General features: G+C 43.8%; 2 long non-coding RNA genes across 14 annotated transcripts; both read right to left on the bottom strand.

Moving 5' to 3' along the window:
• Window positions 1-20,213: 20,213 nt before the first annotated feature.
• On the bottom strand, window positions 20,214-55,018 carry LOC131402373 (uncharacterized). 13 transcript variants are annotated; one of them, XR_009218595.1, is made up of 5 exons: window positions 54,535-55,018; window positions 48,184-48,246; window positions 40,209-40,320; window positions 38,644-38,796; window positions 34,821-34,895 (listed from the first exon to the last, which is right to left on the bottom strand). It is a non-coding gene; the product is annotated as an uncharacterized LOC131402373 (long non-coding RNA). The 13 variants fall into 13 exon arrangements; XR_009218596.1 differs by lacking the exon at window positions 34,821-34,895 and adding an exon at window positions 38,299-38,324; XR_009218592.1 differs by lacking the exons at window positions 34,821-34,895; window positions 38,644-38,796; window positions 40,209-40,320 and adding exons at window positions 28,288-28,395; window positions 28,555-28,673 and having other exon boundaries at window positions 54,535-55,012.
• LOC131402378 (uncharacterized) lies at window positions 48,253-51,492 on the bottom strand. Its single transcript, XR_009218608.1, has 3 exons — window positions 51,210-51,492; window positions 50,479-50,639; window positions 48,253-48,433 (listed from the first exon to the last, which is right to left on the bottom strand). It is a non-coding gene; the product is annotated as an uncharacterized LOC131402378 (long non-coding RNA).
• Window positions 55,019-72,089: the final 17,071 nt, after the last annotated feature.

Here is a 72,089-nt window from a genome sequence, read left to right as displayed (position 1 = left end):
CCGATGCAGATGCTGGTGCCCCTCTCACGGCCGACGGCTCTGGTCGTTTACCCGGAGGGATGGAAAGGTAACACCAGGAGGCCCAGGGAAGGCCATTCCAAACCAGGCTACCACTGTGGTCCCATCTGGGCAGCCCTACATCCCCTCCCCATGTGTGCCTGGAAGGGCGGGTTCATGTGGGTAGACCACCGTGAGCAGGAGCAGTTGGTGAGGTGTTAGAAGCCTTGGGGGGTCGGTCAGGTTCAAAGCCCAGGTCAAGGCCGGCTGGGTGGGATGTGGAGTGCGGGGTGGTGCCCTTCTGCCTGAGGTTTATCCCAAGCCCCTGAGGTGTAGGTCTTTCCTCAGGGGTGGAATAATGTGCAGACACAGGTGTGTGCCTGATCTGGGAGAATTAGGTCCAGAGGGCAGAAGCAGCAGCAAGGACAGCTGGGCAGGGCTCTGATGCCTCTGGGACGGAGCCAGTCACTGTCTTTGCAGAGCTCCACGAAGAAGATCAGCGTGGAGCTGGCGGAAGGGGATATTCCATCCATCTCCCCGATGGAGGCGCCGGTGTCCCACAGGCCTGGACCAGCAGCTACCGGGAGACGGTCTGCAGTGACAGTGATAAAACCCTCAGAGCCACCAGAAGACCCAGCTTCAATCCCGGGAGAACCATCATACCCACCATGTCCTGCAGCAGCGCAGGAGGCAGCTGAGGCCCCAGCATCCGTGCAGGGAGCGCCATCCCCTGCACAGTCTCCTGTAGCAGACCAGGAGGCAGAAGAGGCCCAAACATCTGTGCAGGGAGGGCCATCCCCTGCACAGCCTCCTGCAGGAGACGAGGAGGCAGCTGAGATCCCTGCCTCCGTGCTGGGACAGACATCTCCTGCACAGACTCCTGCAGGACTCCAAGAGGCAGCTGAGGCCTCAGCCTCCGTGCAGGGAGAGCCATCCACTGCACAGGCTCCTGCAAGAGAACAGGAGGCAGCTGAGGGCCCAGCCTCTGTGCAGGGAGAGCCATGCCCTGCACAGTCTCCTGCAGGAGACCAGGAGGCAGCTGAGGCCCCAGCCTCCGTGCAGGGAGAGCCATCCCCTGCACAGCCTCCAGCAGGAGAACAGGAGGCAGCTGAGGGCCCAGCCTCCGTGCAGGGAGAGCCATCCCCTGCACAGCCTCCTGCAGGAGAACAGGAGGCAGCTGAGGGCCCAGCCTCCGTGCAGGGAGAGCCATCCCCTGCACAGGCTCCTGCAGGAGAACAGGAGGCAGCTGAGGGCCCAGCCTCCGTGCAGGGAGAGCCATCCCCTGCACAGTCTCCTGCAGGAGAACAGGAGGCAGCTGAGGGCCCAGCCTCCGTGCAGGGAGAGCCATCCCCTGCACAGTCTCCTGCAGGAGAACAGGAGGCAGCTGAGGGCCCAGCCTCTGTGCAGGGAGAGCCATCCCCTGCACAGTCTCCTGCAGGAGAACAGGAGGCAGCTGAGGGCCCAGCCTCTGTGCAGGGAGAGCCATCCCCTGCACAATCTCCTGCAGGAGAACAGGAGGCAGCTGAGGGCCCAGCCTCCGTGCAGGGAGAGCCATCCCCTGCACTGTCTCCGGCAGGAGACCAGGAGGCAGCTGAGGCCCCAGCCTCTGTGCAGGGAGAGCCATCCCCTGCACAGGCTCCTGCAGGAGAACAGGAGGCAGCTGAGGGCCCAGCCTCTGTGCAGGGAGAGCCATCCCCTGCACTGTCTCCGGCAGGAGACCAGGAGGCAGCTGAGGCCCCAGCCTCTGTGCAGGGAGAGCCATCCCCTGCACAGGCTCCTGCAGGAGAACAGGAGGCAGCTGAGGGCCCAGCCTCTGTGCAGGGAGAGCCATCCCCTGCACAGTCTCCTGCAGGAGACAGGGAGGCAGCTGAGGGCCCAGCCTCTGTGCAGGGAGAGCCATCCCCTGCACAGCCTCCAGCAGGAGAACAGGAGGCAGCTGAGGGCCCAGCCTCTGTGCAGGGAGAGCCATCCCTTGCACAGGCGCCTGCAGGAGACAGGGAGGCAGCTGAGGCTAATCTCTGCGGCCTGGGAGAGCTGGCTCAGGACCCTCCCTCATTAGCACCTCCAGTCCCACCTGTTCCACCTACTCCCTTACCACAAATTTCCTTCCCCATCCTCCTAATTGTGTTTCTCTATTTCTTGGTTTCTTTCATTGATTTTTTTTATTGTTTATATCTTGATTATTTAAAATAAATTTCACTTTCATCTTTTAACAGTTTACTGTTTTTCATTTTAAATTGTACACTTCATGAGCATTAAGTACATTCACAATGCTGTGCGGCCATCACCACTGTATGGGTTTAGAATATTTCATTCTCCAAAAGAACACCGTGTTCTAAAAGCACTCACTCCCACTTTCTCCCTCAGGCCCTGGCAACCCCTAATCTGTTTTCTGTCACTGTTTCCTTTTTTTTTTTAAATCTGTTCAGGATGTTTCCTATAAGTGAAATCATGCCATAGGTGGCCATGTGTTTTCTGCCCATTTCTTTTCGCACGGCCTGATAGGTTTTCCTTTTCTGTTTTTATTTGAAATAGAATTTCTCTAATTTGATAGGAAAATCCCAGATGGAGTCTAGATTTGATGTATCAGAGAAAGCCCTTTTGGTAAATATGTGCATAATCTTGGGGTACAGACTGCTGTTCTACGTGGGACACCAGAGCCAGAAGCCACACACGAAACGCGTTGCTCTTCCTGCGGCCAAAACAAAAACAAGAAAGGGTAGAAACCTGGAAAGACAAACCACAAACCGGAATGTATTCCTCATGACACAAGGCCAGGGAAAGGTTACGCATCCTTGTGGTCCAAAAAAACGCTCGAAAGTCAGAATTTTAAAAAGAGATAAAGAGCAAACACATTCAACGCCAACGAGAGGTGATACACAGGGGCAGCCTGTGTCAGAGATGCGCGAGCTCCCCGAGGAGGAGACGCGCAGATGGAGACACTGTGGAGAGGGCACTGGGCCCCATCAGACGGGCTGGGTTCCAGTGTGGTGACGACCAGACCTGGTGACAATGTGAGGAAGCAGAGGCCCCAGTAGACCCCTAGAGACAAGTGTGAAAGGACACTCCTCTCTGGAGACCAACCTGCAGGACCCATCGCTGTCCCCAGGGGCACGCCTGTGCTGGCGGTACTGATCCCAGGACTTCATCCCACAGAAATTCCTGCCCAACTTTTCAAAGATGTATTTTCCAGACTATTCATCACAGCACTGGTTGCAATAGCAAGCAATTGGAAGGAACGCTACTGTCCATGGCGAGGCGATGGGATCCATCCGTCCCATCTGTAAGACCACTAATATGTGATATCAGCCGGGAGACATGCATCTAGGAACATGAATCTGTGTGTGAGAGAGAGACAGAGACAGACAGAGAAAGAGAGAGACAGAGCCAGAGAGATACGCACCAAATCATCCATGGGGCTCACCTCTGGGGATGGGAATTGCCACTCGCTTCTCTTCTCCTTTAGAGGCTTGCGTGATGTTTCAACTTGATAGAATGTGCCTCTATTCCTCTTATAATTCTAACAAGATTAAAATCACATGTTAATGTTATCCATTTATCACTCATCTTTGGACTGAAGTACATTATTTAGTTTTTCTTTGTAGAGGTTTTTATTACAAAGACAATGTACGTTAATTACAGTAAAAGAATGAATTCTAAGGGAATTAAGAATTAAGTGGAAACTGAGGAGTGCCCTTAACAGGCAGTGTTCACCGTTTCAGTCCTTTGCCTTTGTATGCACGTGTGTGTGCACGTGTGTGCATGTGCCCATTCAGCTGTGTGCATCTGTATGCACATGGGTATGTCTATGTGCAAGTGTGTGTGGGTGTGCACTTGCGGCTATCGTGTGGGAAGTACTGCAGGGAGTGTGCTCTTCTGGAACCTGATTTCCCCAGGGCTGGACCCTGGCCAGTCAATCCTCTTCCTCCTCTGCGTCGGCCTCAGAATTGCCTAAGAGCCTCTGCTGGGCAACACGGATCATTTCTGATTTTTCACTCCCGTCATCGTGCTGAAAGGAACACCTGCATCCATAAATCTCTACTTCTTTAGGACCGATCCCTAGAGGCGGAGATTCTGGCTCATAATGTAAACGTGATGTTAAGGTGTTGGTCACAGTCTCTGACCCCCAAGGTCTCCTTCTACCCTGTGATCTTGTTTGGGAACAGGGAGTCCAGAGACCCTGAAGCAGAGACCTGAGGGAGGGAGGGAGAAGGAGGAGCAGCTAGGATGCAGGGGATGAAGGTACCTGGGGTGACCTGCCCAGCTGGAAGGCCTCGCTCCTGTTGCTTCTGTCCCTACCACTCCCCTCACCCCTGGCCCCGCCCCTAACACACCTGACCCCGCTTTGGCCTTGCCCATGCCCCTCCTGCTCCCTAACTCACCTGAGCTGAGCAGCCTGGCCTGCCATCCAGGACAGATGATGATGAGGGTCTGGACACTCCTGCCTGCTCCCTCTCCCTCCAAGCTGAGAGCCCCATCCTCAGTCAGGAAAGTACATCTAGGTCAGTGCAGTGAGTCACAGGGACCTCCTTGAACATGCTCCCTCCAGGGGGAGTTCTCAGTTGCAACAGCAGGACCCACTTGAGCTTGTGTGAGCAGAAGTGACTCTTACAAGACAGAGTGGAGGTGTCATAGAAGGTGCCAGAAGGTCAGAGCATGGGGCTAGAGGCTTTGGAGAAGGTCATCGTGCCCAAAGCACACCTCAGGGTTTTCCAGGAGTGATGGCTGCCTCAGGCACTGTGCCAGCCCCAGCCCACATATCCAGCACATTCAGCCTCTGCGATGGAGGGGCCCTGCTCAGTGGGGATGAGGGAGAGAGCCCTGGTGACCTCGGAGAGCCACTGCCATTGGAGCCTCGGTTTCCTCACCTGTGAAGTGGGGTGACAGCCGACCTTTCATGGTGGTGTCAGACAAGTTCGCTGAGGCTGCACCTGGAGTGCCCTACACCTTCTCAGATCTCAACAGCTGCTAGCTCTAATGAAGAGAAATCAAGAGAGGAGAGATGGGGCTGGGTCCTGGATCCCCACCTGGCTGGCTGACTGCCGTGGGATGAGATGGGGTGGAGAAAGGCATTCCAGAGGAACAGCGGAGTCAGAGCGAGTAGGGCATGCCTGGTAGGAGATCAGAGTGGGCAGAGACGAAGGACCTCAGGGGGCTCTGAGTGGGGTGACATCAGCAGGAACAGCTCACGGTGATGAGCATTTACCGGGGCCTCTGTTCTCCTCTTGAGCTATCTCCTTGAATCCTCCCCACAACTCCTTGGGGGAGGAGCAATTATTGTCTTCATTTCACTGATGAGGAAACTGAGGCTCAAAGAGACTTGCCCCCTCTGTGCCCTGCAGAGTGGCAGAGCCGGGATTTGAACCCAGTGCCTCTTAGACCCCTTGGGCCTGCCTGAGAAGGGCTCCCCCATGCTGAGAGAGGGATCTCTTTTCCCTAAAGTTCTGAGAACTTTTGGTCCTGATGCCCAGAGAGACCTCACTCTGCGGGGGGGATAGGCTGGTCCTTGGTACTGGGAGAGCCCACAGCGCCCACAGCTGGCCATTCCCCGGCCACCATACCCAGCCCCAGGCAGACGGAGTGGCCCTGTCCCTTTAGTTCAGTGATGGCTGGAGGCCAGAAGGGTGCAGGCCCCAGGGAGGCCAGGACCCCGAGCCCGAGGAGGCCACAGTGCAGGACAGTGGTTTGGAATGATCCAAAGTCAGAGAAACAGGGGTCCTAGTCCCTGCTCAGCCTCTTTCTAGCTGGTGATGCAGGTGAGGCTCTCAGCCTCAGTTTCCCCATCTGTACAATGAGGAAATAACTTGGCCTCCTGATGGGCTGTTGGGAGACTTCCCTGAGGAATTGTTTGAGCATCTCTAGCCTGGTGCCCGGAGCATGTTAAGAGCCCCCTGCCAGGCTGTCACAGTGGTCCTCCAGGGCGCAGGGTCTGGGAAGTCCCTCCTCAGGTTCCCTTCCTGCTGCCCTGCTCCCGGGAACATTCAGCATTGTTTGAGGAGGAGCTGAAGAAGATCCAGGACCACACTGTGTTGCAGGTGACGGAGGCTCAGCGCTGGGAGGACAGCTGGACATGCTCCATGCCACCGTCCAGGGCTTGTGCTGTGACCCCCTGTGAGCCCGCCACAGATAAAGGCTCCTCCTGTGTGGATCCAGCTTCTGTGCTGCTTCATTCACCCAGTCATTCCTTCACTCATTCCTTCACTCACTCACTCCCGCACTCATGTACTCATTCATGCATTCGTTCATTGTTTCACTCACTCATTCAGCCAATACGTTCTGGTCCCTGCCATGGGCCGAGCACTGTAACTTCACCAGTGAGTATGACCCCACGTGGTCCCTGCCCACCTGGAGCTCACATCCACTGTGTGACCTGAAAGAGGGCTGTCCCTCGGGTTAGCAGGGGTGATGAGCACCAGGAATCCGCTTCTGAAAGTAGAGGCCACCCATGCAAAGAAAAGAACGGAGAAAACCCATGCTTGGCACTTCATCGACAAAAAAAAATAATTAAAAGTTAAGAAAAATAAAGATATCCTACATTTAACAAAATGTGGGTTCTAATCACAAGTGTGCACTCATTCCTACAACCAATGAGAAGTAATCCAGAGTGGACTGCGTATTGTAACACATTCTTCCGGCCAATAACAGCATTTCAGTAAACATGTTCCAGGGCCTCAGGATTTTCCTAAGGCCTCTGTGATCCTCCAACACTTAAATCTTTCTCCTTGGAAGCGTCTGTCCTGTTACCCTCCTTGTCGAATGGCTCTTCCACTGTCCGGGGGCCTACCCTGCACGGCCACACGCGTCAGTGACTCTCCACGTTGTGTGGACAGGCTGCCCGCGTTCCTCCCGCAGCCTCGCGAGCTCCTGTTTCTTTGGCAAGGTTGGGGTTTTCCCTGGGTGGTCAGCGGGCATCCTTCTTTGCAGCGGTGTGCGTCTCCCCACGCTGCGTCTCCTCTGACGACTCCGGGAGGCAGGCCTGTTGCCCCATCTCACAGGTGAGGAAGCTCAAGTCCAGAAAGCTGGACAACCTGCTCCACGTCACAGCCAGCGTGCAGCCTCCGCAGAGTCTGGCCCAGAGCAGACAAGGACGTAGGGCAGTGGTTTGTCTGCAGGTGAGGGAGGAGGACCCGGGGGAGGCCAGGGGGAAGGGAGCCTGGAGGAGGAGCGCCAGTGCGGGGCCTGACGCGGGAGCACTGAGGTGAGCATCCAGCCTAGTCCTGCTGGGAGACGAGATCCCACCCGGACTGGCTCTGTCCCCGTGGGTGGAGGGTTTACCCCGGGTCGTGAAGGCTTCTGTGCTACAGGCTGGCACAGGCTTGCAGCAGAGGAAGCTCCCGCTGCAGGAGAGAGCCCTCAGGCAGAGAGTGGATGCAGGTGCTCCAGGGGGACACTGTGGGCCTGCCGGGGACTGGCTCCCGGGGACTGCAGGGACTCAAGTGGGCTGAGGGAACTGAAGGGCAGCAGCAGCAATCTCTGCAGCGGGGGTCTGCACACATGTCCCACATGTATGCCCCCAGAAAGGCTGCTCTGCATGGCATTTCTCCCCCCAGACGCGTAGTTGCCCCAAACCGCCCCTCCACTCCACACTCCCAACTCCTTTCCACTCGTCTCAGGTTACTAGAAATTCAGAATATTTTAGTTGGTGTTGGAGCCCAGAGACTTTTGTTTGTCCTGCCCATGTTCTAACATTGCTGGCTTTTTAAAGATCTCAGGGCTTTGACTCCAAAACAGCAAGATGATGAGGATCCCAGAGAGCTTTCTGGAAGCAAGGCTTTATGCTTTGCAATACTGCCATCCCACCAGCTCTTCTCAAAATCCCTCCAGGACACAGACTCACAATCTGGGGTCCTCAGATTGCTCAAAGGATGCGCCTTCAGAAAGTGATCGGCGTGGGTCGGCAGGACGCACCGAATGGTTGAGTGAGGAATTCAGCCAATCCTCTTCCCGGAAAGCCATGATCACACCGGACGTGCTGTCAGAAAACAACCTCTGGGAAGAGACCGAAGACATACAACCAACTGAGGAGCATTTGAAGCTGAGGGAAGAACAGTGAGAGTCGTGGTGTTTTTGCCCAGGGCAGGTCCCGTCCCCACCCCCTCAGTGTGACGGCCCTGTGAGCGGCGCAAGCCTGAATGGGGGTGGCTTCACTGTCAGAGGTTGCCCACTTGATGTCGCCATGCGTGGGCAAAGCCCGGCCCCTAAGCATTCCTGGAAACAGTAGCCATCTCAGTGGCAAGCTGACGTGGAAGGTCAACTTTGCAGCCGCCTGAGGTTGGATCTAGAACAGAGCAGCGAATCAGCCAGGAAGGTGAGACGGACAACCACACAATGAGACAGACACAGCGGCCTTGATGGGCTGCACGTAACCCCAGGGGGTCTGGAAGGTGGTGTGCTTGTGCAGGCCTATGCTCAATCAGGTGAGACCAGGAAGATGGGCATTGTGGGGATGCTTAGAGACCTGCCACCAGCCTAGGCCCTGCCCCCAGGGGTTGCTGCCTCCCAGGAAGTCCAAGTTGACTGAGGGGACAATGCCCAGCCCTGTCGAAGGTCCCTGTCCACTCTGGGGCTCCCATGGAGAGAGGCCTTCCCACCTGGAAACTTCTCCCCAGGTCTTCTTCAGAGGCTGAAACGAGGTGCTCTCAGAGCAGAGAAGATGGTGAGCAGTGAGGAGAGGCTCCTGAGGAGTCGGCCCTCCTGGGGAAGGAAGCAAATGAGCTGGGAGGGTGGAGTGGTCCCTGCTTGCTCTGGCCTCAGCCCCCTCAGTGTACATCTCCCTCCTGGAGGCGACAGGAGCCCAGGGAACCCGGGAGAGCACACCCGGGCCGCGATGAGCAACACTCCCAAGGAGGAGGATCTGAGCTCAACGCAGGATCAGCCCAGGTAGGAAGGGAGCCTTTCGCCACCAGGACACTCTAGTCAAGGTCAGCGTGCCCCTGCAGGGACGATCTCCCTGCCTGTTCTATACGTCCCTGTGGACCACTGACTGCTTAGGGACTGGCTTCTGACCAGCAGACCCAGCACAAGTGACAGGACGACCCTTCCCAGATTCCATCACCGAGGCTGTCATTCTCTCTCACTCGCTCTCTTGTGTTCCCTCTTCCCTCTCCCCTTGTTCCCCTCTCTCAGTCTGTCTAACCCCTGGACCTGGGGACATACATGGACGTCCTGAGCTCCCCTATGCAGAGGCCCACGCAGAAGAAAACCAAGGGAGTGCCCTGGCCAACAGACAGAAAGGAGCCAGGCTCTCAGTGAAGCTGATCCTGACTGAGCCCACAGGAGTAAGCTTGACAGCACATCTCACCCTGGTCCAGCCTCGGTGGAGGCCACAGCCCCAACCTGGAAGTCGTCATGAGCAGAGGCTCCAGCTCAGTTGTGCAGGATTCCTGGTCCACAGAGATGGAGAGAGAGTGAATATTTGCAGTTTACAGATGCAGGGTGGGGAGCAGTGTTGTCAGAGAGGAGGAGACACCTCACACCATCTCCCAGTTCCCAGGTCTGGCCTGCCCTTCTCCCTGCTCTCCCCTCCAGGTTCTCTGCAGCCACAGTGCCCACCTCTCTAACCTCCTCTGGCCAAACTCACTTCTGCCTGGGTGTCTCCACACTAGCAGTGCCTTCTCCCTGGCACGCTGATCACAGGTGAGTGCAGCGCTGGGTCCTCATGTCATTCTGGTCACAGCAAATGTCACCTCAGTCAGGCCTTTCAGACCCTCCTACCCAGTGAGACCCCAGCCCTCCCTGCAGGACACTCTTTATTTTCATTCCAGTTCATGCTCTTCTCTTTCACGTGTCTCTGATTTTGTGCTTTTGTCCATCTGCCTCCAGACTGAGCTCCTGGTGGGCAGGGACCACTGAGTAGATTTCAGCACCACCCTTGGGCCCACCAGGGCTCCCGGCCCAGGGTGAAGGCTTGGCACATAGCTGCCGAATGAACAAATAGGGGCATCTTGGATCCCTCCTTCCTGCTTTTGCTCCACTCAGTCGGTGAAGAGGAACACTAGTAATAGGAAGTGCAAGTGGGTGCTGAGGCAGGCAGAGGGTCAGCATGACTTCTGCATGAATCCTCCTTTCTCCAAATTGCTCCAGCAAAGCTCAGTGGGCACCACTGACACAGGAGGCTGCCACCTGATGGCCAGCATAGGAACTGCAGCCTCACGCAGGGACAGCACAGCACCGGGCAGGCATGTATTTCTTGTGGAGAAATGCCTATCCAAACGCATTGCCCATTTTTCATTGTGCTATTTGTATTTTATTGTTGAGAGGGGAGAATGTATTATATATTCTCAATAGTAGACCTTTATCAGATATATAAAGATCTGTAAACATATTCTCCCCTTCTGTGAGTCGTCTTTTCGCTTTCTTGATCGTGTCTTTCAACGCATTCAAGTTTTACTTTTCATGAAGTTTAATTGATCTGTTTTCCCTTTGGTTGCTTATGTGTTGGGTGCCACAATTACAAAAACATTGCCTAATCCAGGGCCATGTTTTCTTCCAAGAGTTTTATAGTTTTAGGTCTTACATTTACATCTTTGATGGTAAGAAGATGTAACATTTTTGTATATGGTGTGAGGTAGGGGTTCACCTTTATTCTTTCACATGTGGATATCCACCTGTCCCAGCACCACTTGTTGAAAAGATTATTCCCTCCTCATTGTCTTGGCATCTCAAATAATTCTAGAATCTGTGGTTGTTGCAGGTGGTGTGACTTACAGTTCCTTAGAATTTTTCTTTACATGAAGGTTGCTTTTCTCTGGCCTTGTGGACTTTCACCCACTGCATATGTAGACTGATCATTAGCGAAATAATCATATCAGGTATTTGGACTAGTTTTTTCTTTGCTTGCGGTGGGTATGTAAGTCCACACCCTGTTACTCCCTGATGGCTGGGTGGACCACATTGCACCATTGTTCTGGCCTGGATTATCGCTGTATCCTTCTAACTGGTTTCTCTGCCTCTATATTTGACCCGCCATCTATCCTCAATGCACCAATTGGAGTGACCCTTTAAAACCAGATGTCACACCCTGACATTGTGAAATCTCTCAAGGGGCTCTCCATTTCTCTCAGGGGGAAAGTTCAAGTCCTTATGATGGACCTCAAGCCCAATCCAGTTGGTCCCACACTCTCTCTGACATCATCTTTGGCCAGTCATCCCCTGTACCATTTGCTCCAGTCCCTCTGCCCTCCATTATGCTCCTGGTACATGCCAGGCACTCTCCCACCTGTAGACTTGCACTCTATGTTCCTTCCACTTGGAATCCTCTTCCATATGATGATTTCATGCCTCATCTTCTTCACTATCTTTAATTCTGTGTTCAAATGTCATCTTGGTGAGGCTGTATTGACCATGTCATTTAAAATATAAACTATCCTCTTGTCCTGACACTCCCTATACAACTTGTTCCCCTTTCATTTTTCCCCTTAGCACTAACACCCTAAAATAATATATAATGATAAGAATCAGTGTTCAATCAGGACACGGAAACCAACCAATAGACTGAGCAGGGACAGTTTATATAATGAACAATTAACCATAAACCTTTAAAGGGAACTATAGAGAATAGCCCAGAATTACAGTAGAGTAGTTAAGAAAGAAACAAATTTGGGAGAGGACCCCCTCGCCAAGGCTGCCTTCAGGCCTTGTTGGAGAAGGAATGATTGCAGCACAGGGATGGTGGAGAAGATTGTCATGTTTCCCAAGGCCAGTACCAGTCCCTGGTCAGGGCAGAGCTCAGCAGGTAGGGAACAGTAGGCTGAGACTGGCAAACAGGAAAGCCCTGTCCCCTCCCAGGGGCAGGTAGGCTGAGGCTGGGATGCCTACTGGATTCATTGGGATTCCACTTGCAGCGGTGCCACTCATTCTCCTTATTAAGCCATCCAAGGGGATCCACTGAATCCACTGTGGATCACCCACTGTGGGTGAGTCCATGTAGACACCCCTGAATTGTGCCACTGCTGGTTGTACTGCAGGAGAAAGAAAAAGAAAAGAATGGAAGCACCCTGGAATTAGGATGGAAGGCCCTTTGTCCTAAACCTTCTCTGACAAAAGCTTAACTCCTGCCAGGTGCAAAAGAGAAATGTCTACTGGGTGCAGCTCCATTATTGCAGAACAGACAACAGAGGGCAACACTCTGATGTTGTTACACAGGGGCAATCCATTGATAACCGGCACCATAATTCCCTTATTATTTTGTTTATGTATTCCATGCTTTTACTTCCAACTTGCCTCTATTGCTTTATTTGAAGTAAGATTTTGAAGACAGCATATGCTTGTATCAAGGTTTCTAAAAAAAGGTATTTTGACCCCCCAAAATGCCATTATTAGATCAAAACAACAGAAGAATTAAAAGTACAAAGTAGCTATACTATCAGTATATGCCTTAAGTAAATAGTTTACTGTCAAATTCCTCTTATATAAGAAAGCACCATGCAGTTTCATTTTAATGATGTTAGCCTCAATAATCTAGTATAATAATAAACTCCTTTGTAATGAGTAACTATATAAAATGAAGTTACAATAATTTACAATTTACGTCTATGACATGACCCAACTACTCTCTACAAGCACCACTGAAATCTTGATTGATGCTTGGCTACCTTGTTCTACTAGAACTAACGGGAATATTTCACTGCCAACAAATTCTGTTTACCTACTGTGTAGTTTATAAGGGTTGAATTCTTCTCTACTTGAAAATCACCATTTTCATCTCTCCATATGGATACCTGTTTATTGGTAGATAGCTTTGCAGCCAGTATAGTTTTTTTCAGGAGAGTCTTATATAAGAAGTCATGAAATATGAGTATAAATAACTTACACTTAGGCAATTTTTCTTTTTCTTTTTTTTTCCCTGCTTGGAAAGATTTGCCCTGAGCTAACATGTGTTGCCAATCTGCCTCTCTTCTTTCTCCCTTCCCAAAGCCCCAGTACATAGTTCTATATTCTACGTGTAAATCCTTCTCGTTCTTCTACATGAGCCACTGCCACAGCATAGTCAATGAGAGACGGGTGGTGTGGTTCGCGCCTGGGAACTGAACCTGGGACTCCGAAGCGGAGCGTGCCAAACTTTAACCGCTAGGCCATCAGGGGTTGCTCCAGGAAATTTTTCTAGAAACATATTGGAATCAAGATGTATGATTTATTTCTAAAAATTTCATAACATACTTTAAAACATGAAATGCTCAACATGTTTAAAAGCACTTTACCACTCAGTTTACCTTAACAAAGATATAGCAAACATTTTGAGAAATATACTTTCAACAGGAAAGTCCAATTGTAGCTTTATGCTTTTGTAGACCACTCCCAATAATGTGGCTTAAAAAATATAACTGTAAGATTCTCTCAAGAAAATGTATTTCATTTCTATAAAAATCGTTCTTTACAGTGTCTCAATGTTTGTTTCCTACTAAGCTTCTCAATGTTCTTTAGGCTTAACAATATAGTAGAATCAAGCTCCTATAATCTAGCTTTTAATCCCACAATCCGGAAAGCTCTATCTCAAGGTCATCAACGACCTCTTAAATCACCGAATAATATTATTCCCATTTTATAAGTGCGAATACTAGGTTTTAAAGAAGTCAAGTTCATGCCCAATATTGTTTAGCTAGTAAGAGGCAGAGCCTAGATATGACTGACTCCTGCTGTCTGATTCTAAAATCCATAAGCATAACCTCTAGGTATACAGCCAAACATAACACTCTGTATTCTTGCAACAGAATAAATACATTTGCTTTTTCTTTAATATCTGTAACACAGTTCTTAACTATTCCAATACATTGGTTTCTCCCTTTCTGTAAATGAGAGTGTTCTTCAAAGTACCTTCCTTCCTCTCTGCTCTTCTCTATACATTCCCTCCACTCCCAGTTCTTGAATTCATTTAACAAGCATTTATTTTATTGAGTCCATACAATTCCAGACCCCATGGAAAAACAATGAAAAAAAACCAGTCCCTGGCCTTGAAGGATTTACAGACTACTAGGGGAGAAAGCCCTATAAGCAAGTCCAATACTATTTTCAAAAAAAAAAAAAACAAGTTTGAGTCTGCAGAAACACAGAAGGCTATCTATGCCACACAGCACGGGTTTTCAAGCCTTTTCTGAGGAGGACTACAGTTTTTTAAGAAATAGCGTTTAAAATTTCCAAAAGAGCACGCAAGACCTAGAACTTCCCTGATCCACTGTCCCCTTCCCACTACAAGCCATGTTTTTTCTAAGACTCTTAAGAACATCGTTTGAAAACCACTATATTCTAACATCTTAATAGTTTTGCCTTTCATGCCTAGGTCTTTAATGTACCTGGAATGGATTTTTGTGTACGGAGTAAAGTAGGGTTCCAATTTGAATTTTTTTCCATACTGATATCTAATAGTCCCAGGACCACTTAAAGAAACGCCCCTCCTTTGCCCTCTGCTCTGTAAGAGCACTTCTATTAAAAGAAATCAAGTTTCTGGATACACGTGGAACTGGATTTGGGTTCTCTACTGTTTTCCACTGGTCTAACACTGTGCTAATACCAAAGTGCTTTAGTTACTATAGCTTTATATATAATAAATCAGGATATCTCATAGATCAAGTCTTCTCACCTTGACCTGCTGCTTAAAAAATATCTTGGCTATTCTTAGTCCTTTGTATTTCCATATGTATTTTAGAAAAGACACGTAATTTTGAGCTCTGTAATTTCCTGGCAAACTGGTAAAATACCCACAAAACAAATCTAGATCAGTGTTTCTCGACCGGGGCAATTTTAACACCCCCACCTCCCACCCCAGGGACATTCAGCAACGTCTGGAAACATTTTTGGTTGTCACAAAGTGGGGGGTAGGTACTACTGGCCTCTAGTGGGTTGAGGCCTGGGAGATGCTGCTAAGCATCCCACAGTGCACAGGACAGCTGCCACAACAAAGAATTATCCCATTCAAATTTTAATAGTGCCACTTTTGAGAAACTCTGTCCCAAATAAATCAAGGGGCAAATTTGCATGGGCCCATTAAAGGCCAGGGAACGTCTACCAAAAACAATAATTTAGTTTTAGAAAAACTGAACTGCCATGTGCCAAATGAGATTTACCCCAATTCATTAAAAAAAAAAAATCATATTATTTGCATAGACCAAAAGGCTTATCTTCCTCTTCTCTATAGCAGGGACATTTGCAGGAAGCTTATTGGAGGGGTTAAGTCTTTAAAATACAAAGTTATAAAGAAACAAGACACATCCAGAAGATATTTAAAAAAAAAAAAAGAAACTCATAGAAATCAGTAAGAAACAACCCAATAGAAATATGGGCAATCTAAATAGGCAATTCACTAAAAGGAATATTCAAATGACCAATAAACATATAAAAAGATGCTCAACCTCATTAGCCACCAGAGAAATACCAATTCAAACTCACGAGAACATCATCCATGCACCAGAATGGCTAAAATTTTAGAAGACTGGACATAGCAAGTGTTAACAAGAATGCTGAACAACGTAATTCCCATATACTACTGGATGTAGGGAAGGGGTTGCATAAACTGGTTCAACCACTTTGGAAAATGTTGGCAGTCTCTACTATAGCTGAACATATCCATACACTATGACCAGCAATGCCATTCCTAGGTATATATCCAAGAGAAAATACTTACCTATTTGCAAAAGAATGAACAAGAATGTTCATAAAAGCATTAAAAGCCTAATGTAGAAACCATCCAAATGTCTAATAACTGCAGAACGGATTAATAAACTGTGATATGTTCATAGAAGTAAATAATATACCACAACAAGAACTACTACTATATGCAACAACACAAATGAATCCCCAAAATACAATGGTAAGCAAAAGTACGCAGACTCAAGAGTACAGATATCACTCCATTTCTATAAAGAGGCAAAACTCATCAATGGTGACAGAAGGGAGGATAGCCAATACCTGTGGAGAGAAAGGATAGTGACTAGAAAAGAGCATAAGAAGGGGCTGTAGGGTGTTGGTAATGTCCTATTTTTATCTAGGTGGTAGATACACGAGTGTGTTTACTTTGTGAAAATTCATCAAGCTATACACTTAGGATTTGTATGCTTTTCTGTATTTAGCTTATATCTTACTAAAGAATTTGCTTAAAAATAGAAAGAATCCAACCCTGATTTATCGCATCTGATGCTTCAAGAGACTATTCTAAACAGCCCGAACTCACAATGATGCTAATATGCAAGTTGTGTATATATTGACAACTGATTTTTTACCAAGGAACAAAGGCAATGCAGTGGATAAAGGATAGCCTTTTCAATAAATGGTGCTGAACAATGAGATATCCATAGGCAAAATAAATGAACTTGGATCCATACCTCACACCATATACCAAAAATAACTCGAAATGGATTTTAGACCTAACAGTAAAACCTAAAACTATATTTGCTAGAAAAACACTTGTATTCAAAATATATAAAGAACTCTCAAAACTTAACAATAAGAAAGAAAAAACAGGCAAAAGTTTCAAAAAAACATTTTATCAGAGAAGATATACAGATGGCTCATAAGCACATGAAAAGACGCTCAACATCATAAGTCATCAGGGAAATGCAAATTAAAACCACAATGAGATACCACACTACATGCCTATTAGAATGGCAGACAAGACTGACCATACCAAGTGTAAGCAAAGATGTAGAGAAATGGGAACTCTCGGACACTGCTGGTGGGAATGTAAAATGGTATAATGTATAAACACTTTGGGTAACAGTTTGGAAGTTTCTTAAAGAGTTAAACATAAGTGATCCACTCATTCTACTCTTACGTATTTGCCCATAAAAAGGAAAGCACATGTCCATAACAAAGACTGACATACAAATGTTCATAGCAGCTTTATTTGTAACAGCCCAAAACTAGAAACAACTCAAATATACATCAACACGTGACTGGATAAACAATTTGTACTATATCCATAGAACAGAACCTTACTCAGCAACACAAAGGAACAAACTGTTGACACACACAACATGGATGAATTTCAAAAGAATTATGTTAAGTGACAGAAGCTAGACAAAATTGGTGTACAAATTGTCTGATTCCATTTATATAAACTCTAGAAAATGCAAATCAGTGGTTGTTTGGGGAAAGAAAGTCACAGAGGGGTGGGAAGGAGGGATAACAAAGGTGCATGAGAAAACTTTTGAAGGTAATGGATATGTTCACTATCTTGACGCTGACTGAAAGTTTCATGGAGGTACACCTTATGGTGGAGGCCATAACTTATCAAAGCGTACCATTTATTTTATTTTATATTTTTATTTGGAAATGTTTATATCAGTACAGTGAAACTAAATTTTAGAGACACGGGATGTCATTAGTTTGGATATCATTAGTTTATTATAAAAGAGAGACATGGAAATTATTTACATGATGAAAGATTTCAGTACTTCAGTGGAATGGGCAGCTTCACGTGATGCCATTTCAATAGTGATTCATTTCAGTCTACATACTTTCCAAGAATGTCACCATCTCTAAATAAGAAATAATCCTTGTCGTCTAGAGCTACTTTGGTGCCTCCGTACTCTAGGAGAAGAACTTTATCTCCCACTTTCACACTAACTGGTTGAATCTCTCCACTCTTTCCTTTAGAGCCCGATCCAACAGCTACTGCTGTTGCTTGCAATACTTTTCCTTGAGATTTTTCTGGAAGCATAATGCCTCCTTTGGTTACAGTTTCGGCTGCACTCCTTTCAACCAAAACTCGGTCAAAGAGGGGAAGAGACTTTCTAAATGCCTGTCCTGCCATGACTCCGGCCGCCGCAGCCCACGCTCCGCTCTAGCGCCGCCGTTGCAAGCAGAGACCCGCAGTGCCACCCTCGAGACACGTGAACTTGGGACAAGGCACCCTGCGCGCAGGCGCGCTCGCCCCCGGCCCCGCTCCTCCCCGCGCGAGGGGGCGGCGAGGCAGCGGGCGCCTCGATTCGCCAGGAGGGCCCTGCGCAGGCCCTGACGCGAGGACCCCAAAGCGTACCATTTAAATAAATGCAGTTTGTTTTGTCAAGTATGTTTCAATAAAGCTTTTCTAAAAAAAATACAGATTGTATATAAATATTATAAACCAGAGTTTCTATAATTAGCTCAAAATCAACTCCATTCATTCACACAACAAATAGTTATCTAGCACCTACTATACGCCAAGCACTCTGCCAGGTTCCAGGGTTACAATGGTAAGCAAACTGACATGGCTCCTGACCTCATGGAGAACACAGTCTGCTAGGGGAAGCAGAGATCAATAAAAGATGCACACAGACACATGGATAATAAAAACTTCACAGACAAGTGCTGTGAAGGAGACAAACACAGTGAGATGACACAAAATAACAGGGAAACCAAATCTGATCTAACGGAAAGGTCAGCATGGCTCCCTCAAGGAAGTGAAATTTAAGCGATACCTAATGGAAGAGGAGGATCACAAGTTGAAGATGTAACTTTCCTCAGAAGAGACACTAACACAAGCAAAGGCTCTGAGGCAGAAGAAAGCATGACCCTTTGAAGGAATGGAAAGAAAGTCAAAAGGGCTAAGGGTCAAAACAGTGTAGACAACACTATTGGTCACCTCTCCAGTAACTATTCCATCTCCTCTTCCTCACTCCTAACACAATCACACTTGGGTTCCAGCAGCCACCCTCCTCCACACATAGTCATGTGCTTTAGAGGAAGACGACTCCATTCTTGATTTTAGGAAGTGGATACGTTGAGACTTAAGTCAGTCATGGCCACCTCTTTTCTCCCTGCCAGTGATCAGTTAAAGAATGGCATGAGTGAAAGCAGGAAAAGAAGTTATTGCATGCTCTAAACAAGAGATGGTAGTTTGGACCAGGGAGTTGTCAATGGAGATAGAGATTTGCACGGAGAAATAAGGTAGAGCAACGTGTACAGGATGTCTCCTAGGTTTCTGGCTTAGGCAAATAACGACCAATCTTTTCCATATAGTCAAAGCCAGAGAAATATTTTTTAAAAATTAAGAGTCTTATGTTATTCTTAATATATTTCACTTAAATAAATCTAATTAGAACTATTCAAGGATCATACCTAAAACATATCTCATCCTCAAGCAGGATACTGGCTTCAGAAGTTCATGCAAACTTATCAAGAATGAATGAGGTTAACTAGATTTTGTCTTACAATACAAATCAATGTTTTCTAAAATCCTAACTTATAATTAACAATCCTGCCTACAAATAACATCAATTTCTGAATATCATTTATTTTGCCTTGCCTGCTTCAAAAAATGATTTAAGCTAGCAAAATGTCCAAATCAATTAAAAGCCAAGCCAAGAATAAAGTAGTCCAAGGATTTCTGACCACTCTTGTGTTATCTAAAAATAATTCCAGAGAAATTAGATGGAGGTACCTAATGAATTATGCTCATCAAATTTATCAAATTAGGTCTCATAACAACAGTAATGAAGGTTCCTATTACACATACCAACAGACCCAGGCAAAAATATAACCTACCTTGACAAGTTGGTGAACTGCCATTTCTTTCAGAAGGTGGTGTACTTGGACTGTTGAAATGACGTGAAGCTCCTCGGTCCTCGCCATCGTTTGTAACACTCTTTGAGTGGCACGTACAACGACGTGACAACGGCACTTCAGCTTTTTCGCTTCAGCTTTCATCCGCTGGCTTCCCTCAAAGTGAAAGAACCTCTATTCATAATATTTCTAATTAAACAAACATTCATCATCCTCTGCAGCTAGAGTGAGCAACCACTCGAATTTGCCCAGGATTGGGAGGTCCCCCAGGCTGTAAGATTTTCAGGGCTAAACCTGGGAAAGTACCTGGCAAATCTGGACAAGTTGGTCACCCTATCTGTAGCATCAAATTAGGACAGGAGAGAAACACTTATGCTGTCAGAGACATTTATAGAGAAATTATCATCAATTTACATAACTTACAAAAAGATAATAAAGATTAATAATGTAATAAAGGCACAACCACTTGAGTATTCGTTTATATTGAGAGTCATTAAAATATCAAGCAGAGAGGATTAAAAGAAAGACCAAAAGTATATTCTTAGTTACTGCTATTTCCTTAAATGAATCATTCTGGATAAAAAGTACTTTATTATATTTTTTTCAAGTCCCAATAATCAAGCTGAATATATCAACCAAATACTTACCACGAAGAAGAGACTGTTGCCACGCTAAAGCAGCACAAAGTAAGACTAAGCTTTTCCCACTTCCTGTAGGGCTCTCCAACAAACAATGGGGCTTACTTTTTAATCCTCAGACAATCTATTGACACAAAAACAATAAAAAAAAACAGTAAACAATTTACTTCATTAGGGTCTGTCTGCATCACAAGTACAAACACAACAAGCAGTAAAGTTGTACTTGAGGGAACATAGCCATAGCAGAAGGGAGAATTAGTATTTCGTTCAATCTAGACCTTATTCCTTTATCTTTCTCCCTAAAATTATGTTGGACTTAAAAGCATATAGGCATAAAGAAATGAACAAAGCAATTTGTGCCTTAAGGATGCAAGCACCATCATTTCTGTAAAACTAGAGTACACTAATACCTTTGAAGACAACTTAATGGAGGATACTGCTAGAGAGTGTAAATCACTACAACCACTTTGGACAGAAATTAACAATTTCTAGCAAAGTTGAAGATACCCAACACCAGGAAGTCCAGTCCTATGTATATATCCAAAACCTTTCCCACAGGAATATAAGGAAACATGCATAAGAAAGTTCATAGCAGCATTGTTTAGAATTGCAAAAGAATGTAAACAACTTAAATGTCTGTCAGAAGGAAACTGGATAAAAAAATTCTGGTACATTCATACAATGGAATACTATACAGCAATTAAAATAGATTAACAATCAATAAGGCTACTTCTTAAAAATAATGTTAAGCAACTAAAAAAACATCTGAACAAATATAGGTACAGTATCATATCATTGTACAAAGTTAAAAACAGGTAGAGTAATGCTCTATATTGTTTACAGATACATACATATGTAACAAAAGTATAACAACACGTCTAGGAAAGAAAAAGAATAAATTCAGCATACTAGTAATGTTACTTGCAAACAAGGTATAAAGTAAATATGGCAAAATATTAAGATGGAACAACTCTGGAAAGTTGGCTTACTCATTTGTCTATTAATTTTCTATATGATTGAAACATCTCAAAAAATATGGTGAGAAATATAGTATTCTGTGTAAAAGACAGTAAATACTTTGTAGAAAGTAGTAATTCCGTAAAGTAAATAGAAGTTCCAAATGAGCTGAGAATAGTTTTCAGAATATTCTCCTTTGCCTCCTAACCATATACAGTTTATAGCGATCAGGATCATTTTTCGAAAGCTTACATGTTCTTCCATAAACCCAGCAAATATTTTCAATCCATTTACTATCTGAGAAAATGAATGTAGTCACAGATTCAGTATATGTTATGAATTATCAGCATCTTTATCTTAATAAAGACTTAACTGCTGAAAAATACTTGCAGAATTCATTATAGCAAGCTATGATGGACAAGCTTTACAAGGAAAGTTCATCTTCACCCCACCAACTGTACATTCAGACCATATTGAAGAGTCATGCTTTCTTGTTTACTTAGATTCCTAACTGCAGCAGAAACGAAAATCAAGACTGAAACAATGCCAGTCAAAGAAAACCAGATACCCAACTAGACTAGGACAGAAGTCTAGAAATAAAAAGGGGATTCCTAAATGTATAAACAAAACAAATGCAAGTAAAAGAATTTCCTAGTCTTAACCATCACAGTGGGTGAGAACATGTCTCGGAATCTGACAAATCCGGATTTGTATCCCTACTCTGCCAAAACTGTGGACCAGGAGGTAGAAGTACGAGTTCTAGATCAGGTTCCCACAACTCAGCTGTGTTTCCTTGATCATGTCTTCACTTCTCTAGACTAAGATCCTTATCTGTAATAATCCCTAATTGAAAAACTGTTGTAAGGGAGAAAATGCCTTGGCACACAGTAGGTGCTTGATATTTCTGATTTAAAGGTCAGAAGGGTATAATGAAAAGAAGATGGGCTTTGGAGTAAAGCAAGCCTAAGTGTGAGTCCCACTGTGTGAATCACTGAACCTCAGTCTGTTTCTTCATCTGTGCAATGGAGATAAGATTATCTACCTGATAGAGTTTTGACGAAAATTAGCCAGGCATTGAGATAAGAAGTAAGTAAGGTAATGGATAGAACGTGCCTAAACTCCAGTACTTGACACAGAGGAGGTGATCTACTTTAATCCCCACTTCTTCTAAACCACCTATGCTTAGTCTTGGATCCAGAGACGGAAGTCAGAGACTGTGCTCTCTTGCTATTGCGTGCAGAAGTCTTGATACATGACTGCGTTTCTCTGAAGAGAATGTCCGTGGATTTCTCATTCCCAGAACTATATCCTAATAAAATAACTGAAAATAGAGGGGAGACTGATATGCACTGTTATCAACTGAGGACTTCCTTGCAATAGTGAAAAAAAATGGCAAAGTCGACCTGGGGATGGAGGGATGGCTAAAAGAGCAACTCAACAGCTTATGAAGCCAATTATACCCTGACCCCTAGCCTATGTGTTCCCAAACAAGCTAAGAACCACTATTCTGAGGTATTTCCCAGTTCTAATATTGTGTGTTTCTATCTGTGCGACTCTTGAGAAGAGATTTGGTCTGGATTTGGGGGTGCGGGACTTATGGCTGCAGAGCCATCTCCTCTCCTTCATCCAGGGGCCCTGGCTGGGAGGGAGTGAAGGTGCAGAGAGACCGCTGGGCTCGGGCGGGTGGGGGCCCATGGGGCAGGGTGGGCAGAGGTCCAATCTCCATGCCCACCCATTCCCCACAGCCCTGAGCACCCCTTTCCCTCCTCACCTGATCTGCTGTGCACACAGCGGCCCCAGACGCTGCAAACAGGGAGAATCCACCCCTAATTACTTGCTGTCCATCATGTTACCAGTCCCTGGTGACCCGTCACTTCCCAGGTGGCCTCCAGCAATGTAAAGAGTGGAGGGACCTGTGATGGCCGATTCTGTGACCGGGAGGAGCCTCCCTCCGTCGTCGGTCACTTCACCTGGCAGGAACCGGAGTCTCTTCTCCCCAAACGCACGCACCTGTTTCTCTGCGTTGGAACCCGGAGCGTCCCAAGATTGCTGACTGTCACCCGAGAGGAGCCGATGGCCTGGCTCCCAGGCCTGGCAGGCACGAGGGGCCTGGCTGGGACAGGGCCCAGGAATCTGGGGGAGATTCTTGCGAGCTGGAGAGCAAAGTGTGCTCAGGGGCCTGGGAGCTTCTAGTCAAGCTCTGGAAAAGTCCTCCAGGCCCCAGGGCGGAGGTAGAGCCAACCCCCAGAACGGGTGGGCGTTCCAATGGCAGCTGGGTCACAGAGCTTCACTCAAGGGACGTCTCCGAGGGCGTCCCTCATCCAAACTGGGGGCTCAGTGAGGTGGGGGCTTGTTCCCAGTCTAGGCCTAGTGCCTCTGGGAGGCAGGAAAGGAGGGAGGAGGGACATGGGAGGAGGGAGAGGGAAGAAAGCACTTCCCTGGGTCTTTATGAGGCACCAGGCCACCAGGCTCCACCACCTTCTGGTTCACAGTGGTGCCTGAGGTGTAGGACCACCCTTCCTGGTCTGACAGTTACTCAGGAAGCCTTGGGTTCTCTGGGAAGACAACTGGCCTGGGAATGAGACCATCTGGGGTGGAGTTCAAGCTCAGTCATCACCATCCCTGTGGCCCCTTGACCTTCAGGTGAAGCCCCAGGTGAGCTCCAGGTGAGCCCTGCACAGGGTCCCCACCTGCAACTGTCTGTCCTCTGCACACCCCACGCTCTGCCCAGGGTGACGTGGGCAGAGGAGGGCCTGACAGCTCTGGCCAGGGAGGAGGCCTGCCCCTGAGTCTCAAGGTTACCATGGAAACAAACAGAAAGGGGACAGGGCTGAGCTCCTCCTCCCTGGCAGCTTGGAGACCACCACGAAGGCAGTGGCCTGTGTGTGCCGACATGTCCACTGGCAAAGGGCAGAGGGCTGCCACTTGTCACCCAGAGGGACAGGGCCCTGGGCTCCCACGACTGTCGAGCATGTTCTGGACGCTTCAGTGCTGCTGATGGGGAGAGCTTCTGGGGGGAGGTGTCAGACCGTGGACGTGTTAAAGGTCAGGGGTGTGAAATTACTGCACACGGATAAACCCTGGACACAGTTGCCGAGAAGGCTCTTTATGTTGGCAAACGTGCTTTGAGGTCATGAGTCAGGGTTTTATAGGCCGTTTCTTAGCTGGGCCCCAGGAGGGCTGACGGCTTTGCAGAAAGGCGGCGTCATGTTTAATGAACGACAGATGCTATCATCACCCTCCGCACTGTCGTTCTGGTGACAGGACTGTGGCAGCCCCTGTGGACGTGGCCCCGGGTGGTACCTACAGGCAGAGCCTGGGGTCTGGCCTGGAGTGAGGATCCCTGGACAGTGCTCATGAAGTTTGTACCTCCCTCTGATGTTCCTGCTGTCAAGTCACCGCAGCGAGAGCATCCCTGGGGCCCCTGGTGTCCGGTGTGGCCCTGACGCAGGCCGGCCTTGCAGGATTGGTGGTTCTCCAACGGGACCTGGAAGGGCATCTGTCCCAGGCCCTGGTCCTCCCTCCTCCCTCCTGTCTCCACAGGCATCTGCAGGAACATCCTTGTCCAAATCCCATTCTCCTCGTCCATTCTTATCTTTTGTTTTTTCTCAGCCCCATAATCTGGGCCTGACATTTAGGGGCGAAGGCTGTACGTTCTGCTCTCTGCGGCTCACGCTGATCACGGCTCAGATCTGCCCCAGTCCTGCTTCGTTGCAACAGGATTATTTTTAATAAACAGATTTATTTCTCAATCTGGGAGAAATCACTGCATTTGGCCAAAACAGACATGATTTATGTTTTTAAGATCAGCTCTGCTCTGCTCAAAAAATGTTTAAAGGAAAGATGGGCAGAGACATCTGGGCTCTTAGGGTGAGACTCCAGGGAGAAGGCGGGGATGAGAGCCAACCCAGGACCAGAGGGTGGTTTCCGAGCGGGTCACCGGGCGATGAGTCGAGGAGCAGAGATGCGATGAATCAAAGCCACAGCTTGAAACTCTAGCCAGGCATCAGCTGCTGTGGTGCTGCTGGAGCCCGGCCCAAGGGGAGCAGGGGTCGGGGGTCAGGGGTGCAGAGGGGTCAGGGGTGAGGGGGCAGAGGGGCAGGGGGTGGGGCTGCGTCTGTCTGTCAGGTGTGAGTCAGTGTCCTGTACGGAACCCAGTGCCCAGGGCACCAGCAGGCCTGGCTTCTTCCCTGAGTCCTGGCCAGCAGGTGTGGGCAGGTGAATGAAGCTATGGGGACACTCCTGGCCTCTTCGTCTGGGCGGGAGAAGCACAGAGGAGTCTGTTCAGGCCAGGAGAGAGCTGCTTCAGCATTCTGGTTAGTTCTGTTTTTTTCCAGCACCCCATGAGTCACACGGTCAGCATGGCATGGACCGCCTCTGACATCCTGCTCTGAGCCTCCCAGACCACCCCCCTAACAGCCTGGTGACATCTCCCGGCCCCTCTGAACAGGGCCTGCTCCAGGCCGCTGCCCCGCAGACAGGTCTCACCGTGGCCCTCGTGGGTGCTGTCCAGAGTGGTCTGTATTTTCTCAGTAGAGCCAGGGAAGGGGCCCTGGACAGGCTGTGGGGACCCCAAGTCCTCTGTAGAAAGTGACTTGGCCAAGCCCTCAGGGGACCCGAGAAGGCCCCAGCTTCTGCCTCAGAGACGGGGCGCTGTTCTCCTTGACACCTCCTGGAACAGGCAGTTTTTCCTCTCCTGGTGTCTGTCCTCTTCTCTCTCCTTGTCTCAGCTCACGCCTTCCAGCTGCAGGGGTGTGACGGAGACCTGGACACAGGCCAGGGCTGGGCTGGCGTTCCCTCGGGAACACTTCCGGTGAAAGGGAGCTGTGAGTGTGCGTGTGTGTGTGTGTGTGTGCATGTGCGCACACGTATGTCACTTATAAGCATGCCTAAGCCAGCAGTGGCACACAACACACACACGTGCTCATTCTGAGGGTGGGCCCAGTCCCCCTCACGATGCCCAGCGTTTCCCAGCGCCTTGACTGTGTCCGCCAGCTTCAGACAAGTGCAGTCAACCGTCAAGAAGAAGAGAGCGCTTGAGTCCCATAGCTGCTCCTGAGGGGACCAGGATGCAGACAGTTGGAGCAGAGGCTCCGCACGCATGTTCCAGGAGCGCCTGAGTGTGGCCAGCCTGGCTGCTCCCCACTCAGGAGCCACACGGCCGGACCAAGTTCTTGAGTGGCTCCAGTCACAGCGTCGCGTCTGTATGGGGGGCAAGCACCCCCACGAAGCTCGTGTCCTGGCCCTGAGTCCCGGCTGTGGCGTGGCCAGCAGAGCCAGCAGCATCCCCCTCATTTCCTCCCACCGCGTCACCCTGTCAGCTCACCAGGACCATCCGACACCCCCATGGGGGCTACAGGTCACTTCTGGGAGGTGGTCAGAAGGGGAGGTGGTGCAGGTGAAGCACGGCAGGAGCGTGTGCTCGATGCACGGTGGCTGCTGTTACAAGATTTACTGTCTTCACAACAGTGTGTCCGGGTTCTGGGGCCCTGCCACCCCATCCACAGGAAATGAGTGTGCAGGGGAGAGCTCCAGCCCTTAGACCATCACCTGAACACTGAGCCCCCAGGACCGACCTGCACCCGCTTTCCTGTCCTGGCAATGCCCCTGGCTGGGCTCCCCGTCAATTCCCTGCTCACCCCCGCCCTCCCGTGCTGGAGCTCTCCACCTCCTCTCAGCTCCAAACCCGGGACCACAGCCCTCCCCCCTGCACTTGGTGGGGAAATACTGCCGCCGGGATCCTTCTGGCTCGCGTCTGCCCCTCTCTGGAGACGCACTGGGCGTGCCAGGGGCGGAGGCTGGATGGGAGCTTGTTAATGCTGAGTGAAACGCAGTCGGATCACAACGCTCCTAGCACAACACTCCTCGGTGCCCCAGCTCCTGCTGCCTGCAGAGTGAGGACCACCCTCCTTCCGTGGCACAAGGGGGCCCCCCAACTTCCCTCAGGTGTAACCTCCTCTGTCCTGACCCTCACCCATCTCCCTCTCACCTGGCATCTGTTAGCATGACTATCTCTGCTGAGCTGTGAGGCAGAGACCAGACCGCTCAGTGGTGTGTCCTTGGATCCTGGGCCCACTCTGACCAGTGGGCATGTGTCAGGCTGACGCTGAATGACTGGTGGGCATGGTGTCAGGCTGACACTGAACGACTGGCGGGTTGGTGGGGATGAGGGGGGAGAAAAGGAGGTTGGCTTTATTTTTCCCTAAGGACATAGAAAGAAGGAGGGGAGGTGGCTTCTGGGCAGGAGCAGACAGCTGTGCTGAGACAGGGACTCTGAAAACAGAATAGGCTCCAGCTGTCCTCTCCTCCTCCCTCCTGGGGTAGCCGGCCCCAACCCTCGTCTAGTGCACCCGTGGCTATTCAGGGGTTCCGTTCACTACGCTGCACTCATGTCCTCTGGAAGATGGTAATCTATTCAAGTCCCCTGCAGTGAAGCTATCTCGACCTTTGAAACGCATGAAAAGTACACTTTTTCCAAATGTGACTCAAAGGATGTGAGGTTCGTGCACAAGGCAGTTCTAAAAGTGGACGGGTAATTACTGGTTCTGCTTCCTGTAATGATTTTGTAAGATCACGCCACACTGCCTCCCCCACAGAGAACAACTAGAAAATCTGTACATAACGCAACCAGGAGCCGCTTGCCGGCACTGGGGAGTGAACAGCAGCAGATTCCGGGGGAGTAGTTTGAAGTGAATTCCTGTGGCTTCCAGTCTGGGGCCATGTGCAGTCAGAGCAGGGCATGGGAGGCAGTGGCTCTGGGAAAACCACAGTATTCACAGCCCAAGAACAAGAAAAATGAAACTGGGGGGCTGTGGTTGTTACCGAACCAAGTGGGCCTGCCTCCTGGTGAGTTAAATAAGACTATACCAGTGGAAGTTGTCTCACAAAGTAAACTGTATTGGCAGCAAATAGGAGGCCGTGAGGAATCATTTCCAAAGTCATGGCGTCCCAGAACTAAGGGAAGCAGGAACTTTTATTTCAGTTGGGGAATAATATTCAAAAGGGAGAGCTGGGGGTATTCACTTGCACAGGCTCAGTTGGAGAACATGCTTCCACATAATGAGGCCTAAGCTCCTCCTGGAGAGATCTTTGCATTAAAAATAAAGCAAAGGTCATGGGCATAGCTCTTGTGGTGAGGCTTGGTCACTTTCAGGATGGCTGGTGGTTACATCTCCCTTGAGTGCCTCATTTGGTCAGTTTCAGGATGGCTGGTGGTTACATCTCCCTTGAGTGCCCCATTTGGTCAGTTTCAGGATGGCTGGTGGTTACATCTCCCTTGAGTGCCTGATTTGGTCAGTTTCAGGATGGCTGGTGGTTACATCTCCTTAACCTACAAAAGGAAAAGAAACAGCTTGGAATAACAGTTAATTGCTTCCAAACCCACCTTTGAGTTTCTCCAGGCACCTAGTCCCGGACATGGTCACTGAAGAGGGAGGGGCATTGCAGGGGGGAAGAAATGTGCAGGGGAAACTTCAGACTCTGCCCTCACCTTTCTGACGGACTGAACCACGCATGCGCAAGCCACTCGCTAACAAAAGATCTGAACTGAGGCTGCAGCTGCAGCCAGGAGCCTGTTTGCGGTTCAAGACCAGCTGAGATCACTACCTGCTGAACCAAGAGACAGTCATTGGTGGAAAATAGCAGAATCCAGAATTTCCACCACACCACATTCATAATGTCCAGGACACAGTGCAAAATCACCCAACATCCAAAAATCAAGTAAATGGGACACATTATTAAGAGAAAAGAGGATCAACTGAGATAGATCCCAAGATGACCCAGGTGTTGGAACTGGCAGATAAGGATTTTTCTTCACGTGCCATAAAGCTCGGTTATTAGGTGCATAAACAGTCTGTATTATGTCTTCTTGATAATGGACCCTTTTGTATTTCACAACGACCTCCTTTATTCCCGGTCATATTCACTGTGCCTGAAATCTGCTCTATCTAGTATTAGTATAGCTTCTCCAGCTTTCTTTCAACTAGTGTTAGCATGGCATGTTTTTCCAATCTCTCTATTTTTAATTTATTTGTGTTTTTATATTTAAAGTGGGTTTGGGGTAGGCAGCATATAGTTGAGTTTGCTTTCCTATTCAATCTGACAAATTATGCCTTTTAAATGGGGTTTTTAGACCACTGTCATCTAATGTTACTGCTGATAATAGTTAGATTTGAATCTATCCTGCGATTTGTTTTAGTTGACCAATCTGTTTTTTGTTTGCTTTTTCCTCTTAGACTGCTTTTTTTTGCATAATTTAAGTATTTTTTATGATTCCATTTAATCATCTTTTTTGGCTTATTCTGGATGAGTTTTGCTGTGTGTGTGCATGAGTGTGCATGCCTTAGGGTTTACAGTACACATCTTTAACTTTTCACAGTTTATCTTCAAATAATATCAGACCACTTCATGACGCCGGAACAACCTCACAACAGTACTCTCCCACCCCCACTGCAGCCTCTGTGTCCATGTTGTCACACGTTTTATTCGACATGTTACATACCCCACAGAAAGTGCTCTCTATCCCTTTCTTCACATAAGGTTTCCATATTGTGTCATTTTCCTTCAGCATCTCTCAGCGCTGATCCGCTGGTTACCGTGAATTATCTCAGCTCTTGTGTGTCTGAGAAAGTTGATATTCTATCTTCTTTGTACCCTTTGCTGCCAGGCATAGAATCATAAATTAGCAGCTTTTTTTCTCAATACTCTGAAGACCTTGCTTCACTCTGCTCTGGCCTCAGTTCCAGTGAGAGATCTGCCTTCATTCTAACCTTTGTTCCTCTGCACTCAGCAGGTCTTTCTATCTCCTGTCTGATTTCATGATTATCTTGTTATCACCCTATTTAAGCAATTTAATTATGATGTGTCTTCTTCATACGTCTTAGACTTGGGGTTCATTAAGTATCTTGGATATGTGGGTTTATAGTTTTTTTTTTTTAATAAAATATGGAAAATTTTCAGTCATTATTTCCTCAAATTGTTTTTTCTGTTTTCTTCTCTTTCTCTTTCTGGGACTCTGATTACATATATTTGAGGCCATTTGAAGTTGTCCTGCAGTTAACTTTCTGTTCATTTTCTTTGGTCTATTTTCTCTCTGTATTTTATTTTGAATGGTTTCTATGGTATGTCTTCAAGTTCATTAATCTTTTGACGGATTTGCTCTTAATCTCATCTAGTAAGTTTTCATTACAGATGTTTAATTACAGACATTTCATCTCTAAAAGTTTTTGGGTCTTTTTCCTATCTTCCATATTTCTACTTAACATCATCAGCCTTTTCTTTTTTTTACTGAAGTATTGACATACAATATTATGATAGTTTCAGGTGCACCGCATAGTGATTTGACATTTATATACATTATAAAGTGATCACCATGATAAATCTAGTTCCATCTGTCACCAAAGTTATGACAATATTGTTGACTTTGTTCCCCATGATGTAATCCCATCCCCATGACTTATTCATTTTATGACTGGAAGTTTGTACCTCTTATCCCCTCACCTATTTCACCCACCCCCGACCCCCTACATTGTCAGTCTTGTCTCTAACTTCTTGAACATGTGGAATATGATGACAGTAATAACATCCCATCTTTGTCTATGAATTACGTCCTCTGTGCTATTTGTGGTCCGTATCAATTGAGTGATTTGTCTCCTCATTACACGATGTGTTGTTCTGCTTTTTTGCATACCAGGTAATTTCTGGTTGGCTGGTAGACATTGTGTATTTTTCCTTGTTGGAACCTGGATAGTTTGTACTCCTAAAAATATTCTTGAGCTGTTTCCTGGGACAGAGTTGTGTTACTTTGAAACAACTGGAAACATTCAGGCTGATTCTAAGCTTTGTTAGGTGGGATCTGAGTCACCTTTAGTCCAGGGCTGACTGTGTTCCACCACTGAGGCCACTCTGAATACTGGACACAATCTCCTGTGAGTTATGGGGCTTTCCTAAGCCATGTGTGGACTGGTTGAACCCAAACCATTCCTGTCTGTGTGAGCTCCAAGAATTATTTCCTCTAATTTTTTGGTGTTTGATTCTGTAGTGTTGGGTAGTTTCCTCACATGGGTGCACTGGTCATTACTCAGTGGAAGATGCAGTGGGCCCACGGAGAATCTGTGAAGTTCTCTCTTGCTGCAGTTCTCACTTCTTGGGTGGTCTTCTGTATGTGCTCTAGTCACCTCAGCCTCCCAGGACACCCAGTGCCATCTCTTCAACTCAGGGAGAGCTCAGGGGTCCACCTGGGTTCTCCTTCCCTGTGCTGGAGCCTGGAATTCTCTCTCCAGGCAGCAGGGCCATCACAGGGCCCACCTTGTCAGTTCCAGGTCTCTCAGAGGTCACTGAACTCTGCTGCCTGAGACCCACTGTGTGAAAACTACTGTTTCATATATGTTCCCCAAAATTTTCAGTTGTTGTGGGAAGAAGGGTAAATTAGTTCCCTGTTATTTCATCTTGGCTGAAAGCATAAGTATTAAACAAAGATTTTAAAGTGATTGTCATAACTATCCTCCGTGAAGGTAAACAAACATGCTTGTAGCAAATGAAAGAGTAGGAAATTCCAGCAGAAAAATTTAAAAAAGAAAATTTTAGAATTGAAAAATACAATATTAGAAATAACAAATTCTTTACATGGAATTTAAGTAGAGCAATAGAAATTAACATGGAAAATAGAAAGAAAAAAGGGTGGAAAAATAACAGAGCCTCAGTCACTCTTAAGTAAGATCAAACTTTAATATACATGTGGTCTGCTTCAAAGAAGGAATGGAGAGAGAGAATGTGCATACAAAAATACTTGAAGAAATAGTGGCTGGAATTATCCAAGTGATGAAAGATAGACATTTGCAAATATGATGCTCAACTAACACCAAGCAGAATGAAGACAGTCCCACATAGAGACACATCAGATCAAGCAGCTGGATACCAAGGCTGAAAAGCAAATATTGGAAGCAACAGAGAAAAATGACACTTCACACAGAGGAGAATAATGATTTGATTAATAGCTGACTTCTCATCAGAAACTATGGGGACCAGAAGAGAATGAGAAAAGAGATTTAAAGTGTTGAGAGAGAGAGAAAAAAAGACCTGTGAATGCAGAATCGTATATCCAGCAAAAATATCCTTCGAAAATCACTGTTGAAAGACAGCATTTTCAGATTTAGAGAAACTAAGAGAAATTATTACCAGCAAATCTCTACAACAGAAGATGCTAAAGGAAATTCTCTAGGAGAAGGGAAATTATACCAGAAAAGGAATCTCAGATCCTCAGAATGGAATAAGTAGCTTCAGAAATGGTAAATATCTAGGTAAATGTCAAAGGCTACTCATTTTTTCTGCTTTCTCCTTCTAACTTTTGTATAATACACACAACTTACAGTAAAAACTGTAATATTATGGGGAGGGTAGAAGGATGAATAGGTGAGCATAGAGGAATTTTAGGGCAGTGAAACTATTCTGTATGACACAGTAATGGTGGATACATGTCATCAGACATCTGTCCAAACCCACAGAATGCACAACAGCGAGAATGAACCTGGTGTAAACTGTGGACTTTGGGTGATGATGACATGTCAGTGCAGGTTCGTCATCTGTAACAAATACACCATCCGATGGGCAAAGTTGATATAGGGGGGCTGTGCATATGGCAGCAGGGCATATATGTACCAAACACTCAATTTTGTTGTGAAACAAAAACTTCTCTAAAAAAATAAAGTCTTTGAAAAATGATAATATTTTCTTCTGAGGTTCATAAGATATGTAGATGCAGTACATACAGTTACTACAGCATAAAGGATGGGCGGGGTGGCCCAATATGGCTGCACTATTTCCATATTTTACCTGAAGTACTAAAATGTTCATTGTAAGTGGAACAGGAAAAGTTAGAGATGGAGATTGTGAACCCTGGAGAAATGACTGAAAAAAAAAAATAGCCAAGAGGACAAAAAATAAAACAATGTAATCCACCACATCACCAGAGTAAAGAAGAAAATCATGTGACATGCAGAAAATGCATTTGAAGAAATTCTACATCCATTTATAAAAGTCCAGGAAAGTAGAAGTAGAGGGAACTTCTCTAACTTGATACAAGGCGTCCCTGAGGACCTGCAGTCATCACAAACAGCGAGACTAAAGGCTTCCCCTGTAAGTCAGGATCAAGGCAGAGACATCCGCTCTCATTGTCCCCAGTTAACACCACTGGATTCTTAGTTGGTGTGAAATAGCAAGAAAATCAAATAAAAGGCATACAGATTGGAAAGGAAGGAGTAAAACTGTCTTTTTTCACAGATGACATGACTGTCTACATAAAAAATCCTTAAGAATATAACAAAAAAAAAAGGCTACTGGAATTCATAAATGAGTGTAACAAGGTCATAGGATACAAAGTCAACATACGAAAATCATTTGTATTTCTATACAGTGGCAATAAATGATTGGAAATTGACATGTTTTTTCTTTTGCTTGAGGAAGATGGTCCCTGAGCTCACACCTGTGCCAATCTTCTTCTACTTTGTATGGGATGCTGCCACAGCATGGCTTGATGAGCAGTGTGTAGATCCATGCCCAGGATCTGAACCGGAGCACCCAGGGCCGTGGAAGTGAAGTATGCGAACTTAACAACTGCGCCACCAGGCTGGCCCCCAGAAATTGACATTTTTAAAGTGCAACTTACAATAGGAACAAAAATCATAACATATTTAGGAATAAATCCTATAATATGCCTGTAGAATCTCTATGCTGAAAACTACAAAACACTGATGGAAGAAGTAAAAGAAAACTTCAATAAGCAGGGAAATGGTCTTAGTCTATTCGGGCTGCTATAAAAAAACCCACAGACTGGATAGCTTATAAACAACAGACATTTATTTCCCACATTTCTGGAGGCTGAGAGTCCAAGATCAAGGCGCCAGCACGGTCACATTCTGGTGACAGCCCGCTTCCTGGTTCATAGCTGGTGCCTTCTTGCTGTGTCCTCACACGGTGGAGGGGACAAGGGCTCTCTCTGGAGCCTCTTTTGTTATAAAGGCACTAATCTTGTTCATGAGGGCTCGACCCACATGACACAAGCACCTCCCAGAGGCCCCACCTTCTAACACTCTCAACCTTGGGGGTTAGGATTTCAACATGTGAATTTTGGGAGGACATAAGCATTCAGACCCCAGCAGAAACATACAGTGTTCGTGGATTGGAAGACTCAGTATTTTAAATATTAATTTTCCTTAAGTTGATCTATACCAATTACAATTCCAGCATATTTTTGGTAGAAACTATGAAGTTGATTCTACAATTTACTTGAGTAGGCAAAGTAATTAGAATAGCCAAAACAATTTTGAAAAAGAAGAACAAAGTTGGAGGCCTTAAACTACCTGCTTTCCAGGCATATTATAACATTACGATAATCAATAGTGTGCTGGTGAACGAATAAACACACAGATAAGTGGAACAGAAGAGAGAATCCAGAAACAGAACCACACGTGTATGAACAATTGATATTTGACAAAGTTGCTAAAATAACTTAATGGAGAAAGAATGGTATTTTCAAAAAGAGGCACTGGAAAAATTGAATATTCATATGCAAAAATATCCACCATAATATATAACTCAAAACAAAACAAAACCCCAAAATCCTTGGACCCATGTCTCACACCACATACAAAAATTAACTCAAAGTGAATCATAGCAGTAAGTGTAAAATCTAAAACTATAAATCTTCTGGGAGAAAATATTCATGACCTTGGATTAGGCAAAGATTTCTCAGGTGTGAAACCAAAAGCACACCCATAACAAATTTTGTTTAGTTAAACTTTATCAAAACTAAGAACTTCTTCTCTTCAAAAGACACTGTTGAGAGAAGGAAAACAAGTCAAAAACTGGGAGAAACCATTTCTGCAACACATATCTGTGAAGGCTTTTTATTCGGTGTATATGAAGAACTCTCAAATCTGAATAACAAAACAAACAACCTCGTAAAAAATTGGCAAAAGATTTGAAGAGGCACTTCAGCAAAAATGATACACAAATGGAATGAAAGTACAGGAAAAAATGCTCAACATCATCAGTCATCAGAGAAATTCAAATTAAAACCACAAAGAGATACATGTGTGCACCTTTGAGAATGGCTTAAAAAATTAGCAACAATATCAAGTACTGGCAAGGATGCAGAGCAACCAGAATGCTCGTACACTCCTGCTGGGAAAGCAGAATGTTTCAGCCATATTGGAAAACATTTTGAGAGTTGCTTGTAAAGTTAAAGAAATGTTGACCATGTAATCTTTCTGATCCAGTAATCTTATTCTTGGATATATGTCAAAGAGAATCAAAATGTTACGTTCACACAAAAATCTGTATGTTGATGTTTATAGCAGACTTATTCACAATTTCCAAAAACTGGAAACAACCCAAACAGACAAACTGTAGATATAAATGTTCTTCAGCTAGTAAATAAGTGGCACATCCATCCAATGGAATATTATTCAGTAATGAAAAGGAATAAGCATTTTATATGTGAGACGAAATGGATGAATATCAAATACAATCTGCTAAGTAAAGAAGGTAAAGCTCAAAAAGTTGTTACATAGTGTGTGATCCCATCCCTGTGAGATTCAGGAAGAAGCAGAACTACTGATAAGGAGCAGATCAGTGTTGGCTAGTGGGGAGGAGGGGCTGCCACAAGGGGCAGACGGGGAATTTTGGGAGCAGGAGAGCTGTTTTCTGTCTTGATTTCTGTGGTGGTTTATGAATGTATGTGTTCATAACAAATAGTACTGTAAAATAAAAAAACTTGACTTTTATGGCATGTGAATCATGTCTCCATTACTTCCTTTGAAAAAACCAGTAGGAACGTTTTAAAAAGACAAAGGGGAAAAAACTGGAGGAAACAAATAGAAAAAAGAAATAAAGTTACAGACCCAAAACTATGTCAATAGCTATTTATTTTTAATTTTATATATTTTTAATAAAAATTATATATTTTAAAGTATCCAATGCTGATTTGATGTACATATACGTAGTGAAATAACTACTGCAGTCAAGCTAATTGACACCTCATCTCCTCACACAGTTACCATTTTTTTGTGATGAGAGCACCCAGCTACTCTTTTAGCGGATCTCAAGTATTCAGCACAGTAGTATTAACTGTGGTCATCGTGCTGTACGTTAGATCTCTGGACTTATTCAACCCGCGTCACTGCAGCTTTGTACCCCTGACCACCATCTCCCCCCCTCAACCCCAGCCCCTGGTAACCGTTCTAATCTCTGCTTCTATGAGTTCCACGTGTTTTTTTGTTTTTTTAGATTGCAATATAAGTGAGATTATACCATATTTGTCTTTCTCTGGCTTGTTTCGTTTAGCTTAATGTCCTCCAGGCTCGTCTGTGTTGTCACAAATGGCAGGATTTCCTTCTTTCTCATGATTGAATAATATTCTGTTGTGTATATGTACCACATCTTCTTTATCCATTCATCTGTCAACGGACACTGGGTTGTTTCCATATCTCGACTACTGTGATTAATGCTGCAGTGAACATGGGGGTGCAGATATCTCTTTGAAATACTGATTGCATTTCCTTTGGATATATCCCAGGAGTGGGACTGTTGGATCACGTGGTAGTTCTACTGTTAATTTCTTCCCTTACGTTCTTTTATTTATCATATATGTGCAGATCTGTTTTATGTACAATGATTGGTTCTATCAATCATACCAAGGTGTTCTATTGATACTATTGCTAATTTTTTGAGGAAGCTGCATACTGGTTTCCGCAGTGGCCACACCAATTTACATTTCCACCAATGGTGCACAAGGGTTCCCTTTTCTCCACATCCTCAACAAGACATGTTATTTTTTGTTTTTTTGATGATGGCCATTCTAACAGGTGTGAGATGATATCTGATTGTGGTTTTGATTTGCATTTCCCTGATGACTAGTGATGTTGAGCACCTTTTCATGTATCTGTTGGCCATTCATATGTCTTCTTTTGAGAAATGTTTATTCATATCCTTTGCTCATTTTTCAGATGAGTTACTTGTTTCTTGCTATTGAGTTGTATGAGTTCTTTATATATTTTAGATATTAACCCCTCATCAGATTACAGTTTGCAAATATTTTCTCCCATTCTGTAAGTTGTCTTCTCACTCTGTTGATGATTTCCTTTGCTGTGCAAAAGCTTTTTAGTTTGAATGAATCCCATTAGTCTACTTTTACTTTTGTTGCCTCTGCTTTTGGGGTCATGTCCAAAAAAAGCATTGCCCAGACCAAACTCAAGTTTTTCTCCTATATTTTCTTCTAATAGTTTTATGGTCTCAGGTCTTAAATTTAAGTCTTTAATCCATTTTGAGTTAATTTTTACATACGGAGTGAGGTAAGGGTTCAGTTCTTCCATGTGTGGAAAACCAGTTTTCCCAACACTATTTGTTGAAGAGACTATCCTTTCCCCATTGTGTATTCTTGACAACTTTGTCAAAGATCAATTTACCATAAATGCCATAAACTACCATAAATGGAGTTATTTCTGGGCTCTCTCTTCTGTTCCATCGGTCTGTGTGTCTGTTTTAATGCCGGTGCCATGCTGTTTTGATTACCATGGCTTTGTAGTATATATATATATATTTTGGTGAGGAAGATTAGCCCTGAGCTAACATCTGTTCCCATATTCCTCTATTTTTGGTATGTGGGGCACCACCACAGCATGGCTTGATGAGCAGTGTGTAGGTCCGCGCCCAGGATCTGAACCTGTGAACCCTGGGCCTCCGAAGTGGAGCAGGCGAACTTAACCACTATGCTACCGGGCTGGCCCCCATAGCTTTGTAGTATATTTTGAAGTCAGGAAGTGTGATGCCTCCAACTTTGTTCTTTTTGTTCAAGGCTGTTGCTGAACAACCTGTGCTTGAAACTCCTATCCCACCATCTTGTTTGCTCATCATTTTACACATTAGTGGACCGAAGAGTTCAGTTAAAGGCCGAGATTCTCGGGAGGGATATAAAAATAAGACCCAAATGTATACTATCTACAAAAATTGCACTTTAAATATAAAGGCACAGACAGTTTGAAATAAAATAAAAATAAAAATCACAACAATTGGAAATGCAGTAGAGTTGCCTCTTTATGCCTCTTTATGCAGATAGAATCATACATGAGGAAAAATCCGAAGAAACCCACAAACGGTTAGCACAGGTGCTGGAACAACTGGACACCCACATGCAAAAGCGTGAAGCTGGACCCTCACCTCACACCATCACACTCATTGAAAATGAGTTCAAAATGGATCCAAGGCCTACATATAAGAGCCAAAATTATAAAACTCATAGAAGAAAACATAGGAGTAAATCTTTGTGACTTGAATTTGGCAATGATTTCTTAGATATAACACCAAAAGCACAAGTAACAAAAGAAAAATTAGACAAATTGGACTTCAAAATGAAAAACTTTTGTGCATAAAAGGAGAATATTAAGAAGGAAAAAAGATAATCCACAATCCAAAATGGCAGAAAATATTTGCAAATCCCACATCTGATAAAGGTCTAGTGGCCACCAGGCCAGCCCCTCTGCCTGGCAGGATGCCCTGAGTGATAGAGGTCTCAACCCCACAGCACCTGGACACTGGTCATCTTCCGCATTGCCAAGGAGTGAGTGCTGGACTGTTCTGACTTATTCAGAAACAGTGACGGAGCCCAAATTCCTTTCACAATCACCCTAGAGGTCAACGGCTTCAGTCTGCTCCTAAAGAACACACGGTGTTTGCGAGTCTGAGAACCAAAAGAATTGTCTTCACTTTTCTGAAAAGTGTGTCTTATTATTTCACTTTAGTGACCATTTTCAAACTGGCTCCCAGTGGTGCCCTCCCACTTTGTTTATTTCTCTGAAAGTGGCCGTGGCGACTTGGCTGTTCTCTGTTCCCAACCCCCACGGTGTGACAAGGCCGATGACATCTGATTCCTGGGATCCTGACCTAGGTGGAGATTAACTCAGCCTCAGCCTGTGATGGGAAGTGATGGTCCCAGCTCTTCCTCTTCTCCCTCTCCTGTTCTCATCCTCCTGCTCTGCACAGTCTCAGAGTTGCCTGACATCACCACTGACAAGCCCTGCAGAGCCCAGAGATTTCTCTTTGAAGAAAAGAAAAACTCTGGAGAAATCAGAGGGATAAATAAGGAATGTACCCAATTCCTGCCTTGTCCTTCTCCCAGACTAATCCTGCTGATGGCCAAGAGGATGAACAATGAGAGAGAGTGGTTTCTCTCATTAGAATTTTAAAATCCTCCAAGTAATGGATCATTTTGGAGCATCCTGTGTTTTCCTGCTTGTCCCAGGAATATATTATTACTAAACTTGAATAATTTAAATGAGGGAAATTCTTTATCTCATAAAAATGCTGAGCAGGGGATCCATTTAAAAAAATGTTATCAAGGTAACTCCAGGGGTTTACAAGGAACAAGGAGCCTACACCCTGTGTTCCAGACATCAGCTGAGACCTTCTTGCCAGGAGCCAGGGCCCTTGGAGGGAGGGGTGCCCATGACCCTCCTCCAGCATGGCGGGCCTTCTCAGGTGCGTCCCCCAACATGGGCGCACACACCACAGGATCCTAGGTTAGCCAGTGGCAGGCAGCCGGCTAGGGATATGGGGACAAGCGAAAACTGCTCACTCAGACTGGGACACCCCTGGGCTAAACTCAGGAGCAAGGTGTGATCCAGGCCTGTAGACCCACAAACCTCACCATGAGTTCTTTCCATCTGGATACGGCAGTGGAAAGGAGAAGGTGCTGGGTGGGGAAAAGCATTACGCTGAAAAGAGCTCCTGCCTCTGCCACCCGCCTGGAGTTTGGTCTCCAACAAGCATGGGTTTTCTCACCTTTAGAGAAACGAGGGGTGGAAGCCATCGAGTTTCCTCAAGTGCTTGAGGGGCCTCATTTTCAGAGCTGCTCAGCTCCCTTCCCTGCCCGCAGTGCGTCCACGGGACCCCAGCCCACGGCCCCTCCCTTCCGATCTTTCCCTTTGGAACCTTCAGATGTGCCCACTCAGGCACCTAGTGGTTTGGGGTCCTGAGCTGATGCAATTTTAATGAGTTTCCATCATTTTCAAAGGGAAAAATGGGAGGGAGGTGGCTTGTTACTGAGACAGATCGCAGCGCACCTGGAAGGACAGGACACTCATTTCCATTTACCTCGTCTGATGACCCTCCAGTTCCATCAGTGGTTGAGTGAACGCGGCCTGTTCTTCCCAATCACGGTGCAAGTGTGTAATTTCTCCCAGTGGAATTTGATTTTAATGAGAGGCTAGCTCATAGGAGAGAGTCATTATTTAGATAGCATGCATGCGTCAGGTTAATTTTAAATCAGCTTTTAGGTCAATCTGTCTTAATTATTCCATTAACTGTTTTTGACTAGCAATTTCAATAATTGTTTTAGCATAATACTTGCCAGTGTAATTGCTTTTTGGAATCTGTTCATTGAGATGTCAGAGTCAGATCCGGGGCTCCGTCCCTGTGCCTGAGTTTGTGTTTGTGTGTGTGTGTGTGTGTGTGTGTGTACAAGCATGTGGGGGGTGCTTCCTCTGATTATTAATGAATGCATTTTCACGAGGCTTATTGATATCAGGGAGCCCTGCCTTTATTTTTAAAAAATTGTTAAATAAAATTTTAATGTTAGAATAGTTTTAGATTTACAGAAAATTGTGATGATAATACAGAGTTCCCATATACTTCACACCAAATTTTCCCTGTGATTAGCACCTTACATTAGTATAGCCCCTTTGTCACCATTAAAAAACAGTAGAAAAGATCAATGAAACAAAGAGCTGGTTCTTTGAGAAGATAAACAAAATTGACAAACCTTTAGCCAGACTTACTAAGGAAAAAGGAGACAAGGCTCAAATAAATAAAATTAGAAATGAAAGAGGAGAAATTACAATGGACACCACAGAAATACAAAGGATTATAAGAGAATACTATGAAAAACCATACGCCAACAAATTGGACATCTAGAAGAAATGGATACATTCTTAGACTCATACAACCTTCCAAAACTGAATCAAGAAGAAATAGAGAATCTGAACAGACAAATCACATGTAAAGAGATTGAAACAGTAATCAAAAACCTCCCAAAAAATAAAAGTTCAGGACCAGATGGCTTCTCTGGAGAATTTTACCAAACATTCAAAGAAGATTTAAAACCTATCCTTCTCAAACTATTCCAAAATAGAGGAAGATGGAACACTTCCTAACTCATTCTATGAGGCCAACATCACTCTGATACCAAAGCCAGGAAGGACAATACAAAGAAGGAAAATTACAGGCCAATATCATTGAGGAACATAGATGCAAAAATCCTCAACAAAACATTGGCAAACCGAATCCAGCAATACATTAAAAAGATCACACACCATGATCGAGTGGGATTTATACCAGGGACACAGGGATGGTTCAACATCCGCAAATCAATCAACGTGATACACCACATTAACAAAACGAGGAATAAAAACCATATGATCATCTCAATAGATGCAGAGAAGGCTTTTGACAATATCCAACATCCCTTTATGATAAAAAGTCTCAACAAAATGGGTATAGAAGGAAAGTATCTCAACATAATAAAGGCCATATATGACAAACCCACAGCCAACATCATACTCAATGGGGAAAAACTGAAAGCCATCCTTCTGAGAACAGGGACAAGACAAGGGTGCCCACTCTCACCACTCTTATTCAACACAGTACTGGAGGTTCTGGCCAGAGCAATTAGGCAAGAAAAAGGAATAAAAGGAATCCAAATCGGCAATGAAGAAGTGAAACTCTCGCTGTTTGCAGATGACATGATTTTATATATAGAAAACCCTAAAGATTCCATCAGAAAACTACTAGAAATAATCAACAACGACAGCAAAGTTGCAAGGTACAAAATCAGCTTACAAAAATCAGTTGCATTTCTATACTCTAATAACGAACTGACAGAAAGAGAACTCAGGAATACAATCTCATTTACAATCGCAACAAAAAGAATAAAATTTGGCTTATTATGATTTCAATCTTCTTAAATTTATGGAGGCTTGCCTTGTTTCCCAACATATGGTCTATTCTCGAGAATGTTCCATGAGCACTTGAGAAGACTGTGTATTCTGCTGTGTTTGGATGGAGTGCTCTCTATATATCTATTAAGTCCATCTGGTCTAGTTTTTCATTTAAGTCCACTATTTCCTATTGACTTTCTGTCTGGATGACCTATCCATCGATGTAAGTGGGGTGTTAAGGTCCCCTACTATTATTGTGTTGTTGTTAATATCCCTTTGAGGTTTGTTAATAGTTGCTGTATGTACTTTGGTGTTCCTCTGTTGGGTGAATATATATTTATAAGTGACATGCCTTCTTGGTGGAGTGACTCTTTTATCATTATATATTGCCCCTCTTTGTCTCTCATTACCTGTTTTATCTTGAAGTCTACTTTGTCTGATATAAGTATGGCAACAGCTGCTTTCTTTTATTTGCCATTAGCTTCGAGTATCATCTTCCATCCCTTCACTCGGAGCCTGTATTTGTCTTTAGAGCTGAGATGTGTTTCCTGGAGGCAGCATATTGTGGGGTCTTGTTTTTGAATCCATCCCGCCACTCTGTGTCTTTTGATTGGAGAATTCAATCTATTTACATTTAGAGTTATTATTGATACATCAGGGCTTAATGCTACCAGTTTATCACCTATTTTCCGGTTCTTCTGCACTTCCTTTGTTTCTCGTCCTGTGTGTTTTGGACTACCAATTCAGTTTGGTAGTTCTCTATGATGGTTTTCTTAGTTTTCTCTTTATTTATCATACATGTCTGTGTTCTGATTATTTGCTTAGTAGTTACCATGAGGTTTGTATAAAAAATCACATACATGAGATAGTCCGTTTTCTGATAGTCTCTTATTTCCTTAGACTAAGTCAATTCCATCCGTTTCCTCTTCCCCTTCTAAGTTATTATTGTCCCAACTTATTCCATCTTGTGTTATGGTTTGTGGTTCAAATGACAAGATTATATTTATTTTTGGTGTTTTCCTTCCCTTTATCTTTGCTGTTATAATTAAGTATTTGCTAACCTGTTCTGATAGAGAGCTTCAATTTTTCTGATTTTGTTTACCTATTTTTCTCCTTGCTCACGGATTTGTATCCCCCCCCTTTTTTTTTTTCCAGGTACGAGGGCCTTCTTGAGCATTTCTTGTAGTGGGGGTCTTGTGGCAATGAACTCTCTTAGCTTTTGTTTATCTGGGAAAGTTTTTATTTCTCCATCATATCTGAAGGATATTTTTGCTGGATATTCTTGGCTGAAAGTTTTTGTCTTTCAGAATTTTGAATATATCATTCCACTCTCTCCTAGCCTGTAGAGTTTCTGCTGTGAAATCCGCTGAGAGCCTGATAGGAGTTCCTTTGTACCTTACTCTCTTCTGCCTTGCTGTCCTTAATATTTTTTCTTTGTCATTGACTTTTGCCAGCTTTACTATTACATGCCTTGGAGAGGTTTGGAAAAACTTCAAACTTCCCCAGGTTTGGACTGTTCTCAGTTATTATTTCTTTGAACAAGCTCTCTGCTCCTTTTTCCCCTCTCTTTTCCTTCTCGAATACCTATAATCTTTATGTTGCATTTCCTAAATGAGTCAGATATTTCTTGCAGAATTTCTTCTCTTTTTTTTAGTCTTAGTTCTGTCTTCTCCTCCATCTGGAGCATTTCTGCATTCCTATCCTCTAGATTTCTAATTCTATCCTCCATACTCTCAGCTCTGTTCTTTAAAGATTCCAGACTTTTCTTTATCTCCTCCATTGTGTTTTTCATCTCCAACATTTCTGACTGGCTTTCTTTATAGTTTCAATCTCTTTTGTGAAGAAGTTCCTCATTTCATTGAACTGTCTATCTGTATTTTCTTGTAACTCATAGAGCCTTTTTATGATAGCCATTTTGTGTTTTGTTTTTCTTCTGAGGAAGATTGGCCCTGAGATAACATCCGTTGCCATCTTCCTCTTTTTCTTTTTTATCGCCAAAGCCCCAGTACACAGTCATATATCCTAGCTGTAGGTCCTTCTAGTTCTTCTATGTGGCATGCAGCCTCATCACGTCTTGAGGAGCAGTGAGTAGGTCCACGCCCAGGATACCTACTGGCGAACCCTGGGCCGCCAAAACAGAACGTGTGAACTTAACCGCTACTCCACTGGGCCAGCCCCCATGATAGCTATTTTGAATGCTCTGTCATTTAGATTATAGGTTTCTGTGCCTTCAGGATTGACTTCTGGGTGCTTGTCACTTTCCTTCTGGTCTGGATATTTAATATATTTTTTCACACTGTTGGACGGTGTGGATTTGTGTCTCCGCATGATATTATCTGGTTGCAGCTTCCAGCTGCCACCACTGGGTGGGGGTCAAGAGCTGTATATTCTGAGCCCACAGTGATCCATGGATATTTTGGCCGACTGGCTGTGCTGGAGCACTGGACAGGGGGAGGGATGCTTTCTTTTGCCTGCCCAATCCCAGGGGCTTCTCACTCTTCCTTTGCTATCTGCTCTCCTGGGGTGCTAGCTTGATGAAGATACCCCTCAACAGTTCAGTCACCCCTGTGTGGGGGTTTCCCATGGGCTGTGAGCGAACTTGGAGAGTCACAATTTTCCCACAGAGGGCCGCCTCTCCCCCTCTCTCTGCAAGCCATGCGGTCCCGAGGTCACTGCCATTGGGGAGCAAGAGGAGCTCTCCTTACCTCCTTCCACTTCCTCCGGGGGGGTGTCCAGCACCTCCACGTTCAGATGTATAGCTGGGTGGGTCTCTCAGATGTCTTTTGTGTTGTGTGAGTGTCCTCTTTTGGTATATGAATGTCCTTTTTGTTGTATCTTAGTGGGGAGAGTCTAAGGGGAGAGCTTGCTCCATCATGATGCTGACGTCACCTCCCAAATATTTTATAATAATATATGGACTGTAACTTTACTCAAATTGTGAAAAAACCTTTAGAGACTGTCATCAAAAGTGTAATGCTGGATAGCTCAAGTTGTGCAGCCCATTCTTCTCAAAGAATCAACACTGCTAATTCTAGCTCTTTCTCCTTTACAAGTATTTAAATCATAAAAGAGTACCCGGTATGTAGCATTTCTATTCTTGGCTCAATAAATTATTCAACATTCTTTTAGCAAGCAAAAATAAGTTAAATACCACAAAAATGTTCACCCTCAAAACACAGATTTGCAAAGATACTGGAGACGTCCAAAATTAACCAACAGGCTACCCCTGGGCCAATAATTTTTAAAAACTTCCTTACCATGCTAATACTGTGCTTTAATCTTGGTTGGCTGTTCCCATTTTTCCTTCTGAACAAAAAACCTGAGACTGGTTTTACTGCTGCCCATATCTGCCATTTTCGACACAAGCGACAGTAATGGAGGAAGACCCAAACTATCTTTCACATGCAGGCACTTGGTAAAGCTGCCAGGGGTGGCCAGTGTCCACCTGGAACAGGTACAGTAGTAACCATGCCTTCTCCATCCAAATTCTAGTTTCATTCTTGCCTCCACAATAACCTTCAAAGCTGACCACATAAGCAACTCATCCACGCATCCGTGCAATCATTCATATATTCAGGGCTCTGAATATGAATACGAAAGCCACTCAGCTAGGGTCAACAGGGAAAACAATCAGGTAAGTACAATACCTGTCAGGGACCCTGACAGACTGGACACCCTAACCTAGCAGAAGGACTCAAGGAGGATTTCACAGTGGAAATTACTTTTCAGCTAAGACCTGAAGGATGGGTAAGAGTTAACCCAAAATTGGGGAAAGCAAGAGTAAAAAGACAAGGGGAGAACATTCAGGCAGGGGAACTAGCATGTTAGAAGGCTCAAAAGTAATAAATAAGAATAACGATGATATTGACAAAAATAGTGATGAATAATAAATTATTGACTCTCTGGGTCAGACACTGCTTTAAGGTTCTATATGTATTAACTTATTAAGTTCTCATAAATATCCTTATCCCCATTTGACAGATGAAGAAATGGACGCACAGAAAGTTGAAGTAATCATCCCAAGGTCATAGGGCGAAGAGGTGGTGGGACTTGGACTGAACCGAGGCGCCTGAAGACAGAGCCTACCTGCTTACACTGTGCTACAAAAGATCTGGTCATGCTTCAGAAACTGGAATTTTGGTCCATGAAGAATTTTAGGGGGAGGCTGGCAAGAGTGGTGATGATGAGAATTAAACAGGGGCAGATAATGGAGGGTCTGGGAAGCCCCTGTACCAGACACCTCTCATGTCCTCCTCACATCCTCCTGGCCCACCTTTTCTTCTACCAGCCACAGCTGCAGCAACCTGCTGTATGCAGTGAACCTGGCAGCACCTGCCTCAGGTGCATCAGGTGCTACCAGGGCTGCAGCACGGAAAGCCTGGATGTGAGGAGTCAACACCTCCTGGGACAGCCCTGACCAACAGGGGTCAGGAACCAGTAGGTAAACAGCCCCCTCTTCCTTGCCTTCAGTGGACACTTGTGGGGAGAAGAGGGGCAGACTACATGGCTCCTCTGAAAACCTGGAGGGATGGAACCCTAGGTTCCCACAGCAGTGATCAGCTCCTACTTCATTCTGCCCAGCCCTCCTCTTCAGTTTTAGGTGACTACTTCCTACAAATTACCACCTACACGCAAACCCTCCTCTCATACTCTGCCTTCCGTGGGGAACCAGATTGAAACAGCCATGTTAGAGAGTTTAGATTTTATCTTTCGGGCAGTCAAAGACAGCATATTTTTGGCAAATCATACCTTCTCTCTTCCAGGAAGCAACAAGAGGCTGAGCGAGGGGAACAAACTCAGCAAAATGATGGCTTGGTAAAGGTTCCCATTCTTCTCTCACCTCACCCCTCCCACCACCATTACACCAGGAAGCCACCCAAGAATAGGGTGCAGGAAAAGTCTATACCCTGTCTTCTGCTCCGTTAGCCAGAGGCTAGAAAAATGGCAGCTGCCCTGGACTCCTTCAGCCTGGGGCCCACTTCTGAGGCCACGGCATCTACAACACTGCTACTTCTTCCACCATCTCACTGGCTCTTCTCGTCTCCTCTAGACCTACTAGAGACATATGGCTACCTGACTGGTACCTTTGGAAGTACACTAAATCTTAAAACCAAAGAATAAGCTTGAAGATGAGGAAATAAATGGAATAGATAGATGATTTGGTTTTAAAATATTCTTGGCTTCTCTCTCTTCTGGATGAGATGTTTTCATTTCTCACTCATATTATGATGTAAATAAATCACAGATTAAATGCTATAATAGCCAGAAATTTTTTATATGAACAATATTGGAGGTAACACCATACATCTGGCTTAAGGATGAAGTTCAGTTTCTATAAAATAGAATTAAAAATATTAACATTTTGCTCTTAATATTAGATTAAGTAACATAAAAAGGATAACATGTATATTATCCACTGCTCATAGTAATTTTAACTGTCATTATCATATATCCAGGAATAAGTGAGACACCATGTAACCCTGCCTACAACAGTTTGTTGAAGGGCCAGCTACAGCAATTACTCCTTAATCAATACACAGGCTCAAGGTGTTTAAATTGTGGCCAAAAAGAAAGAAAGACCACAAGGCATCTTTCTTTTTTTTTTCAAAATTTCTTCTTTAAATTTATTTATTTAATTAATTAATTTTCATCCCCAAAGCCCCAGTACATAGCTGTATATCCTAGTTGTAGGTCCTTCTAGTTCTTCTGTGTGGGATGCTGCCTCAGCACGGCTTAACGAGCCATGCGTAGGTAGGTCTGCCCCCAGGATCTGAACCAGCAAACCCCGGGCTGCCGCAGCGGAGCACGGAAACTCAACCACTACGCCACTGGGCCGGCCTATAATCCATCTTATTCTTAAGACATTTAAGCAAAATAGATTCCTGAGATAACACAAATACTGAATGATGAAAAGAAGATAATTTTTATCTTATACTAATTGTAACCAAATTTATTCTTACATTTGACAGTGATTATACTAAATTGCAATGTTTAGGTGAAACTGCTACACATTAGAAATAAGAGAATGGTAAAAGTACTGTAACTATGGTATTTGTAACATATATTAGGGTTAAATTTTTATTGACTAACATATGCAAATTGGTTTAAAAACTGTTACCACTGTCCTTTCTTACCTGCATATGTCAGATTGATTATGTTCATAAAGTTTCTTTTCCAGGTCCAATCTCTTCTTTTCACTATAATACAGAAAGAAAATGTTTTATGAATAATTACACTGATAAGTAATAGGCAGTTGGATTTAGAACATGATCTCCTTTGAAATCACACCTTTCTAAGAATGCTTCTCTGGCCTCTCTCAGAAGCAGAAAATGCCAGCTGCGTTTGAAACTCAAGACAAAAATACTTAGCAGTCATCACGGAAGTCTAAAAAGCAAAAAGGACACTGAAATGAAGCAAAAACAAGATTCTCAAAGTAAATGGGGAAATGCAGTAAGAAAAGGCTGGGAAGCAGGTTCAATCACTCAGCAAGTATTTCTTGAGTGCCATGATGAGCCAGGCACGGTTCTAGGTCTGGAGACTAATCCGGTGTACACCAACCAAGGCCCCTGCCCTCAGGCAGCTGACATTCTAGGGGGAAGGAGAGACAATAAACAAGATAAATATGTAAAATATGATATGGCCAGACTTCTCTGAGACGGTGACAGTTGAGCAATGGGGATCCCACCAGGTCTGGACACAATGCCTCCACAAATCCACCCTAGATTGAAGACTGGTGGATTGCTCTGTTCCCAACTAGACAAGCCTGGGCAGAGCCAAGTAGCTGAGTTAGGAAGAGGTCTCTGAAAAGTAGACCTGCCCTCACTCACATTTAAGGAAGACTAGGCCCCCTAACACTATTACTTCAAATTTAGGGGGGATTTCTTTTTACAACTTCGTAACATCGCCGTGATTTGTCACTGACTGCTATCCTGTGATGATCAGGTGAGTGCTGGCAGTCAGCTAGAGGACAGAGCTTACCCTGCACACCCAGCCTGGGCAAGAGGTAGGGGAAACTGGGCAGCAGGGGTGGTAGCAGGCAAAACCAAGGGGCTAGGGGTAAAACTGCTAAATGAGAAGCCATCTCAGTCCCAAAAAGAGTCCTTGGGAAGTTTAACCACAGAGGGCCCCGCTCAACCACCACCAAAGTACCAGCTTCAATCCCATCTAACTGAAGCCAAACTGCGAATCTAAGTTAACAAGAACTAAAGGCCAAAAGAGAAATCACATAATGTCTGAGAGAAAAATGCTAAAGAAAAGACTGAATCAACGACAAGGAGTCCAACAGAAGGTGAGCCTAGCTTGGCCCCCTGAGGGACAGGGGCTGAGCCCACATTCCATTTGTGAGCTCTTAATTATTAGTTTCCGTTTTCCTTCAGAGAGAAAAAAAGCCCAAAAGTTACTCTGTTAGCTAAATTATAGGTTAAGTAAATTTCTTTGCTTAGCATAATCTAGAATGGAAACCATCATTTAAGCAAAATTCTTTTAATGGGAAAATGGGGTCCAAAATCCAAACACTGAATCTTTGCTTGGGGAATAATCTCTTCCTCAGTTGGGGTATGCCTACGCTAAAAAAAAAGGAAAAATAAAAAAAAAAAATTACAGAAACACAAATTTTTAATCTAATAGCTTCACACAGATCTTTATTTTCTCATTAAGAAGACTGAACTCAGAAGAGAAGTGAAAGAAACATGGTATAATTGCTTCCATGTTAGAAATTTTTATTTGTCACTTTCCTCCCTTCTAAGGTTCAGTGATCAATAGGATACTTAGTTCATGAAAAACAAATGTCCGGACAGAGTGAGCAATTCGTCACTAAATTATGAGACAGACCCTTAAAGGCATCTATGACCTTGTGCCTCTGATGTCATGCTTTACTTCTGTGGAATTTCTGCCAAGAAAGCATGACTGGAATCTGGTCATGAAGAAACATCAGATGGACCCAGCTTGAGGCTCACTCTCCAGAATGAAAGCTGTTCTCTAGGAAACTGTCAGGAACATGAAAGGCAGGGAAAGGCTGAGGAATAGGTACAGATGGGGAGAGACTGAAGAGACATGGCAAATGGGTCACAGATGGACTCCTGGACCAGACGATAAAAAAGACAGTGCTAGGACAGTTGGTGAAATTTGACTGGGGTCTGTGGATTGGTATATCAGCATTGATTTCCTGACTGGGAGGGTTATATGGTGATCACAGAGAGAGCATCCTTGCTTTTTGGAACTATGCACTGGAGTGCTTAGGAGTGATGGGGCACCAGTTCTCAAATGGTTCAGAAAAGATTAATAATTTTAGATAGAAAGAGAAAGAGAAAATATAACAAAATGTTAAGAGTTGAGGAATCTGGGTGAGGGAAATATTAGAGGTCTTTGCCCTCTACTTGCAACTTTTCTGTAAGCTTGAACTCATTTCAAAATAATTGTTAACAATTTACCTCTGACTTCTAGTGAAGAAGGACCACAGTCTCTTTGGGAATCCACCACCTCACGAGCAGCAAGTTCTTTTTAATAAAGAACATAAAACTTCTTTGTTCTTGCTCTATCTCCAGTAGGGACAGACTGGTCAAACTTCTTCTCTAGCATGACACTTCCTACACTGAAAAACCACAAACACCTCTTGGCCTTCTATTCCAGGCAAAATGATGCTACTCTAATTCACTCTTCATCACAGGCCCATTTTCTAACCTCATCATCCATGCAGCAGTGCCTCTGAGTGCTGTCTTTCACATGTTTTAAATTTAAGACTTAAAACAAGATATCTACCCCAATAAAAAGCCAGAGAAAGGATTATTGGGAGGATCATCTTGCAATTCCTACGGATTAAATCTCTGTTTCAGAATCTTTGGAACATCCAGCCCCGGGATATGTACCCACTGCCAATGGTTTCAGGCACCTGCACCCCTCACTCGGACCTTTCGAAGTTTTACACAGCTGGGTGGTCCTTAAAGTGTAGTATGTGGTTTAGTTTCCTCCTTTTAAGCCACCTGTTATTCAGTTTTTGTATCAATATCATCTTCAGCTTTACTTAACTAATACCTCAGCATCAATTTCTGGACCTTTACGATATCTCACCCTGAATCAATACTGGTATTGAAAACACTGGGGCTGGTTAATGGGCCTTTTAAACAGATGTTTTTATATAATTGTAAGTGTCAACTCCACTTACATGTTTCTACCACACTTGTGGCACTATATGCACTGTACAGAGTCATTCCATCAGGCTCTTGTAGATTCAACGACCTTCCCACAATGCAAAGAAAACACTGATACAAAAAGGAAAAAATTCAGAATATAAAATTACATCTATGTGTGACTACAGCTAAGACAATCTGGGCTAGAAACACACCAAGTACAAGGGAAAAGCCCAGTTATTAGACCAGCTAACATTGCAATGACCCACCTCTAAGGGGGCTGAGAAAGGGCAGGTTGTTTTTCTCTCTCACTCCCAGGAAATCTGTGGACTGATAAAGCAGTTGTGACTACCCAAGGTCGTAGCCTGTAAATTTCTGGAGCTTTAGGAGACAATGGTCCTTGTGGTCAGCAGGATTGGTTAAGAAAAACAGGTACATTCAAACACTCAAACAGGGTACAGACAATGATAGTCATTATCTGTTGCTTCACAAACTACAGCTTTCAACTCTTTTACTTTGAGGCTCTTTATTTACTAGAGAAAAAAAAAATCTGTGGCCGTACTTCACATATTAGTCAAGGCCTCTCATTTCTGTGAGGAACCAAGGTTCAGAGAGGCTGAACGACCTGCTCAAGGTCACACAACAGTTCACAGACTGGAACCCAGGTTTCCATGTTTCTACCGCACTTTTCTGTGTATCCAATATTATTCGCCTCTGTACTTATTAACTATGCATTCGAGTTAGTCATGGACTTTTAAAATGAAAAATGAGTACACACAGCAACAGATCTGTACTGACTTAAAAATAAAACCAACCTCCAAAGGCAGAACCATGAATAGGCTATAAAATTTGACTCAAATTCCTTATCCAATTTCAACAGCCTCACCTTGCTTAATAGTTAAAGCATTAAGTGTTAAACATTAAGTAATAATCATTACACAGTTATTATACCATAAGGACTATAAACAGCCAGGTGTTCCTAGCACAGGAAGCAAAAATGATAACTCACAATTAACTTAGTTCAAAAAGAATGCCATTTGAACCAGTGACATTTTAAAATTTAGAACTTGGGCTAAGAGATACAAATAACTAAAGGCCTGGGGTAACTAAGCTACTATTCTAAGAGAACAGAGTCAAAAAGCAGTTAAAAAAAAAAAAACTCAAAAAACGAACACACACACAGTACAGAGAACAGATTGGTGGTTACCAGAGCGGAAGAGGAGTGTGGGGAGGGTGAAAGGGGTAAAGCAGGACATGTGCACAGTGACGGATGGAAACTAGACTTTGGGTGGTGAACACGATGGACTCTATACAGAAGTTGAAATATAATGATGTACACCTGAAATTTATATAATGTTACAAACCAACGTGACCTCAATAAAAATAAATTAGTAAAATGTAAAGAAAAAAATTACACCCACATCCAGAGGTGAATTTATTATTTGTTTGTTTGCTTTTTAACTTGGAGCTGGACTTCAGTAGAAGATTTCACTTTGGGGATGGGACAATAGCTTAAATTGGTTTGAATCTATAAACCAAACTTTAGTTTTTCAAAATGGTTAAGGAACCTTGGAGCAGAATTGAAATTTTAAAATCTATTTTAGGGGCCGGCCTGGTGGCGCAAGCGGTTAAATGCGCACGCTCCGCTGCGCCGGCCCGGGGTTCGTGGGTTCGGATCCCGGACGCGCACCGTCGTATTGCTTCTCAAGCCATGCTGTGGCGGCATCCCACATAAAGTGGAGGAAGATGGGCACGGATGTTAGCCCAGGGCCAGTCTTCCTCAGCAAAAAGAGGAGGATTGCCAGATGTTAGCTCAGGGCTGATCTTCACACACAAAAAATATTTTATTATTTTTATTGTTCTTCCCCCTGGTGATTTCTTTTAATGTATTTAATCTTATATAATGGGGTTTTTTGTGTGGGTGTGTGTGTGAGGAAGATCAGCCCTGAGCTAACATCCATGCTAATACTCCTCTTTTTGCTGAGGAAGACGGGTTCTGAGCTAACATCTATTGCCAATCCTCCTCCTTTTTTTTTCTCCCCAAAGCCCCAGTAGATAGTTGTATGTCATAGCTGCACATCCTTCTAGTTGCTGTATGTGGGACGTGGCCTCAGCATGGCCAGAGATGTGGTGTGTCGGTGCACGCCCGGAATCCGAACCTCGGCCGCCAGTAGCGGAGGGCACACACTTAACCGCTAAGCCATGGGGCTGGCCCCAATGGTTTCATTTTAAACACAACATAACAAACGACATTAAAGAAACTGGTTTTTTTTCCTTTAAAAAAAAGCACTTTAAGCGTACTGATGCACAGAGCAATGTCTTGTCTTTTAATTATCAAGTATATGCAGACACAATATCATCTTTGAAATATCACACTGTCCACTCTTCCTGGTTGACTGGAACATGGTCATTATTTAGTGGCAACGTGTGGCTAGTGTTCTATACAAGACATTTATACCTCCTGGACATTAGCTGGTTGACTTGGGATTTCTTCCATTCCTTGAACAAACATATATCAAGCCCCTCCTCCACCTAAGGTACTCTATTATCAGCTAAAGCTTCAGCTAGATATGGTTTCTGAGCTCCTGGAATTCTCCATCTAGGCAGGGAGCAAGTCACTCAAGCCACTATCTAGAGTCCTTTAAGAATGCCGAGCTTGCATGAGTTAGGGAACAGGCTGATCAATACTTGGTGCAGGGAAGGCACTGAAGGAAGCGATTTTTCAAAAGCTGGAGTTGAGGAGGTTTCTGGGGTGGGTGAGTGGCGGTACGTCAGAAAGAAAATAGAATGTAGAAAAAGATTAAAGAGTAAAATATGGTGAGGACAATTAAGGAGGCCTGTTGTAGATGCTCTATAAATATTTGACAAAAATTAAATCTAGCATAAAACCAATATAATTCCTTTTCAAAACCACTTACTTCTGCCTTTACCTTACACGTAACTATTGTTGTCATTTTAACATTGTTACACACACACAGCTCTCTTCACTAAAATGATTTTGTAACTTGAACACTCATTAAACCTTTTGTTTATCAAGAGATCCAAACATCTATTTCCTTTCTTGTCAACTAATGAGATTTCCAACACCAATTAAATTAGCAGCTAAATAATTGTTCCAACAACTTATCTTTTATGTGGTTATTTATAGCAAAGTGCTTTTTAATTTTCTTTCTGTATGTGCTCTTAGATCTAGCTGTCTTCAGCGGTTCTCATCTTTCATGTCTTAATCAAGGTATCATGCATACTCCAGAAGCTGGACTTCTCTGTCTGGAAATTTCATCCCTTCGCTGGAACTATGGCCCTCAGAAAGTCTCCCGCATTTAAATAGGGCATATGTTTGACAAACACACACACACTCACCTGCCTGCGTTCCTGGACCTGTCACCACTGATGCAGTGCAGCTGTCAGGGTGGGATGACAATTTGAAGAGACTGCGGAGGGGGCGTGTAGAGGGAACGAGAGAAATTCACGAGGCTTGACTGAGAGTGACAGGCAGGAGAACTCCTACTCCCCCTTCCGGGCAAATTCAGCGACGCGGCCGCGTCCTCCAGCGGGAGATCTCCAACAAGGGGGTCTCTCCGGTAAACTCTGTCCTCCAGGCCCCAGTGGGAGCTTGGGGGCCGTCGCGGGCGGACCCAGGCCCAGGGGAACCACGGGCGGGGCGAGTGGGAAGGACAGAGGGCAGGGCACCAGCCGACCCTGGGCGCCGGCCGATTCCCGCCCCCGCCTCGGGTAGGCCGTACCTGTCCCGCAGCCCGCGCTGGAGGCGGCCCAGCCTCTCCTAGTAGCCGGGGCTCGCCAGGGGCGCGGACCGAGCGGAGGCCTGGCGCAGGCCGCCGCCGCCACGCTCGCCCGCGCCGCCTCGGGCCAGCGCGCGGAGGGGAGGGGCGGGTTGTCGGGGACGGCGGCCCCACCATGCACCGCGGGTGAACACGGCGCCCCGACGCTGTGCAGGGGGCGGGACGGGCCGCCGTGAATGGGCGGGGCCGACGGCCGTGGAGGGGCGGGGCGTCGTGGAGGGGCGGGGCGTCGTGGAGGGGCGGGGCGTCGTGGGAGAGGTTGACAGCCGCCTTGGGGGGAGCCGGCCCAGGCTGCACGCTGCGGGATGGGCAGGGGTCCTTGGGGGTTGGGTGCCCAGGGCTCTCTGCCCGAGACTGGCGTCTTCCTTCTCCCTAACCGTTCAGAACTCTCACGGGACAGACCCTGGTCCTCCTCCAGGCGGAGCCGTTCTCTGAGGGTCAGTCAGAAGCCCACTCCTGATCCCCACCATGGGTAAAGGATGGAGCATGGCTGGGAGCAAGTCACGTGATCATTTTTTGTCCTGGCGTGAAACTACATTAATTTTGCAAGACGCATTCTCTTTCCCTCCCGCCACCTCTCCCTCTCTTCTTCCCAGGATATGCTGAGTGCCACGCACTGTGCTAAGCTTGGTTTCCTACCAGCACTTAAAAGCAAAAGAAAACACCACAAAAAAGACAAAATTCTAAGCAACTGTGTTCAGCCCTGACAGCAGAACAATCCCTTACCTGTAAATCCGTGCTGACCATAAGGATGTGGTTAATGCTGTAGGTCACATTACTAGCTGGTGAGGAGAGGAAAGTTGCTAACAAGTTGCTTGCAAAGCAGACATTTGTTTGTGCAGATATAGAATCCTGCAGCAGGGACTTGAGCCAGGCTGCCTAGACTCAAATCCCCTCTTCCACTGCCCAACTGTGTGACCAAGTGCAGGTCACCCTCCTGAAGCCCAGGGTTCCTTATTTGTAAAACCGGGAAGATGGTTACTGCAGGGCCTAGCTATGCCATTGCTATAAAGATTAGATCTGTTAACGTGTGTAAGTGTTTAGAAGAGGGCCCAGCACATAGGAAGCATCAGTTTTTATCAACATCCTCACCAACTTGGGGGAAAAGCTTCCTGAAGAAAGACAACCATACTCCAAAACCTGCAGGGCAGAAAAAAAGAAATTATAGTTTCTTTAGTCTCTTATTCTTCATTTCTTTTGGTTTCTTTTCTCAGTCATTAATTTCACTTACTTGCAAGGTGTGACTTAAACTAGTAAATCAATCATTAGCAAGAGAGATGGACTACTCAAAGGTCGATAATATAAAATTATAATGTTACTTAGCCTTCCCTTCACATTTGCCAGGGCCAGGGCAAGAGTGTGAATGGACGCCCTCATACCATCTGTCAAAATATTAAACAATTATAAATCAAGATGACAAATTGTAGATAAAATATGTTCTCTCCTCCTACTTTGGCCAATGTGCCTTCATAAGAACCTGGAAAGCCAGAGGGAAATTTAGTTCTCTGACTCCTTCCCCAGCCCACTTTATTTCCCACCCTGGGCCCAGTCTTGCACTGTGAGGGGCCTCACACGCTGGCAGGGATGTGTGTGTCTCCCCAACGCCGCCACCCCAGTCTACAAGTCCTAGCTATGTCCTCATCCCCACCTCAGCCTCCTCTTGGCCAATCCTCAGGCCTAAGGGCAAGCACCTTGCAGGAAGTGATAGTCACCCTTGCAGGAAGGGTCCAGGAAAGAGGTCTTTAAGGGCCTCAGAAAGGAGGTTAGGGCCCTTTGAGCAGGGATTGTCAGGGTGATGGGTACCTGGAATGTGTTGCAGAATGGTGTGTGTGTGTGTGTGTGTGTGTGTGAAAGAGAGAGAGAGAGAGTGCGCTCTAGGCAGGCATGTCCCCTGGCCCTGGGCCTCCTTGCCTTGCATAGAATGGCATGGCCAGAAAAGGGCCAGAACAGGCTTTGTAATAGATAAAAGCCAGGGTAGGGGCCCTCTTGCCTAGGTCTAAGGGTAATCCTGATGTTACTTTTATTTAGTTGTTATATCAAATCATTATACCAAATTGATTCCATGGTAGTTGTGGACCTTAAACAGCCAGTTATTTCTCCAGCACAAATAGGTTTATTTGGGATCAGCAAAGAATTGCAATCTAAGGTCTACAACCATGTCAAGCCACCTGCAAGTCCTCCTGCAGAAAAGGGAGGAGAAACTCTTATAGAGGGGAAGAGGAAGTTGGGAGGGCTAATGTAAACAAAGAGTCCTCCAAAGAGGAGGAGACTGGGAGTTGAAAGTGTAGTGGCTTTTCATTGGCTGAGCTGTGGTAGTCTATCATTGGCTGAGCTGTTGCTGGCAAGAAGAGGAAGTCTTTCTTCTTCCTATTGGGCTCTGCTATCTTCATAGGGTGTCAGAGCTCCCCTTTTTGGCCTCCTGACTCCATTTTAGTCAAGTTTATGTTTATTAATTTCCACATAGTGTACAAAGGTTTACTTTACTGATTTTAGTGCAAACAACTACTGTACTACAACCCTGGCAAAAAAAAAAATGCATCTTTTTAGCATGTTTTATTTAGGTCTCCCCTCACCCAGATTAGTTTTCTAAGGGAAAAAAATCCCCCAAACAATGAATGTAACTAATTATTTTCAGTAAATACATAGAGTAACCAGGTGAGGCATCGTTTAGCATCCCAAATTTTTATTAGGCCATTTTAGGAGAGTCTAAAATTAAATATAATTAAACAGTAAATAGATAATTCAAAATTAAAATTTGCATTCTATGGTTGATTTATTAATGACATATGACAAATCTAAATGCAGGACCCTCTTTATTAACAATAACACATAGCAAACTAAATGAATATTTCTAGAGTATTTATGCTAAAATTGTGCATTCTAAATGGTGACAGACTTTTATTAAATGCAGAGTTTTTCACTTTGAATATTTAATTTGCTGGAGCACTCCCTTTTAATATTGTTCTTAAATCCGTTTATATTAGCAGAGCTGATTTCTGTAAACAGCTCTGATTGTACTTCCTGGACCACAGGCCATGAAGTCTGCCTAGATGGACAAGTCTTCCTATAAGCTACAGAATGTCTTAGCTGCGAGTGAGAGGGAATCTAGCTTCACCCCCTTGTTTTTTTAGAGGAGAAAAAGGTTCAGGGCAGGTAAGGGACTTGGCCCGGGTCACAGCTGATAATCTGTGTAATGTTAATGAGTCCAGTTCCAAAGATGGGTCCCTAATGGCCCCATTAGGCAAAGAGTAAAGAAAGCCAGTGTTTCATCTCAGTAGACATATGGCTCTTTGGGTGAACCATATGAAATTGCCATTTTTGTAGCTCAGAAACAGTTAGATCAATGAATGGAAGTTTGGTTTTGGAAATATGTTGAAATTAGAATTTTACATTTTAAAATGTAAACACCACACAATTTTAAAATTAAATCCTGTATATTTGAGTCAATAACTGCTTGGATATTATATTATGTAGTTTGCTAGGGCTGCCATAACAAAGTACCACAAACTGGGTGCCTTAAACAACAAAAATTTATTGTGTCACAGTTCTGGAGGCCAGAAGTCTGAGATCAAGGTGTGGGCAGGGTTGGTTCCTTCTGAGGAAGACTCTGCTCCGTACCTCTCGCCTAGCTTCTGGTAGTTTGCCAGCAATCTTTGGCATTCCTTGGCTTGAGGTGCATCACCCCGATCTCTGATGTCATTTTCACATGGCATTCTCCCTGTGTGCATGTGTGTCTCCAAATTTCCCCTTTTATAAGGAAACCAGTTATATTGGATTAGGGGCCCACCTTCCTCCAGTATGACCTTATCTTAATTAATTATATCACAATGACCCTATTTCCAAATAAGGTCACATTCTGGAGTGCTGGGAATTAGGACTTCAACATACGAATTTAGGGGGTACACAATTCAACCTGTAACAGACATGAACATGGAAAGTATTTCATTTTGCAATCACTATTCAGAAATATTTGACATTGCATCCTATGCTATTAGAAAATTCACTTTTAAGTAGAGATGACTCAAAAGTAGAAAGTAGGGAGAAAGGCTGTGATGCCACATGAATATGTATATGGAACCCCTCCACCCATTGAGCATTTACACCAGTTTAAGCATTTATTGCCTTATTTAAACCCAATAACAGTCCTTTGAGGGCACCTGGCCTAAGATCATGCTGCCAGTATGTTCTTGACCAGCTAGTGGTAGAGCTAGAATTCAAACAGATCTTTTCCAAATCCAAAGTCTATCCTTTCTTATCCTCCATTCTATATGGCCTTGAAACTCATCATTTGACAGCTACTGATATTTTTTATTTTCCTTGTATGAGATGTGTAAAATATATATTTTGTGACCCAGAAGGGTTTACACATATACATGGTTCATTATTTGAGGAATAGTATTCATTGACATAGAATGCATTTTTTACATGCTGTGATATAACACTATGTGTTCACCATTCTGTTAATTTTCCTCCTTAGCACTCAGTAAGACTACGTTTCTCATCCTTTCTAGTGGTTAGATGGGTCTATATGACCCAGTCTGGCAATGAAGTATGAGCAGAAGTGATATAGCCACTTCCAGGCCTGGCCTCCAAACATCCTGCACTCTCTTCCTTATTTTTCCTTAGTTAGCCAGCTAGATGCAGAGGATCCAATGGAGAACTCTGAGGCCCTGGAAGAAGAGTGGATGATTGCAAAGCATAGAGCACAGAACTGTGTCTTGGGCCAGAACTAAACCTTCATTATATTGAGCCACTGATATTTTGAGGTTGTTTGTTTCAGCAGCTGGCACACTTATCCTGACTAATACACAAACATTCCATGCAACAATTACGCAAATGCACCAAAACAACTTTCTACAACGTTCTCAATGGATTTATGTGACTATCCAGATGGTGAAGGAGACTGAAAACCTGGAACTCTGAGATTAAGAGTTGATGTCTGACAATGGAATACTACTCAGTCAAAAAAAGATGAAATCTTGCCATTTGCAACATGGATGGACCTTGAGGATATTATGCTAAATGAAATAAGTCAGATGGAGAAAGACAAATATCATATGATTTCACTCACATGTGGAAGATTTAAAAAAACAACAAAAACAAACAAACACATAGACACAGAGAATAGACTGGTAGTTACCAGATGGGAAGGGTGGTGGGGGGAGAGTGAAAGGAGTAAAAGGGCACAGTTGTATGGTGATGAATGGAAACTAGACTTTTGGTGGTGAACACAATGTAGTCTATAAAGAAGTCGAAATAGAATGATCTACACCTGAAATTTATATAATGTTATAAACCATTGTTACCTCAATAAAAAAATAAATTTTTAAAAAAGGAGTCAATGTCTGAGAAGAGAAGCCTAGATAGTGAAGGCAAAGTTACAATGAAGAACCATCTAGAGCAGCTCTGGCCAATAGACTTTCAGCAATGATGGAAATGTTCTATTCTGCGCTGTCCAATACGGTAGCTGCAAGCCACATGTGGCTATTGAGCATGTGAATGTGGCTAGTGCTACTGAGGAATTGAATTTTTTATTTCATTTAATTTTAATTAAAATTTAAATTTTAGAGGACATGTGTATCTAGTGGCTATGTATGGGACAGTGCAGATATAGAGATAAAGTGGAAAGATGGATTAGCATGGTGGGGGAAGAGGGGAGGTCATAAATTACTTGGAAGTGGAAAGGCAGGAACTGGAAGGTAAGATGTCATCCTTGGTGGGAGGTGATGATGGTCAAGAGGAGAGGTACGATGGTTAATTTTATGTGTCAACTTGGCTACGCCATGGTGCCCAACTGTTTGGTCAAACACCAGTTTAGATGTTGCTGTGAAGGTATTTTTAAAATGTGATTAACATTTAAATCAGTAGACTTTGAGTAAAGCAGAGTTCCCTCCATAATGTGGGTGGGCCTCATCCAATCAGTTGAAGGCCTTAAGAGAAAAGACTGAGGTTCCCAAAAGAGGAAGGAATTCTGCCTCCAGACTGCTTTCAGACTCAAGACTGCAAAATCAACTCCTGCTGAAATGTCCAGCCTGCAGGACTGCCCTGTGGACTTTGGACTTCCAAACCCCCACAATTGCATAAGCCAATTCCTTAAAATTAATCAATCTCTCTCTTTCTCTCTCCAGATATAGATATAGATACAGATGTAGATGTAGATGTAGATATAGATATAGATGTAGATATAGATATAGTTGTCTATCTATCTTAACTGGTTCTGTTTCTCTTGAGAACCCTGACTAATACAGGAGGGCATGAGGTTACTAAGAATATTTTGCTCAAATGTATTTGTAATAGCTAATTTAAAACAATAAGAATCAGGTGCAAATTCCAATAAATAAAATGAAATCATAGATTCCCTCATTTTATTTCATATCGTGTAAACCAACAACTAATGTGTGGGTCTCTAAAATACACCAGTTCTATGAAAGCTAAATAACAGCCAAACGATAGAACAATAGAGTAGTTGAATGGCTCCAGCGAGAGCCTCACTAATTCAGTGAGATGGGCTCCCTCTGTCTCACAGCTCTTGCATGCCTATTTCCACTGAAGTCCTTGAATTTGGGCTTCCACGAGGTCTCCAGGATTATTCATTTGTCGACAAAGCGGAATCCTCAGAAGTGATAAATTCCACACACTCAAGTCCTCATACTCTTTTCTCCGTGCGTGGTATCTCCCTGGATGGTGTCTTGGTTCTGCCTGGGAGGGACTACTCCACAGCCTTGGACTCCTGGTGCGTGGGCAGCATCCTTGCATCCCTGTAGGTGCTGATGTCATGCATGAGCAATCTTTGAATGCTGAAATTCTCCTCAAAAATCATTTGGTGGATTTCATAAGTGTTTGCCACTTAGATGCACTTCTCATCAGGGTCCAACAAGTACTCCTAACTACAAGGATTGGAAACAAAGGGATGCTCTAGGCCTGCTCTTACAACTCACAAGCAGACTGAAACCAAGGGTCTTGCATAATAAATACCATTTAATTTGATGGCTATGTGTTTATGCTTACAAGGTGACAGGGCACCAGGTGTAGAACATTCCACTTCTTATTGTCTGCAATTATCCATGGCATGTGTCTTTGTAGAAATGTTGGCTTCATTCATTCCTGGGGCACCTGGGTGGTGTCCACCACAGAGAACACCCTCCCTGCTCCAACAAACATTTGCCATTGTGTCCTAGAGAAGTGTAGAACACAGAGGTTGAGAATTTTGGCTCAAGTGCCCCTCTGCGTGGTATAGTACTACTTCCTCTTACAGGCTGTATGACCTTGGGCAGATTACTTAACCTTGCTGTGTCTCAAATTCCTCACCTGTAAAATGGTGATAGTAATAGTGCCTTCCTTTCAGGCTTGTTGAGAAGATTAAATGTGGTCGTCTGTGTGACGCACTGAGAATCATGCCTGGTAGAGTTAGCCCTTGGTAAACACAAGCTGGCATCACTTCTTCAGAGAGCAAGAAGAATGTCCCTTTGGGAGATGAAGAGAGTCATCAGAGGTAAGGGCCCCTGTTCTGCTTCTTACTATTTGTCTGTCTCTCAGAGTCATTTCCTAAGCGTCCTCTCTGTCCTTCTTTATCAACGCTGCTGGCCCTGCACTCACATGCCCACTCAAAGGGGTCAGGTCACCTGAACTCATTGCTGCTGACTCAGTAGCTGACATCAGTTGGGAACCTCAATCCCAGATTCAGTTTCAGTCCTTTTGTGTCAACCCTGGCAGTTGTATGGATCCCAGCTCACCACCCCTCAGGAACAGAAAACCAGGACACAGAAGGGAGCACACAGCACCATGTTGTCAAAAGATCACATGCTTTGGAATCAGAAGACCCGCGTTCAAATCCTGACTCTGCCTCATATCAGGTGTGTGGCTCTGAGCACATTTCTTAACATCTTGAATGCTTCATTTTGCTCATTTCTAAATGAGGGTAATGATATTTTTATTTATGAAATTATTGTGAGTTGTGAATGAGGTAACATTTGAGAAGCTCTTAGCACAGGCCTGGCCCATAGAAAACATTCAATAAACAAATGGTTCCAACTTCTCCCTGAGAATTAGGAGCATTCCTAATTTCCTAGGAGCAAAGGGGATTTTAAGGCAGTGAAACCATAGTTCTATATGATTCTGTAATGGCGGATACATATTACTATGCATTTGTCAAAACCTGTAGAATGTACAACACAAAGAGTGACCCTAATTCCAACTATGGACTTTCATTAATTATAATGTATCTGGACTGGTTCAGGAATTATAACAAATGTACTACACTAAAGTTAATAATTTGTAGTTAATAATGTTACAGTAATAATGTTATATAAGTTATATAGATTACTAATGAGATGTTAATAATAGGAAAACTATGCTGGGAGGGATGAGGGGATATATAGGAACTCTCTATAATTTCCACTTAATTTTTCTGTAAACCTATAAATGTAAACCGTTATAAGAAATAAAATCTATTTTTTTAAACCATATTTTCCTATCTGGTAGCCTCTAGCTACATGTCACCATTGAGAATTTGAAATGTGGCTAGTCTAAATTGAGATGTGCTGTAAATGTAAAATACACTATGGGTTTCAAGGATTTTATATAAAAATATGAATGTATAATACCTCAATTAATAATTATATATTGACTACATGTTGAGATAATAATTCTTTGGAGATGTTGGGTTAAATAAAATATATTAAGATAAAAAAATGAAAGGCTTACATGGCTACTGACTTGGGAATTGCAAGATGCACCACCACACACACACACGAGACTCTGGCTGAGGCAGGGGGTTCTAGATTTTGCAACCACCTCATAAATGTATGGCCTCCCACACTCAAACCCTCCTCTCCTGACTTGGAGCAAGGCTATTGCTATGAGTTGAATTGTGTCTCCCAAAAGATATGTTGATGTTCTAATCCCTGGAACCTATGAATGTGACCTTATTTGGAAATAGGGTCTTTGCAGATGTGATCAAGTTAAGATGAGGTCATTAGTGTGGACTCTAATCCAATATGACTGGTTGGAGAGGAAACAGCATTTGATGACAGAGGCAGAGATTGGACTGATTCAGCTGCAGCCAATGAACACTGATGATTAGTGGCCACCACCACAAGCTGGAGGAGTCAAGGAAGGGCCTGCTGATACTTTGATATCAGATTTCTAGGCTTCAGAACTGGGAGAGAATGAATTTCTTTTGTTTTAAGTCACCCACTTTGTGCTATTTTGTTACAGCAGCCCTGGAAAGTCATACAAGTATAAATGGCAGAGGTCATGTCACACAGGAAACATAAAACAGAGGCAGACAAAAGGGGGATTTATTCTCTTCCTTCCAGGTTGAAGTGATTTCTAGAAAAATTGGTTGCTGTAGCAGAGGTCCCTGGTGTCACCGTGGTTTTTCTGGGGCCACAGGAGCTGGTGAAGCTGTTTGGCTGTTTGAGGAGACAGAGATAATGGTATGCAGAGCCCTAACTACTATGCTGGAAATTACGGAGATATTTGTGATTCAAGAGTCCTTAACTGGGGAAAAGGGCATCACAAGGTGATTGGAATCAGGTCCGACTTGTTCTTCCCCACTGATGTCTGAGAACAATGGGACCTTGTCCAATTCATGATGAACCAAAGAAGACCTTCCATGTAACCTTATTGATAATATTGAAAATTTTCCAAACTCTTAAGTGTCTATTGATAGGATGCTGGTTAAAGATATTATAATAAATTTCAATTAAGTAATCTAGTCATTAAAAATCAAATCGGACTCTATTTTTGAGCAAAAACTAAGTTTAGCTATTATAGGATACCAACGTTGTGAAATGAAATTTTTATGTTTATATACATAAGAGGAAAATTGGCTGGAAGACAAAGCACCAAAATATGAATAGGGAATATCTTTGAAAGATGAACTTACAGTTGACTCAGTTTTCATTTTTGTCTCTCTTTGCTTACCTGATTTTCTACTAAAATGATCATGCAATTTTGGTAATAAGGAAAATTGTCTATTGTTTTACATGACTAGACCATAATTGCTGAAGATTCTAATGAAACAGGTGGGAGAAATAAGGGATCAGGTGTGTCTCTGACTTTTGTCAGGAAACAGCTCTCAAATCTCTGGCTACAAGAGGAGTGCTGCTTTTCTGGGGTAAGGGCTTAAATAGCTTATTCCCTCTCCAAACAGAAAATTATCTAACGTGTAGTTCAAGCTTGCAGATAAACTGCTGAACCTAAAAGACAGTTGTCTTCAGATCACTATTATAATCTCCATCTTCTTTTAGTCTGCTAAGCTGCAACATCGCTTTATCCATCCTATGTCATCCATGCGCCCTTGTTGTTGATGTTAGTGGTTGTGGTTGTGTGTGTGTGTATGTGTTTGTGTCGAGGTAAAGGTGAGGGGAGGGAAAATGTCAAGGAAATAATAATGGCAAAGATTGCATCATAAAATTGAGACTTCACAAGTACTAGCCACCAGTCTTAATCTTACATGCATCTTAAAATCCTATGTCATTAAAATGTGACATTGGTGACAATCCCAACTAAATAAGAATACACCTCTAATTGTTGACTCTGTTTCACTCTTGAGTTTCTGTCCAACTTTCGTGTTTTCCTTTTTTGGCAATACTTTAGTTTCTAAAGAATGAAACTCCTAGGAAACAATCCCTTAATAAACATCGAATCTGATTCCCAAGGGCCAATTATCCACTCTTATAATGGTCTCTCCACCATCAAAAATGTGAAAGGCCGTTGGCTAGAGTGGAAATCTTGGAGTTATGCCAGTGGCACACTGTATTTCCCTAATTGAACTTCTGCACCTGGTTTGGCCGAAACTAAGAGACAGTACTGAACTCTGCAATGTGCAGGATGGCAAAAAAGGTCAGCCCCAGGCCGACTCCAAGACCCAGAGGGCATTTGTGGATGCCAGCTATTAACCTAAATTATCTTTCTTCCCTCTCAGGACTCTACTGCTTTCTTGCTTTCATTGAGATTCAAAAGTGTTCAACCCAAGGTTTGTTGATGGTGAAGGAAGTGGTTAGTACCTCTTGCATTTCTACAGCACTGGGTTTTCAACACAGTCCCTGTGTGTGATTTTGTGTTATCCTACAACCATTTGGAGGTAAGAAAGACAAACCTTGTCCTCAACCTGTTTCCGATGGAGAAAGTGTGGCATAGAGATGGTAAGTGAACTTCTTAAGTAATGAAGAGAATATCACAGAGAGAATGGAGGCCAATGCTATTTGATCTACAGTTAGACAAATGTACTTGAACCTCTGCTCCCATAGATACCAACAGATGACCTTGGGAGAGTATGGAACCTCTCTAGGTTGCTTCTTCCTCAACTTGAAATGGGAATGATAATCTGTACAAGATACGACTATTTTGAGTAAATGCAATAAAATAAATAGTACATCTGCACAACATTTCGTGGGATGCCTTATGTGTGATAAATGCTTAGTAATGATAGACATTATTTTAATCAAAGCTACATTTAACTAGATTCTTAATTGCAAAATGAGATAAGGCAGAATGCTTCACTCCTTTGTTAATAAATAACTTTATTAGAAAATAATACAAAATGACATTTTGTCAATTGTTTCCATTATGTAAAAATAATGACCCTTCAAACGCTTCTGATACTCATTCTTTATAACCATAAGAGAGTAATCTCATTGTTTCTTCACTTCCTGCGGCCATAGAGGGGCATCTACAATAGGTAAAATTTTTGCAATATTTTGCAGAATATATATGGGTCTTTTGTCTACTTGAATATACTTCTTTTTTCCCCTAAAAATAACACCTTAATCAAATGAGCATGTATAGGTTTTCATTGGAATGTAAATCTACGATATTTGCATTTGAGTATTACATTACTTGCTAAAATGGAAGCTGATTTAGATTCAGAAAGGATATGGATTTATAGCTGTTAAGGAAGATAAGAGGGTGCAAAATATTTGTACATAATTTGAAAATTACATGGAATCTAAAGACCAGAATTATCCATCAGTAGTTTCTCCTGGGAAAACCTCAAATGAGACCCCATTACAACTGCTGTTGTGTGTCCACAATGATGCGCGTGCACATTGAAACAGTGTGCTGTAATAGCCCCTGTGAATATATTTCCCTAGTATGCCAGACTCTATCCGTCCTGCAATCTACTAGCTGACAGACCATGGGCAAGTGACTTCTCTTCTTTGAATCTCATTTTCCTGGTCAGTAAAATGGCCTTAAGAGTTACTGTATGAGGGCCAGCCCTGTGGCTTAGCGGTTGAGTGTGTGCGCTCCACTACTGGCGGCCCGGTTTCGGATCCCGGCGCACACCAACGCACCCCTTGTCCGGCCATGCTGAGGCCGTGACCCACATACAGCAACTAGAAGGATGTGCTACTATGACATACAACTATCTACTGGGGCTTTGGGAGAAAAAAAGGAGGAAGGATTGGAAATAGATGTTAGCTCAGAGCTGGTCTTCCTCAGCAAAAAGAGGACGATTAGTATGGATGTTAGCTCAGGGCTGCTCTTCCTCAAAAAAAAAAATAAAAGAAGAGTTACTGTATGAAGAGGCCTGCTTCAATGATTAAGTAAGGTAACTCCAGTAAACTGCCTGTTTCAGTACTCGCCAGAATAAGTGCACAATAACTGTTGTTCCTATTTCCTCCAACTCAAACACTGATCATAATGTTGGAAATCAGATGACTTCTCTATGCACACCAGCAATGAAGAACAGTTCTTCAGAGGCCTGCAGAAGCAATGCATTAGTGAGTTCAGGACCCAGGGCTTACATAGCGGCTCAATGGACACAGATCATTTCATCCTTTCCCCAAATGGTTGTTCAAAGTGAAATGTCAGAAATCATACAAAATGGTATTCAAAGTGGTGTATCTTCTTCAGTTGAAGATGGTATGTCTTTTATTTCTTTTCAAAAATACCATTTGGGCTAACATCATACTCAACGGGGAAAGACTGAAAGCCATTCCTCTGAGAACAGGAACGAGGCAGGGCTGCCCACTCTCACCACTCCTGTTCAACATAGTACTGGAGGTTTTGGCCAGAGCAATTAGGCAAGAAAAAGGAATAAAAGGAATCCAAATAGGTAACGAAGAAGTGAAACTCTCACTATTTGCAGATGACATGATTGTATATATAGAAAACCCTAAAGAATCTGTTGGAAAACTGTTAGAAACAATCAACAACTACAGCAAAGTTGCAGGGTACAAAATCAATCTACAAAAATCAGTTGCATTTCTATATGCTAATAATGAACTAACAGAAAGAGAGCTCAAAAAGATAATACCATTTACAATTGCATCAAAAAGAATAAAATACCTAGGAATAAATCTTACCAAGGAGGTGAAGGACCTATACAATGAGAACTACAAGACATTATTGAGGGAAATCTACGATGACATAAAGAAATGGAAAGATATCCCATGCACTTGGATTGGAAGAATAAACATAGTTAAAATGTCTATATTACCTAAAGCAATCTACAGATTCAATGCAATCCCAATCAGAATCCCAATGACATTCTTCACAGAAATAGAAAAAAGAATACTAAAATTTATATGGGGCAACAAAAGACCCCGAATAGCTAAAGAAATCCTAAAGAAAAAGAACAAAGCAGGAGGCATCACAATTCCTGACTTCAAAACATACTACAAAGCAATAGTAATCAAAACAGCATGGTACTGGTACAAAAACAGACACACAGATCAATGGAACAGAATTGAAAGCCCAGAAATAAAACCACACATATACGGACAGCTAATTTTCGACAAAGGTGCTAAGGACATGCAATGGAGAAAGGAAAGTCTCTTCAATAAATGGTGTTGGGAAAACTGGACATCCACATGCAAAAGAATGAAAGTGGACCATGTGCTATCGCCATACACAAAAATTAACTCAAAATGGATCAAAGACCTGAAGGTGAGACCTGAAACTATAAAACTCATAGAAGAAAATATAGGCAACACACTATTTGACATTGGGTTTAAAGGAATCTTTTCGGATGACATGCCTACCCAGACTAGGGAAACTAAAGAAAAAATAAACAAGTGGGACTTTATCAGACTAAAGAGCTTTTATAAGACAAATGAAACCAGAATCAAGATGAACAAACAACCAACCAGCTGGGAGAGAATATTTGCAAAACATACATCTGACAAGGGGTTGATCTCCATAATATATAAAGAACTCACACAATTGAACAACAAAAAAACAAACAACCCGATCAAAAAATGGGCAGAGGAAATGAACAGACACTTCTCCAAGGAAGATATACAGATGGCCAATAGGCACATGAAAAGATGCTCAACATCACTAATCATCAGGGAAATGCAAATCAAAACAACACTAAGATACCACCTCACGCCCGTTAGAATGGCTATAATCACCAAGACAAAAAACAACAAATGTTGGAGAGGATGTGGAGAAACAGGAACCCTCATACACAGCTGGTGGGAATGCAAATTGGTGCAGCCTCTATGGAAAACGGTATGGAGATTCCTCAAAGAATTAAAAATAGAGATGCCCTATGATCCAGCCATCCCACTACTGGGAATCTATCCAACGCACCTGAAATCAACAATCCAAAGAGGCTTATGCACCCCTATGTTCATTGCAGCATTATTCACCATAGCCAAGAAGTGGAAGCAACCTAAGTGTCCCTCGACTGACGATTGGATTAAGAAAATGTGGTATATATATACAATGGAATACTACTCAGCCATAAAAAAAGACAAAATCGTCCCATTTGCAACAACATGGATGGGCCTGGAGCGTATTATGTTAAGTGAAATAAGCCAGAAAGAGAAAGACAAACACTGTATGATCTCACTCATATGTGGAATATAAACCAACACATGGACAGAGAAAACTGGACTGTGGTTACCCAGGAAGTGGGGGTGGGGGGTGGGCACAAGGGGTGAAGGGAGTCATATATGGGGTGATGGACAAACAAAAATGTACAACCCAAAATTTCACAATGTTAGAAACCATTAAAATATCAATAAAAATCAAAAAAAAAAAATACCATTTGGAAGAAAGAGTGAAAATGAGGTGAATTGTCTTGTCTTTCTCAGTAATAGTGTCTAAGGACAAAATGTATAGGTGTGAAGAGGGGCCAAAAAAGGAAGGAGACCAAAAAAAAGGAAGAGAAAAGAATTAAAATATATTATATGGAGTGTATTTATTGAAAGGAGTACATAATCTCCCAGGTGAACAATTTGGACGCATGGTTTGGGACACAATTTTAAATTTTTTAATTTACTTTATCATATGTTAGAGGATAAATCTCTTGATTTATAATTTTATCTCATTTGGCTTAAATACAAAAGTTTTGATATCACAACTAATGAAATTAAAAGTAATTTAAAAATTAAATCTTATACAAATAAATCTGCCCTCTGAATCATAGCCATCTGCTTCCAGAGATGATGGAGAAAGGGTGTGAGATAGGACAATGGATAAGAAGATATGAAAAGGACTTGGATCTTGGGAAAAGGAGAGGAGATGGAGGGGATTAGAGAGAAAGCTTCATGAGGAGAGAGAAAATGAGTCATAGGTTTGGTGAGATGATAAAGAAGGAAGAACTAGAAATAGAACTGGTGTTGGAAACAATCTGAGGTGTAAGAAGTCCAATATGAACCTGGGAATTCTGGCTGATGGAAACCATGGCTTTAAATAGTGACAGGGTGACTCACGACACCTCACTGAGTTGTCATAAAAGAATGAAATAAAGGTCAAGAAATTCTAAATCAAGTCTTATTAAAATTTCTTAGGGTTTTCATCAGAGAACTCTTTTATTCTAGAAGCAGCTGAGATGCAGAGGTTCTCAAGCCTGAGCATCATCGTCATCCCCTGGGGAGCTTGTTCAAAAAGATTCCTAGCCCAGGACCCAGACTTAGATTCAGTAGGGCTGAGGTGGAGCCAGGAAATTTGCATTTGTAACAAGCTCCCGGGTGATGCTGATGCTGCTGGTCCAGAGACCACACCTTGAGTAGGACAGTTCAAGAGGATTGCTCCAATGTTTTCCAAAAGAGTTTGAGTCCCTGCTGAAAGAAAATTTTTTTTTCTAATAACATAAGCTGGCATCACCAGTCGTGTTCATTGATCATCCATTGAACAAATGTTTACAAAGTGAGTACCACTTGCCAAGTGTCACACTCAGCACATAAAAGGATTCGAGTAACCAAGACTCAAGTTGACTTGAGGCAGCCCAGGGTCTAAACAGAGTTCCTATCCTCTCCTCCACTCTAACGGTTGTTGTGACTGTGAAAATGTCTCCACTACTTGTCCCCCAAATGCAACGTGCAATAACATCACAAAGGGTTATGGATCTACCACTGACACAGGATTTATATCATGTCCTGGAAGGGAGAATTTTACAAACGGCACAGAAGATTGCAACGGTAAGTGCAAATAGAGTAACAGCCTTCAAAAATCAGAACAGAGTTAGTTGCAGCAAAATTGAACCAGTTCCTTAGAATATGAAGTGAAATTCTAGAGAAAACCTACCGAAGTGAGCAAAGATGCCAGGAAGAAAACAGGTCATAGAACCGAAATGTGACACCAGGCCTACAATTGATTTTTCTCTTTTATTGGTTGCTTTAAAAAAATAACAGTGAATGTTGAAAGTAGTCCACACCTTAGAGTCTTAACTCATTCTGCAATAACAGCCTAAGAGACCAGGGTTTTCAATCAAAGCCCAAGGCCATCCATAGTTGGAAACTTTACTAAGCAGATAGAGAAGCCTGTGCACATTATCAAATTAAAACCCAGGAAATAAATGGGAATCGTAACAGCATAACAGTTGACTTTTCCCATTTATCCAGTCCCTGTCCTGGATGTGGACATTGTATGAACAGTTTAGTCTTCTACTCCCATTTTGATTCTCTCTATGATACTGGAGAATTATTACCTCTGTGCACAGCAGGCTGTTACTGCTAAGAATTCTCCCAAAGAACATACACTCAGATAATTTTTAAGCTCTTAATGTCTTAGGAAAATCTCTTATCTCTTCAGTCCAGCTGTCCTTATCAGTGGCTCCCAAACCTGTATGCTGAATGAAATCACCCAGGGTTTTTCTGAAAACATCAGATTCTGAATCCCAAATTCTCTGAAATTTGCTTTACTGGGTCTGAGATT

Source organism: Diceros bicornis, unplaced genomic scaffold (genome assembly GCF_020826845.1).
Source record: "Diceros bicornis minor isolate mBicDic1 unplaced genomic scaffold, mDicBic1.mat.cur d_74_multi, whole genome shotgun sequence".
In the NCBI taxonomy this organism is placed as follows: Eukaryota; Metazoa; Chordata; class Mammalia; order Perissodactyla; family Rhinocerotidae; genus Diceros; species Diceros bicornis.
The sequence above is the reverse complement of the archived record's forward strand: the minus strand, read 5'-3'. Positions and strand labels throughout refer to the sequence as shown.